Genomic DNA, 71853 nt, shown 5'->3' on the forward strand with positions numbered 1-71853 from the left:
ACTGACCTTTCTGGAAAGATTAAATGTGACTGTAGGTTTATCTGCATAACCACAAAGTGGTAGAGAAACAACATTTCTTTGATGCATTTTTCTTTTAAGTCTATTCATTTTATTGGTGTTATTTATTCAGTTAACATATTTTGTTAGGCAGTGGATCACATCCAGCTTTATCCCCTGTTCTTTAGAATATTTTTTGCTGGTAAAACTGGGGTTTTCTAAGCTGAGGAGAAAGTTTAAATCCTCTTGGACTCACCAAGAGAGGTGATAGAAGGATCTTAGGTTACAAGTTGAAAGAGTAAATCATCAACTCAGAGGAACTAATCTTAACTCCAAGTGAGCAAAGTGTGAACATGAACTTTTAGAATTGATGGAAACATCCCTTTGCTGCAAACCCTCTATTTTCCAAAAGAAAAATAAAAGCAGTGCAGGACCTGACTAATGGAAAGACACTATTGCAGAGGTCTGAGCTAAAAGAGTAGAGAATTTGGTGTCAGTAAATGTGTGCACCTCCAGGAAAAAAAAAAAAAAAAAAAGGGAAAAGTAGGAAGAAAAAAAAGGAAAAGTAGGAAGAAAAAACCCAAAGGAAAAGAAGGGCCATGATCCATGCTGATGCCTGCACTTCTGTTATTAGTAGTGGCCCTGTCCCAGCCAGGCATGAATCACATGCAGAAATCAAAACTAAACGTTGAGCAATCCTTTGGGGGACTGGGGGTGGAAATCTCCACGTTTGGGTTTCCTCCAAGAGGAGCAGAATGGTGGGATGTGCATCCTCCCATGCTCCAGGGCCTCCAGCAAAACCTGCTCACTGGGATTTTGCTTGTGGTACCTGTCAGTGTGGCCCAAAGGCCTTCGAAATGAGCAGCTTTCAGTGTCTTCCTTAGTTTTGGGATTTTGCTCTTGTGAATACCTCTGCCCATAAACATGGATATATTCCCCACATTCCTGCAAGGAGTCATCAGCAGTGCAATGGCTGCCAAGATTTATAAATTCTGCTTCAGGCAAATTGGTAAATATCTATTTTCAATTTTTTTTTTTTTTTTTTTTTTTTTTTTTTTTTGTAGTTGTTGTTTGTTTGATTTTTTTTCTTTGTTTGGGTCTTTTAGGGTTTGTTTTTTTTTTGTTTGTTTGTCTTTTTGGTTTTTTTAATATGTGGAATTTCTGGAGGCTAAACCCTTGGATTTCCCTGGGATGTCTCCATGCTCATGTGACATCTACCTTTTCCTCTTTCAAAATTAACTCAACTCCTAACATTTGTGGATGCTCTGTTTTCCAGACAGACCCCAATTGGGCTTTTTAGTCCAAAACAGCTCTGCCTCTTCCCAGAGACAGTCAAGGCTCAGGCCAAACCTCAGATAGTAAATCCCAAAGGTTTCAGCCCCTGGAGGATTCCATCCCCTGATACCTTCTCTCATCCATCCAGTGCTTGAGCACCTGGTGAGTTCATTGCCCATTTTATGAGCTATTGAGTGGGGTGAACATGTGACTGGGCTGTAATTGAGTTTTAACTGCTGGAAAAATATCTCATTTCTATTTGGGTACTGTGTTTATTGGTTTCTCAAATTTTTATCAGGTTTTTTTTTTTTTTTTTTAGTGGCTCTGCTGACTCAGAAATGGGAGAGGACACCATGAATTAGGAACTGTAAAAGGGAGGAAAAGTAAATTAGCGACGTTCTCTCCCTTCATAAATAAATATTTATGACTCCACCAATGGGTTCTCCTGCTTCAGCCCTGTGCAAACACTGTCTGCAGCAGAGGTAATGTTGATTTTAAGAAATGTGCTCTCAGATGCAGAATCCTGCTCCTCAGTGCCTGGAGTGGGACTTAGCCCAGCAGAGTGCCTCACAGACTCTTTGATGCTTAAGATGCATCAGGCGCTTTTTTAGGCAACGAGGAAAGTACTTTTGCATTGTTATTTCCATGGAATCTCCTGAACTTTTGTGGCATCAGTTTTTGCAGTCTTACCTGCAAATTTATCTGAGCTATTCAATAAATCGCCAAAATTCGCTCAAATTTCTTGACTTCTGTCCCAACACAGATATTTATTTAGGAGATCCCATCCCTTCAGGCTGTCCCTCTTCTTCCCTGATGTTTCAAGCCCAAGAGGAACGAGGACTCTCCTCCTGGTTGGCGCTCTGATTTGGGCTGGGGAGAGGGATGTTTTTCCTGCGAGCGCTGGAGTTTCCGAAGGCAGCCGCTTGAGTTTGTTTGTTTCCCCAGCATTTCAAAGCCTGCCCTGTCCCATGGCTCCTCGGCTTTCGGGCAGCCTTAGTGTCTGACACAAGTGTGGAGGAAAACCCTCCTGACACAGGGCGTTGCAACCTCCTGCAGAGGAGTGGCCAACCCCCTCAACCTCCCAGTGCCAGACCACGAGCGCTGAGATGCTGAAATTTGTTCCTTCCTGGCATCGCTCAGGAAGAGCCAATTTCATGGGAGAAGCTGTCTGTAAAGACATCAGAATAGTCTGATTTTTATCAGAAATGACAACAAAATGAGAGTAAACCAAGGGTGCTCCAAAAGTTTTGCTTGTCTACTGTCTCCTTTCACTTTCACCAACATTAGAGAGAGATTTTCATTATTTTCATTAGGATTTCTCCAGGAGACTCCCTATAGAAAAGTTTGTCCCTGTTGCTGCAAGTCCTTATGTTTCAAAGGGGAAATGAGTGTTTTTGGGTAAATTATTGACACAGCAAAAGTGTGACTGCTCTGAGGTCGTTTCAGTGCATGAGGCTACATTCTTCCTCGCAGAGCTGGTGAAAGTAAACAACATTATTACAGATTTTGGTCATGCCCTGGCATCAGGCAGTGCACTTTCTGTGTTTGCCATATGCTCGCGCTGAACTGGAACAGCTCTGCGTACACAGGGAAATTGTTTCAAGAGCCAGCTCAGCCTCAGAACTTGCTGTCAAAATTACGACGTACACGATGCGCTCTACCCACCACAAAAGGGTTTTTGTTTGTCGAGTGGAATAATGTGCAATTTGGGATGTCGTTCAGGAAAGATTTTTTTTTTAAACGTCCTTATTTAATTTTTTAAAAATTTTTTTTTAGGATTTTTTTGTTTTTTTTTTTTTTTTTTTTTTTTTGTTGTTGTTTTTTTGGGGTTTTTATTTTTTTTTTTGTTTCATGCCCAGCCACAGGCCTGGAGACTGCAGCATGGGATTAGTGGAGAGCATCCTGCAGCTTCCCGCGACGACCGCGGCTCCACGTGAGGTGGGAGACGGAGGAGGCACAAGCCAAAACTTCAGACTGGGATTGCAGAAGGCGACTTGCTGAGCCAAATAAAGAGAAGAGGGAAAATTGACACCCCACAAGACATGGACAATTGTTGCCACTGGCTGGGAGGCCTTAAATTACAACCCCGTGCTGTATATCCAAAAGCTTACACTTTCTATTTATATACCCCACTTCTTCTGTGCACCAAAAGTTGGATTTGGCAAATGCAGCTATTCCCTGCAGGCACATGGGTGGGGTTTGCTGCAGAGAAAATAAACTTGATTGTTGAAAACCTGTGTTTGCAATTACTCGGAGTTTCAATATTCTGAGGTCAAAATAGATCCTTTCAAATTCATAATGCTTTGAAACAGATTCATGTTCGTTCTGAAATGGTTATTGGATTAAAAAGAAATATTGGGATATTTTTGGTAGGCGAGTTATAGCAAAACCCTTCAATAGAAATTATGAAAATGTGGAAAGAAAGCATTGAAAGCTTTCGGGGGGTTAAAGAAGACCTTTTCTGTTAAAAATAATTAATTCTAAAAATGACAACCGCCTACATTAATCAGTTCAGCTACACTGAACTGGCCAAACCAGGTTTCCAATACATCTTTTGGGAGATTATTCCATAGTCTGAAAGACCTTTGCTTGGCAAAGGAGCAGGTATAAATAGTAAGAGACATTTTCTTTGGGGACTTTGGGGGACTGGACGAGAGTCTTAGTTCATAAATATTGTCACAGAAAACCCTGTGACTGTCTATGGACAAAAAGCCAGATTTTGTGGTGTTTTTATTGTGCCTTAATTTCCTTAGGAGTGAGGACCATGGACTGGCATTTTAAAATAAATTAAATGTCCCACCAGGACTGAGCCAAGGAGGTCTCCTAAGTCAGGAATAATCCTTAAATTCTAAAGCAACCATTCAAGGGGACAAACTATTTTTAATCATTTATTCGCTATTTATATTTCAATGACATCTCCAGAGCATTTCAGCACAGCTTCCACCTTGGACGACCAATTTGAGATGACTTTTGAATGGGGAAAGTGTAAGAAATGGGGCCTTCAGGAGCAGGAATAAAAAGCAAATTCAGGAAAAAAAAAAGGATGGCAAGAACACCAGGGGAATGTTTTCAGAGAAGAGGAGGGGGCGTCTCTTATTTCTCCTCAATTTCTTGAGAAGAAAAAGCTTTTTTTTTGCCTTTTTTTTTTTTTTTTTTTTTTTCCCCTTAGGAGAAGAGGAGGGGGTGTCTCTTAGTTCTCCTCAATTTCTTTAGAAGAAAAAGCTTCTTTTTTTTGCCTTTTTTTTTTTTATTACCCTTAAAGTGTTACTTGTAAATGGAGGCCAGAATTTAATTTCAGATAGTGTTACTCCACCTTGTGCAAGTGATTTCTCTTGACACTGCACTGCCTGCCTGTGCACAAAAAGCCCTTTATGACTTACGCCAAAGAGCCTGAAGTATTTTTTGCCTCTCCAAAAATGACATTTCATTCCCATTTTTTTTTTTTTTTATCACCTGAACACTGGCCTTAAAACCACAGCACGCAAAGGCCCCATGTGAAGTAGGGAAAGGCATTCAGCATCTGCTTATATCCCCAAACTGAAGCACCAGTGTGCCTAAAAAAGCTTGTATTTAAAGGCATTGCAGCTGCATCAGCTCATATTTCATCCAGCCACCAATTTCCTTTTCCCCCTGACAAACAGGCCTCAGAAAGAACCCAGGCCAGAAATTCTCCACGTTAGCGAAACATTTCCTCTTTCCCGTTCTCCCTTCCATTAATGTTATTACGCTGCTCCTGGGAAAAGATGACTTTTCCAATCCAGGCAGCAAATTTCTCTCTTTTCTTTCTGTCTGTTTTCTCCTTCTCCTGGCTAAGGGTAAGGGAAGAACAGGGGGAAAAGGAATATTGGGGTGAAAGGAAATAGAGTTTCTTCTAAAATCTGCCTCTCCTTCTGCACATGGCTGCAGAGGCATAGCAATTCCTGCTTTTCCTTCCTCTGGATGTGAGGACACAAAGAGGGAGAAAGCCACAATGTGGGTGACAACTTTCAGGTGCTCAAACACCACCTTGGTGACAGCATCCACCAAGGGTCAGGTGTTCCCTATGGAATAAAAAACTGCTTCAAGCCCATTTGGGTGATGCAGGGGTTAAACTCGTCCCAGACCTGGCTGTGGCTACTTACAGCTTGTTAACAAGTCAAAATTCAAAGTTGTCAGGGTATTATAATTTTTTTCTGGATACCCAGCAGCTTTCATGGTCCGTGCAACCCCACTTCTGCATGTCCACCAAAGATCTCAATCCTCCCAGCTTTCAGGACCAACCTCTTAACTCTTGGGTCTTCCCTGCCTGACTTATATCAGGACCAAAGTTCAACCTACACCAGACCAAAACCAGAAGGAGGACTTTTCCTGGCTGTCAGGAGAGCTGCACTCGCATCAAATCTGATTTTACCATGTGCATGTTCACTTCAGCCTGCTTTTATTTTCCTTCTCTCCCAGGACGGGAAGGCAGAGCCCCAGAGGACAGAAAACATCTCACTGAAATGAGTGGCAAAGGACAGCCAGGTCATAATTCCTGGCCTCAGAGTGAGCGTGGTGTGACTGAACCATAAACTTTCTGTTATGCACATAAAAAAAGGTGAAACATCAGCATCTGCTCACTGAAAACCCTCTCCAGCACTATTTTTAAATCATTTTACCTTATTCTAAAGTAACTCGCACAGGAAATCCATCCCTGTGGCAGCTTTTGTGAGTTCTTGTAGAGAATTGTTTCTTCTTTCTCATTGTGCCTAAAAGCTGTGAAATAATCTGGGTTTGTCATGTTCAGGTTTTGAGAAGTGAACCCAAAAATCATGAAAAAGAGGCTTACAAAAGGAGCAATTTTCCTGTAAAGAATAGGTTTGACAGAAAATTTCCTGCAGGTACTGGTTGTTTAATCATGTCCTCGTGGCTGGATCAGGTATTTTCAATCAATCCCATTTTATGTAGTGTTTTAGCACTTCTTGACAATAAGAACTAAACGTGGCTTCAGAAATAGGTCAAAAATCATCACTTAAAAGAGCCCAGGAATGGTTCATTTCTGGACATCAGACTGAGCAAATGTCCTTTCTGTTGTTCTGTTCCACTTGGACTTTGTCATTTCATTCTAAAAACCTTCTGCAGAAATTGCCATTTGCAGTGAGAAAAGCAAGATTCACGTCCAGCCCAAACTTTTCCTCCAGGATTATTGGGAAGGGGCAGTTTCTCTAACCACTCTTTGTTCCCCTTTTAAAATTATTTTTTGTGTTCTTACTCACTTTTCTGCTTTTGCTTTCCCCCCTGAGCTGGGAGCTTTGTTCAGACAGACCTTCCCTTGTGAATGGTTTCAGTTTCAACAAATTGCCATTCTGTGACACCCCGCCAAAAAAGCGCCTTGGAAAACTCCCAACCACCTCCAGCCCGTGCTCTGGAGCACATTTCATTCCCAAATCCTGGGCTAACCATGGACCAAACTATCCATGGGTGTTGCTCCCTCCACTCCAAGGCATCCCCTCTGCGTTGGAGTTGGCCCCACGGAGCAGGGAAGGAATTTGTGTCCAAGGAGGGCAATCCTTCTGGAGGTGACAGCTCTGGTTTAAGGCTGGGGAGGGTGTTATTCAGCATTTCTGACAAGAACAGCATAATGATGCTGTGTCTGGTTTTGATTTAGAGCGAGTTGTGGTGCCACACTTCAGAAAAAAAAAAATTAATCCTGTTTTCTAGGGCTTGAAATGATCAATTTTCTCTTTTGGAAGGTTAAGTGTGGGCAATCTTTTCATTTTTTGGCTTTGTCATCAGCAAACAGAGAATCCTCTTTTATTCAAGTGTTCACAGAAACAAGAACTTACCAAGTTTTGAAAGAAATATAAAAGTATTGGTAATCCCACGCTTTTACAAAAAAGAAAAAAAAAATCAGTTTTCCAGGAGTGTCTAGCAGTGATAACATGAAAAAGATGAGGTGAACTCTTTTTTTTTTGTTGTTTTCACTAGTGGTAAAAGTAACTCTAGAAAGTGCAGAAGATGCATAATGAGATGCAAATCATTAACTGCAAATGGACTAATTTAGGCAACCAGGTTAAGTCTTTGCTGGCATGCAAAGATTTGTTCTTTATTATGCACCTCAATGATTGATTCTCCTCAGATCCCCTGAACCTGATCCTTGACTTCATTATTTTTTCTTTCTACCTATAGTGCAGCAACTCACACAAAAATTTTGAACCGTGTTTTGACTGAATTTTTCTTCGTTTCACTCTTCCCCACCGTGGTTTCTCGGAGCTATAAGAATAACAAAAATAATAAAGCCAATATTCTGGTTATGCCTGCAGAAGTTTTATTTCGGTTTTACTTCCACCAATGTCAAAATACCACTCGGAGCAGCCTTCATTCCCTGTCACGTGCTCACAGATTTTTCCTTCATGCCTTTCTGGTTAGAGATGTCTTGTTGGAGGATTTTATTTTGTGCATGTCAGAGAACAAGTATGTTTTTTATGACATTTATGAATGTGACCAGTCTGGGAACATGCTGTCTGTCTGGGCGGGCTGCAGCCAAACTTGAAGTCATTGTGACCAGAATTTCCAATTTTGGGGATGGCTGATCCATCAGCTGGGGTCAATAAATTGGCAGAGTCATCTTTTATAGTATGGGAAGGGGACTTGGAGGGATGGTCAGGGTGAGGTTTTAATTATCTGGGATATTAAGCAGGACTATTCCTTCCACCTTTCTCTGCCTTTCCTTTTGGATGTAAAATTTACATTAACTGCAGTATTGAATAAAAAAATAATTTCGATTCTGAATGCCTGTTACAGAAACTTGTCCTGAAGTGCAAGGATCAAGCCTGTGGCATTAAAATATCAAAGAATTTCAGGTTTTTTTGCTTTGCATGAAGCCTACCTGCCTTGTTTCAGCTGCTCCAGCCCTCTGAAATCCATGATTGAGAGCTGCTAACTCCCAACGATACCCTCCTGGCAAGCAGGCTTGAGGGTTTTTTTTTTTAATATTTTATTTTAATTATTTTTAGTTTATAGCTCAGCAACTCGCCTGACCCAGGGGAACACTTAAACTAAATTTGATAGATGTCAAGTCAGGAAAAAAAAGAAAGACAGCAGTGTTCTTTCTCCCTGCAATTACAAATGTTTGCCGGAGACTTTTCTGACAGGATTAAGCGGAGCAGAGACCTGGGGGGAGCAGAGAGGGAGTGGAGCCCAGGGCTCAGCTCAGCCTGGCTGATGTTCTCCAGAACATCCAAGGGGAGCAGGACACCTCCAGTAGCAGTTTCCAACTCCAAAAACAGCGTGTTTGCCTTTTTCCCCCCACTTTTCCCCTCAATCCCAACGTGTCTTGCCCCAACTGGAGGAGCTAAAAAGAGCGCCCTTGTTTTTTTAGGTGATTTTGAGGTGTGGGGATGCCCCCAGGCAAAATAAAAACCGGAGTTTAACGAACTGCAAAGAAGTGGAGAAAGGCTCCAGAATCCCGATTTCAACATCTCCCCCCAAAACAAATATCAGAAATATCCCAAACAATTTTTAAAAAATGAGGAAAAAAGTGAGTCTGCTGTTGTCCAACCCATTTTTTAGCTTGCAGACTAAATTTTTTTAATATACTGTAAAACAGACTGATGCAATCAGTGACAAAGAGAGAAAAATTGGGCTCTTTGAAATTCTGTAGGAATTATTCAGATGGGAAAAATGTTGCATTTCTCCAGTGTAATGTGCTGGCTGCATCAGGGAAAAGGAATGGGCTCTCCAGTTTTGTATCATTACATCACTGGCTCAAATCTTGCCCAGGAATTTAATCCAAAACTCAGTGAAATCAGTGGGAGTCTCATTACTGGGAATCAATACTCAGGTACACAAAAAAAAAAAAAAAAAGAACAAATAGAAATTGTTAGCAAAAATGTTGAATTGTTATTTTGGAAGTGTTCACAGTTTTCTTTCCAATGGAAAAAGGGAAGAAATTATTTAAAATTCTGATTTTTTCATGTTTCTTTTCAATAATATTTTTTTGGGGTGATCCCTACTCCTTGGAGATTTACTGCTTACACCTTATCACTGAAAAAGAAGGGGAATTACAGGCTGGGAAAGAATAGCTGAAATACACAAGTTAAGTTCTGTTTAAAGGCTGGAAACACTCCTTTTTGCTTCTTTTCTTTCCATAATGAAGAAATCAAAATGCTGTCTATGGGACTGGATCATTTTTCCCACTGAAACAAAAGGCTGCCAAAGAAATTCTGCACAAATATGAAAGTGCTCCATGGTTCACGTGAAATCAGTTCAGTTTTGGGAATATTCTGAGTGAAATAATATTGCAAAAGCTGTGCCCATGGCACTCAAAATAAAAATGCTCTGAGTGTAACTTATTTCTAAACCTGACTTGCATTTTCCTGATGGAGATGCCCTTTCTGTTTTGGGAACCAAGGGTGGTACCGCACTTGCTCGTGATTTAAGGTGTTTTCACTGTCTATTTTCCAGTCTTAATAATTAATTTGAAGGAAAACTCCTTAATGAATGGACAGGTGCTCTTATAACTTATTCAAGAACATGTACTTGGAGTGGAATCGAAGCTGATTTATTTCTGTAACTGTGGAATGCAAGACTATTCCCTCCATATTTTTCTTCCCAGCTTCCAGACAAATAAATCAACACTCATACATATATTTACAATATTTGATAACAAAAAAAAAAAAAAAAAAAAAAAAAAAAAAGAGTGGAGGTTATCTGAATGAGTTGATAATTAGCCAGGTAAAATGGTTTAGCAGATGATGACACCCCAAATTGTTCTGTGCTGATAATTATCTGCTCCTGTTCTTTAACTCTGGGTGGGCAAGGCTGCTTTTCCTCTGTCTGCTGGAAGAAAAAGCAGGATGGCTCTCCCTCTGCTTTTTGGCTTAGCTGCACACATCTGGGTTTCCTATCAAAAGAAATAAATATCAGCCCTAATTAATCCTTGGAGGCTGCTGGGTACGAACTCCTGAGCAGCCAGGCTTTAATTGCAGGCCCAGGGATGGGGTGGGCTCTGCAGGGCTGGCTGTTGATTTAATGCACGATATCATGTCCAAAAGGATCTGGAACAACACTGATTTACATCAGCTGAATATTTGGCTCATTTGAGGCTCTCCTGGGAAGGAGAGGGGGGATACCTCCACACATCCATCCCCCCTGCTCTGCTCAGATGTGGTGTGCAGCAAACTGCTCTGCAAAATGCTTAGGAAACCCAGGGCAGTTTTTATAAATGCAGTTTGCTGAGGTTGTTTAATTGGGAAAAAAAAATATTCCTTCAAGAAATGCAAACTGTTTGATTTATTAATCCTTTAGAAAAAGTTATTTATAATGATTTGAGCAGAAGATAAAACTGCTGTGTTTCAGACAAAGGAGTATCAGGATGGCAACACTCTGATTAGTTTTACATCTTTCCTAATTCAGCTAATTCAAAGACAGACCTCAGGGATTTCCTTGAACAGCAATAAAACTTGTTGAGAATGGGCTCTGTTACATGTTTTACAATTCAAAACCTCTCTGTCTTTTTTACTCCCTCTTTTTAATTTTTTTTTTTTTATTCAGAAAAAAACTCCGAAATTATTTTGATCCAAATATCTGAGTGAACTCAGAGCAAATGGAGGTAAAGGGAATGTTAACACTGGCCTGGGTACAGCCAGGCTTTGTGCAAACTTCTCCCCCTTCCAGTGCTCCTCAAACCTAACCTGCAGTAAAAGTTGTTATTCCAGCCCTGGATTTACCCAGCAAAAAGCTGCCAACGGCCCCAAATCGTGTGGCTGATTTCTGTAACGAGTGCTAATGAGACCACCACACTGATTTTCCCTGATTTATTATTTTCCTTCCCAACCAGAGCCCAAACTGGAGCCCTCATCCCCAGAGGTTCAAACCTGGTGTATTAATTCCTTGCAAAATTCCTGCTGCCTCCCCACGATGCCGTGTGAAGTCATTCCCGTGGATCCAGGCTGATTTTGTTGTGTTTGCATGATTATCCATCTATTAAATTATATTTTTTCAGTGGAGAATATTTCAAATATTTCCAAAGAAGACTTTTATTTTTTTTGTCTCCCATTGGGATTATTGAAAGTAAAAAATGAAAGGAATATAATCATACCAGAAAAAAAAACCCTTATAGTTAAGTCAAAAAAGCAGGGAAAATTGAGAATTTAGAATTATGGAATCATTTAGCTTGGGAAAGACCTCTGAGACCATTGAGTGCATCCCTTATCCCAGCACTAACTCATGTCCCCAGGTGACACATCCACATGTCATAAATCCCTGCAGGAATGGTGACTCACCCACTGCCCTGGGCAGCCTTTCCCAGTGCTTAACAAACCTTTCAGTGAAGAAATTTCCCCTAATATCCAAGCTAAACCTCCCCTGGCACAACCTGAGGCTGTTTCCACTTTGGTTACTTGGGAGAAGAAACCAAATTCCACCGCAGTCCAACCTCCTTTAAAGATGAAGCTGATGCTGATAATTGATGGCCCTGGATGAAGCAGAGATTTTAGTCAGAAACCTTTATTCTGTGCAGAATTTCATGAAATTTCTTCCATGTTCCTGAATTTTGCACACACTTTCACATAGACCTGTCATATAATGGCAAAGCAAGAGAATCCTCCAAACAAAGAAAATTAATATTCTAATTAACATCAGCGTCCAGTCTTGATTTCTGAAAGTGTTTCATGAACACAAAGGGCTAGATTAATAAAATAAGGTTCAAAAAGTAAGAGCCAGATTTTTTTCTGGAATGGCAGGAAATCAATGCCATAAAAATCAGATTCAATTGCAGAAATCTCACAGAATTTTTTGCTTTTCTGTGCCGTTTTTATGGGCAATCCAAGAACTGCCACCAGCTCTGATTTTCTTCAAATCCTTTGATAAAAGGAAGCAGTAAAATCACAACAAAATAAATTATAATCCCTGCTATTTTTGGGCAAGCAAAGCCCTTGTGAAGGAGCAGGAATGGCTGCAGGAAGGTCATTGCCAGGAAGTATTTGAGCACCATTAATCCCCCTCTATCAGTCCCTCCTGGGTGATAAGAGACCCCTAAGTTCCTCTCACCCTGATATCTCCAAGTGCTCACTGACATGTTCCTGTTTTCCATGTCTGGCTGTAGGTTTGAGTTTCTCTCCCAGTTTTCCCTTTAGTTCTGGAGCCAGGACAACGTGGCCTCATTGTCTGGTCTCTTCTCCGTCAAAAGTGAGTCTTCTATCAGCAAAAAACAAATCTGAGTTTTAAGTATGAGTGTGCAACCTCCATATTTGTATTTAACTGCTCATTCTGTATTTACACATGATCTATGAGTGCCTGGCTGGGCACACACAGAGAATGCAAAGCCTCCTTCCTCTGTGAATAGCATCATTAACTTGGATTTAATTTCATTCTCACATAGAAATTCCTAGATAGAAATGTGTGTTTGGGCTCCAGGGTGAAAGGCACCTAAGATTGCAACAATTAATTTGAGGATTTTTTTCTTTTTATTTATTTCTCCAGCTATTTATGGGGTCACACAACCACTGCCACCCCATCCATGAGCAGGGACACCTTCCACTGCCCCAGGCTGCTCCAAGCCCTGTCCTTGGGCACTTCCAGGGATTCAGGGGCAGCCACAGCTCTGGACACCTGTGCCAGGGCCTGCCCACCCTCCTGAGGCAGAATTCCCTTTTTTTTCCTGAATTTTATATGTCATAATGCAACTGCATAATGAGGTTTAGCACAAACAGAGTCATTCAGATTTCAGTTGTGTTATCCACATAAAAATTCATCCCAGCCAAATGTAATTTAGAAAGTGGAGGAGGGATTCATGATTATTGGTTACATCATCCAAACCTACTTGAGGAGCTGTTCATGAACATCAGAATTTGGCACAGATTTGGAAAATTTCATTTTCCTTTGGCAGGGGAAGCTGACTAGAAATACTCAGTGATCAGATTTTCAGAGATGTTGAACCTTTGCAGCTCTTCCCATTTCCATAGCAGCATTCCAGGGTGTGACACAGCTGAGCCTCTGTTTGTTGTCATCTATAGGTTTCCTTTATGACTCTCTGATTAAAAATGAATCTCTGTAAATGCATCTTCCAGAGAAGAAAATGCAGCTTTGCCTGTGCCTTTTTGGGGTGCACGCACATCCCTGCTCATGCCAGTTTATGTGTCCTGTCCTACAAACCCCAAACCACTGCCTGACCTCACAGCCTGGACCAGCCTGAGCATTGCAGGTGTTTCACTCCCTTTATTATACAGCAGATTTGAAACCCACAGTTTTATGAGAAAAATCAAGGGTTTGTGCTGTGAGCCTCATTTGATGCCCTGTGGATTTGCGTATGATTTTTACAGCACAGACAAGCAATCCAGCTTTCCCTTTAAGGAGGACGTCAAGCCAAATTTCTGCCTCTGACTATTTTATGAAACATGTAGGAAGTTAATATTTAAGGAGAGTTTGGCTCATTGATCCCATTTGACAGATGGATACACAGATACAACCCAGACACAGGGACTGCATAAGCCTGAAATCCCTAAGGAGGGCAGCTAAAATACATTTTGTGAGGAGCAGACTCACTTCTTCACAGGCAGTTGCAGAACTGCAGGTGGGATTTCACATGGACTGGGGAGCTTTGGCTTCAGCCAGGGGTGGGTTGTCTGTACAAGTGGAAAACGAAATAGACATTAAAAATGGGTGAAATGGGAAAATCAAAGCATTCAGTAATTTATAATTAGGTTAAAAGAGGTGATTGCACACATCTAATAAACCTGCTCGTTATGCTGTGGGCTCCTCTTTGTCTGGGATGGATGTTTGGAAAAAACCCCACCTGAACATATTTACAAATGTCCAGTGAAAAATTTGCTTTTTTAGATTTAATTTTTTTTTCCTTTTCATCATAATCAATTCTTTCTTTTCTATGATGACTTGATTATAAATATGGCATTTTGGCCATAGGTGACAGGAGCACTCTGGGCCAGATGTGCTGGCTGCCTCTGAAGGGCTTGGCCATAGGATGCTGGTGGTTTAAAGTAACAGGAAACCTGAGGAATATCATAAATCAGCCTTTTCTGACTGGGTTTCTTGTACAGAGTATAACAAAATGTATTGAATAACTTAAGTATGTGTGAGCCTCCTGCCTACCAAATTACTAGGGGCTGCCAGTGGAAAACACACTAATTTGATGTTGGCCTCCAAGAGAAAATTGTTAAATGAAAATTAGGTTTCAGCATTTTAACATAAAAATCAACTTGGAGTTCAGTGTTAACAGGAGCCTAAGGATTTAACTAACTGCAAGGAAAACAAGGAGAGACAAAATTCCTGACTTACTAAACCCCAGTCCTGAGAAAAAAGCCTTTTACTTCTGGATCCCAACACGGCAGGAGGGACCAAGCGTGTACCAAAGGGTGGTTTTCTTTCCTTGCTCTCTCCTGCCATGGATTTCACAAGGTCATAGGCTGACATTTTGTACTTTTCCACACTTCTATTGACTTTCATTAACAATAAACAGAAGGTGCTGGGCCAAAGTCATCGAATCCGTGACAGAGTGTTCGAAAATATTAAGCTTCCCACATTGAAGGACATCAGAAGGGGCTGAGCTCAGAGATCCTCTCCCCTGGTGTCCTGGCAGGGCTCTTCAGGAGAGATATGAGAACCACATCCGAGCTGCTCCCCTTCAAGGAGCTGTTTCCAGCCCTAACTGGGCTTGAAGCAATCACATTCCAGGGATATTCCTGTGGATAAACCTGCCTGTGGCAGTGCAGCTCCTGCCCTAACCAGCTACAATAAGTTATTGCAAATTCATTCACTCCAGGCCTCAATTAAAAGGTGCTCTGTTCTTATCACCCCATTAAAGAACATTTAAAAACCATTCATTAAGAGCAAAAATGTGGCCTGTTCCTCTCCCAGCTCTTCTCTGCTCTACTTAGATAAAATAATACTGAGAAACCAAACGTATTTTTTTTTCCATAACCATTCTTTTGGGTTTATTTTGAAGCAATAATACTAAAGGTCTTTCAGTCTCCTCTTTCTGACCATTTTGTGGAGACAGGCATGGCCTGGCACTCTTGTTCCCTGAAGAACAGCTCCCACATCAATGCTTCAGCATCCACACCTTCTCAGATGCCTGTGTTTTCCCTTTCAGAAACCACTCTGAGACATTTTTTAAATGTATAAATTAATGGGCTTGCAGTGGATTGGCCCAAGTTTCACCAATTCCTCCACCCTGGAGATGTTTTTTTGGTCAGCCTGGGACATTTTCTTTCCTGCAGAGTCTCTCCCTTTCTCCATGGCGTTGCTACGTGATCTGCTTGAACATGGACCTCCTCTTGTTTGGAATTCTTATGGCTGAGAGAGCAGTTCATACATTAAATATTAGAGAGAGCTCCTGCTTGAAATGCATCCACAAACCAGAGTCCCTGAGCCATACTTCTTGTTCTCTTTTGAATCTGTGTTTTGGGTTCTGGCAGAGGGACAGGAGCGAGTGTGGCGTGCAGCGTTTCCCAGACTGTGTAGCTTGGCACCACAAAATCATTTCTTTGGAGTTCCAAACCTGTCAGGATGCTCTCCCGAAACTGCTCCACATTTCAGACGTGTAACACTAAAATGTCACTTTTGGAGCCCAAACCAGAGCGCCTTCAGCTCTCTGATTGGCAGAAAACTGACGGATAAGCTCCAGGAAATTTCTCCTACAGCTGTAAACTTTCAAAAATACTTTACTGCTGCAAAAACTATAGAGTGTGTTTTAAATGAACAATATGCCCTCTTCATACCTCAGCAGCAGCGAGAACACACTTCCCACTTCAGCATGAACAACCAGGGTTGATTTCTGACTTTTTTCACCCACACAGAACAGGTTAAGCAGTTCTTAGCTCGTTTCTACCCATCACACAAAACAGACGAGATTCCAGACATCTCTGGGAAGGGGAAGAGATGATACAGATGGTTGTGCAGATGTTTGGATCCTGTTCTCTTCATGCTCTAGGCAGTTTAACCTCCTTGTATGCCTCACAGAGGACCAGATCACGGCCCTGTTCCGTCCCTGGGATCCTGCAGAAAGCCCAGTCTCCAGTTAAAATGTTTATGTGACATTCCGAGCTTGGCTCTGCTCTGCCCTTGTGGGCCAAATCCTAACATGACCCAGTGCTCTCTCACATCAGCTGGAGCTTTGCCTGGATAAAGTAAAAGTTAAAAGTAAGCCATGCCTCCAGGTTTCAGGCCAGGGATTTCATTTCACAAAAGCTCCATGTGTTAGAAAAAGATACATCAGCTTCAGCCCGCTGCAGGGTTGTTTTTTTTTTCTGGAACTTTTTGTGTTTTGACTTTTAAAAATCTGAAATATGAGGAGGAAGGTCTTCTCCTCCCACTCCTGGGGCTACACCCTTCCCTGAACAAACCTGGTCTCAGCAGGACCTGAATCCTTCCTGAGGCATTTACGTCTCCAGGGGCCAGAGCTGTTGGCACTCTGCCCTAATGTCATCAAGGGAAAGTTGTCTCCTGAGATTACCAGGGGCTGGGCATGTCCTGCTGTATTATCCAAAGAAGCTGTGGCTGCCCCAGCCCTGGAAGTGTCCAAGCCAGGTTGGACAGGGCTTGGAACAATCTGGATCTAGTTGAAGATGTCCCTGCCTATGGCAGGGGGTTGGAACAAGATGAGCTTTAAAGTCCCTTCCAACTCTAACTATTCTGTGATCCTATCATTTTATGATTCTATTTGCTTAAGAACAACCCCCTTTTACTCTGGTTTTATATTAACATTTACTCCTATATTCTCTCCTGCCCTTCATTCAAGCCAAAGAAATGGCTGATGGTTTTATAGGAGCAATTCTAACAAGAAAATGGAAGGGCTAAACAGTCTTGGGAAAGGACATGGCAGCTCTCCATCTGAAAAAAAGACTGCTGGAAAACAGGCTTGGGAAGGGCCTTGAGCTCCAATTCCTGGGGAGGGTTGCATGCCTTGGGTTTACCTGTTGCTTCCATGGTATTCACACTTTCCCAGTCAATTCTGGACATGTATCCCATGGTTCCCCATGTCAGAGGACAGCTGGGACTGCTGTGGGACATCTGGGATGTCCTTTGCAGGGAACAGTGAGGAAGTGTGCTGGAGGACTCCTTGCCCATTGCACGATACATCAATCCCAGCCCAAACCAGCAGAGAGGCCAAGTTTGACCCCACTGCTTTTTGAGCCACTTTTGGTTGCAAGGGGTAAAAACTTGAGGTGGTATCATAGACTCACAGGCTGGAAAAGACCTCCCAAACCATCCAGTCCAGTCTTTGACCATCCCACCATGCCCACTGCACCAGATCCCAAAGTGTCATGTTTGAATGCATCCAGGGATGGTGACTCCACCAATCCTCATCGCCCTTTGGAGGGACCATGGATGGGTGTGCAGGGATGATTGTGTGCATGGAGATGTCCCTGAGGGGTTGGGTGTAGCCTGGCTGTGTGGCCCTTTGTGTGGAGATGTGCCCCCTTCCATGGGGGTCGGTTTCCCCGAGGCCAGGTGGTTTCTGATCTCCCTCTCCCCAGCAATACTTGAAATAATTACGAGCCCAAAAATCAGCCAAATTCATCTGTGCTGTCAATCTTCTCTGCAGATGCTCTGGAGGTAGTGCTGAGTCTCTAACCACAGCGTTTCAGTGCTTTAATTGTGCCTTCTGCTTTGGGAACACAGAAAAAGGAGTGAGTAATCACCACGAGCCCATGAATGAACAGCGAGATTGTGCATGGAGAAACCGAGAGAGAGAAAGAGAGAGACCACACAGCGAGGAGTGGGAGCTGTGGGATTAGGAGCTGGGATTTCTTCTTCTCTGTGCACAATCCACGAGGCCCTGCTGCCCTGTATGATCTCATGGAAGAAGTATATTTTCCATCTGTGAGGAACTCCTCGCAGTATCAGCTAAGTGCAAATTAGCAGGATCATTAGCCACTCTTTGAGGGAGACGGCTGCCAGGAAGCCTGGCTGTATGTTTGAGGCAGAATTCCTAATGTCTGTGTGTCTGGAGGAGTATAAATTCTTCTGTTCCCCTCCAGTAGCCTAATTAGATTTTACTCTGTTTATTAGAAGAGTTCGGTTGCTCGCTTAACATGAAATAAAATCTGCATGATTAAGAAGTCACGAGCAGTAAAGCTTACAGTGTGCTGGTAGAAATTTTTATTTTGGATCAACAGTGATGAAATCCTCCAGAGTTAAATAAAGTGAAAGCAGGACTGGGTTTAGATCCAGGATCAAAACAGGGTGTCAGGGATGGAGGGAGGGTTGGGACGGGGGTATCATGCCATTCAAATCATACTTGAAATGAGACATTTTCTGGGGAAATTGCGTTTTTAACCACTTATCAGACTGGATCTTCACTGGAAAACAAGGATAAGAAAGATGCTCTTCCATTTGAAAATATATTCTTCTATCCTCACTTCCTTCACAATATATCAAGGGTCAAGGGCTCTAAAAAGGTGGAGTAATATCTAGATCTAATTCTATTCAAATATCTTCAAACCTTTCAGAAGCTGATGGCCCTAGTGATGTCAAACAGCCTCCAGTAGAAGCTGTATCCATTAATTTTTCTAAAGTGAAGCTTGGCCTTGGAATAAAAATCCATTGAAGGCAATGACATGCTTGGGGCTAGTATTAGATCCTTGTATGGAAAATGCTGAACAGCCAAAAACCCCTGAGATCTCTGGAGTTCAGGATTTGCCCCACAGTTTCCAGATCTCTGGTGGCACTGAATTCCAGGCACACTGGAATTCAAAATTTCCATGTAATATTTTAGGAACTGAAGGCTAGGGGAACCAGAAGAGAAAACAGATATTCTATTTCCCCTGACTTTGTTGGGAACAGCTGTGTCACACACAAAGCCATCAGCAAACTGCAACGGGGAGTTTTCCAAATGGTTTTTGAGTTGATGACCCCAAAATCCCACTTTAAAAATGCCTCTGTATTCTCTTACCTGTAGAAAAGACAGAGTGTTTTTTCTTTCTCCCAATAATCTGAGAAAATAAACTCTAATTGTAAACAAGTTTATTCTTTTGGAGGACCTCCAAGAGCTGTGTCTAATGTAGTGTTTTTGGTGCTGGGCTGTACCTAAAACCTCTGAGTCCAGCCCACCCTGCTGGTAGGGGCAACCTGATCACAGACATGAAATCCTGCTCCTCATGGGCCATTTAAAAATCCATCAGGGTGCAAATCTGAGGATGAAAGTCGGAAGCCTGGTGTAGAAAGTAAGTTCTGGAGCCTAAAAAAAGAAAAGAGCAAGCTCAGAGGAGGTTAAGAGTCAAGGGATGGAGACTCGAAACCCAAAACCTTCCCAAAAAAGCAAAGGGATTTGTGCAACCCAAGGGACTAAAAGTACATTTTGGCCCATGCTCTGGTTTTCCTCAGCACGTGCCCAGCCACAAGAGCCCATGTGGTTCTTCTGTTTTCCCAAGTCTTTTGAAATATAGATGCAAGAGTCTCGAATCCCTGCGCTTCCCTGCATTCCTGAAGAAATTGGCCCACCAAGTCGTTGTAATTCAGGATACCACCATACACCCACATGTAAGATTCCTTAACAACTATGCACATTTTTAGGCTCAAATATTTTAGAATTGTTTTCACTGTGCCTGAGCTGTAATTGGCTCAGCTTCCCAAGTGTTGGATCATCTAACTGGAGTGATTTTTGACTCCGAGCCCAGGCACCATATCAAAACATTTATCAATTAATCATAAAAAGTAACTAACATTGTTGTCCACCCAAGAAAAACTGTCACTTACAGACTCATGTATGTTATTCCTTATGAAAGAGCTGCTATATAGAAGTTGATTTCCTGCACAGACCAGGTGGAAAATCTGCTAAAGGCAGAGGTCAAATTTAGTTTAATTTTATACCCTTTGTTAAGAATGTTCTCCCTCTCTCTCTCTCTCTAAAAAAAAAAAAAAAAAAAAAAAAGAAGAAGAAGAAGAAAAAACCCACCCTTGTGCTCCTTTCCAAGTATTCTAAAGTTAATTCATGTGGAAGAAAAAAAAGATTAGGATAAAATTTCAAATATTAAATTCAAATGTAGGATTAATGAGTTTTATTTCAAAGCCCCAGAGGTTGTCTGGAATTTAGGACATTTTTTTAGTGGCAGACACGAGACACAGCCAGATGCAGTCGTGTTTTGGACCAGCTCAGCACAAATTTAGCACCTTGAAGGAGAAATCTTATGTCTGTTTTGTAAAGCAAACATTTCAACTTTTCCAAAATCCCTTGTCCAAAAGATATTATTGTTGCACTGGATGAAGGAAAGGATTTAAACTAAGGCTGACTGGTTGCTCCAGTACAGACAAATTGCCACCCCATCACCATCCCTGTAGGTGATGTAGGTCTCCTGCCCCATGCAACAGAACCATATAAATCATATCTTTATTTTTTAATAATGTGGAGCGAAAAAAAAAAAAAAAATTTAAAAAAAAAAAAAAAAAAATTGAACCATTTCCTGAAGCCAAATTCAAGACAGTCCTTGCGACACTCTGCAGGAAGGATCTTTTTGCAGCTTGGTCTCTCCAAGAGCAGCAGGGAAGGGCTTGGCAGAGGTACAAAGCCCATTCTTCTCACGCCCTCCCAGCCAGCATGGCAAACCCGGGGCTCAGGGGCTGCTCCCTTTCACACCCTCTCCCCGAGGCAAAGCCCTTGGAGGCCAAACCCCTCCCTTTCATTAAAAGATTTTGTTATCATCCCACAAATTACCATCCTTCAGCCCCCTCCCTGACAGGGTTGCTCCCAAGAAGCCCCAAGTATCAGTGGTGTTTCAGGTCACCATAATTTGTTCAGAAAAAGAGAGAAATTCCTGTTTCCAGACAAGTGATGGCTTGGGAAGGGCTGGTAACACCTGTGGAGCTCAGCCTGCAGGTCCAGAGCAGGTGGTTGGACCACGGTGTCTTCTGGGCAGCCAGAAGTGCTAAACATTGTCCTGATTGAAATCAAAGAATTAAAATCCCCGTTGAGTTCAGTGGAAGAGGAAGGTGGCCAACTTTGGGTTTAATGTTTTATGTATTAACGTTGAAATCTTGATGGGAAAGAACCGAAACCTTGCAGTGAACACCTCCAAACCTTGGAATCTTGTCTTAAAGATTCCAATTATAGCAAGAAGAAAACACTGGCGTTTCAGTTTCACATTCTGGCGCTTGATCAAATGGACATACCACAGTCTGTAAATAGACCCAAAAACTGAAAAATCCTTCCAATTAAATTCCTTCGTTGCCTCAGAACTCTGACTCACCTGTGGACAATCAATGGAATTAACATAACAGATAATTATAACTTGGTGATAGGCAAGCTTCAGATTAATTATTCCATTTAGAAAAACACTCAAAATTTATTTTTTTCTTATTTCTTTCTGAGATGAAAATCCTACAAGAACAGGTTTTCTCCCCTCTAGTACAGAACAAAAATAGTCCATGGAAACAGCCTCATCTCACAGTATTTCTGGTTTTGGGGCCCTATAATAATCATTAAGTGTGAAAATATAACAAAATACTATGTAAAGTAGCAAATATAATTTAAAACTCCTAAAAGTTTTCCCTGAACTGCAATTAAATTTTCTGGTCAACCCCAGTTTTATCCCATCTGACTGCTCATAATCTCATCCCATCTCTAACTCTTTTCATCAGCAATGAAAGTTTGGATTTAAAGTTCAATTTCCAAATGGATTTCTTGGACAGGATGGGAGAAGATGGATGTAATTTTCAGGAATTTCAGGTTCTAACTGCCTGGAGCTGTTCCGAGTGCAATGCCGAGCCACTACCAAAGGAAGGGAAAAGCTGTACAAGGCAGTGGCAGCTGCTCTGACTGCAACCAGATTTCACCCACATGAGGGCAATGCCTCTTTTGTCTTTCTCATCTCTGAACTCAACCCCTGACATGGCTTTAAGCTGAAAAGTATCTTAAAAATCAAAAATTTCACCAAAATTTGCTGAAGACTCGGTGTTTTACAGACAAAGCGTTGCTATATATTATCAGTGAGACAAGTTTATGCTTCATTTTGGATATAATCAGAAAGGTTTTATCCCTAGACACTGCTTTGCACATGTTCAATCTTTATCAAAACCTCACAGTTTGACACTTGTGTCCAAAAGTCCCCAGATCAGTTGCACCACTCTGACCCATTGTCCAAGGCCAGCTAAACTGGAGGCTGAGCCAAGGGACACGTTATCCAAAGGAAAACAGCAATAGCTGAAATATATCTGAGGCACCAACAGGATGTGAACCCTTCACAACATCTTCCTTTGCTGAAAACCACTCAGCCCAGCACAATAAAAATATTGGGCTGTGCTGCCACCTGCACCACGAGCACCTCCCAAGGCTGCTTGGCTGGAGGCATTGGATGGTTTTCCACTCTTGGCCTGGCCTCTGGTGTGAAATATTCCCACAGCTGGATGTGAACAAAGAGTGAGGCATCCCAGTGACTGGACAAGAGGCTCGAGCCAAGCCCAGGCCTGGGTGGAAGCCTGTTCCATGACCAGTTGCTCCACACCTGGCTCGGTGCTTGGGGATGTCCTCCGTGGAGCCATGAGGTTTTTATGGGCACTCCATCTATCATTGCATCCAGGGGAAAAAAAAACAAAAAACCAAAAAAAAAAAGAAAAAAAGAACAGCAAAAAGAATAAAACAAAGATTTTTATGGACCTAGGAGGAGCTAACCTGGAAATATCACTGGCACAAATAGAGCTGTTGAGCAGACAATAGCACTGGGGTATTGCCATGGGTTTGTTTACCCAAACGTGGCCATCCTCGCTGTGAGGTCCCCACCCTGCTGCTCCCCAGCCTGGGGAGCTGGTGGAACACAAGCTGTGATTGCCATGCTGACAGCTTTATTGCCTCCCTGACCTTGCTATTTTTAAGGGAACAGGTTATCTCTGTGATGTAATCAGGTCTTCCTCGTGCTGTGAGGTCATTCCCACTGCAGGGAGCTGGAGCCTTTGGTCCTCACTCGCCTTTGGAATGCCAAGTCAGCTGTTCCAGGTGTCCAGGAGCTTATGGCACTGGTTGGACTGAAAGCTACTGAGGCTGATTCTCTTTTCCCAAATCACTCAGGAAATATGGCTTTGGTTCCCTTCTTCAAACCTAGTTTATCTAAATTGATAAAGAGAATTTAAATATCCAAATTTTGAGACATGAAGCTTAAAAGAGCATCAGTGAGATTAATTAAATGTGTGTTTGTGTTAGGAGTGGGAAAGTGCAAGTGCAAGTTATAGTTCACAAGTGATTCTCTGGAATGAGTGCAATAAGTAAATAAATGATAAAAAATGTTGTTGCGCTTCCATTTTGAAGGTTCTTATTGCAAAACAAGTGAACAGAACAGCCAGACCTTCACTTAGGGAAAATAAAATTTCCCAGTGGGCTGAGTTCTACAGGGTTATTAAAGGCTTTATGTCAAGATTATTTCTCTGGAGAAGACACAGCCATTATTTCAGCAAATGCTAAAAACTTGGGTCAAATTAGAAAAGCATTTACTGATTTAGTAACTACTTATCCAACATTATCTCTATGTAAACTATTTACCCAGAATGATATGACTTAAAAGCTCTCTCCTATTCTAAAATTCCTATCTCCTGTCCTAATTCCATGAGACACCAACCTCAAAGGTTGGATGAGCTCTGTTAGGAAGCATTTTTCCAGCTCCCATGGGAATAAAACACCTTTTCCAGTCTCAGCTGGAAAGAGGAAATGAAAAAAAAAAAATTAAAAATCAAATCCTGTTTGAGCTCATGCAGTCCAAACACAGCCAAAGGTGTCTAAGGTGCTCCAAAGAATTTCCCCAGCCCCTATTCTTGTTGATCCCAGTGTCAAGATGGTTGTGGAACCCAACCACAAAACTGCCTGGAAGGTTTCCTTGGCTTCTGTCAGCCTGCAAACCTCAAACCTTGAGGGATGCATTAAAGGAAATGGTGGCCCTCTCCTCCACAGCTCCTAGGGAATGGGAAAATGGTCTTATGGGCCATTAAATCCCTCCATTCCTTCAGAGGTGGTGTTATGGGCACATCTGAGACCTCCAGGGAGCAGCCAGTGGGTGTAACCTGCACAGGGACACAGTTCCCATAACGTCACAGCAAGAAGAGGTGAGCTGGAGCAAAAATAAATTCACTTTCTCACCAAACACCCTCCTATTTTTCCGAGTCCAGATAAGCAAATTAAAAATGATGTCATGGCTCCCCCAGGACACTGCAACATGCTGCCATTTGTCCAGCCAGAGTACAACTCCTATTAGTGTGATATAACCCAGTAGTTGGGAACTCAATAGGAAAAACAGAGCTGGAATTTAATAAAAAAAACCTCTACAGCTTTTAACTCATTGCCCTTAACACACAGAGCTACTGTAAGTGAGTGCCTCAACATGAACACTCTGAAGACCAAAGAATTAAAGTAAATGCAATCAGCAGATTACTAAATACCAATGGGAAATTTAGAGCTATAGAGCAAAATCCCAGAGCATTAAAGGATTTACTGCTTGGCATTGATGAGAAGCAAATCTTTGGATTTCCATTTCTATCCTTAATTAGCAACTGAGGTTTATTTTAGTCTAAACTAAGTCACAAAAGATAACACACCCTAAAAGAAAATAGATAGCAGTGCAATAAACTTCATAAAACGTCTTATTAAAAATTAGAAGAAACAATAACAGATTCAAATGGAAAATCAATTTCCAGGACTTCCATTTCCTTTTGTTTTCTTGTCTTCCCACCCATGCTCAGCTGTTTTCTAATAACATTCAGCTCTTTGCTAGCGAGGTTACCAAGGGTGGTAACAAAGACAGCATTTGAAACTCAAAAAGGGAGGCTCCCTTTTAGAAGGGACATTTTGGGAGTGTTCTTGCTCCTTCACAGCTTGGGGTTTGAAAGTTTGCTGTCTCCCTGCCCAGTTCCCACTGGAAGAAGGATCTAAAATGGATGAGCCGTGTTCCACGTGGCCTCAGCTCTGAGCAAATCAGCCGTGTGGAGTTGAGTGATTTTTATGGATTCTCTGGGACTGGGGAAAGACAAGGCTCTTCTGGTCAACGAGGAGACCCCTGGCTGGTTCTTCTCTGATCCCACCTACCATTTGCACCGCTGGTGGTGTGCTCCCAGCAGCTGCTTTGGCAGGCTTTGCTGGAGCATTCCTGGTCTGTTGGAGCACTCCCAGCTGCCAAGATGCACCAGGGATTTGATGTCTGGTCTCCTGACCTGGGATACAGACTCCCACGGCACCATTTCCAGCACAGCTCCTGCCATGGCTTCAAGAAAAGCTGTAAAATATAAGCAGCTGCTTCAGAACAGGAGAAAAGTGGAAGTCTGGGAGTTAAATCTGAAGAAATTCGTAATAACGAGGCCAGTCCCAAACAAACCTCATGATTCAGTGAGAAGGAAGCTGAGGTCCTGCTGTCAGTCACTCCCCATTTTTCTCCCTTCACCAGAGAGCCCAAGAATTCACTTGGTCCACATAAAAATTAACTATGGAGTAATCTGAGTGTGATCCAGACCCAGAGATCCATCTCTCCATGGCATCATGGTCCAGGATTCAAATCAATTCCAGCTCCAGCATCAAACAGCTCATCTAGGCCTGTGAATCACCTAAGGAGAAAACTCCATTAAGTTAAATCAACCCTAAAAGTTGCCAAGTTGGTATCTAGCACTCAAAAATTATTGGATGGCTTAAGTATTATTTATTTTTTAAAAAATTGACTTTGAATTATTTTTATTTATCTTGTAATTAGCAGTCCATTGGGTTGACAACTGGACACTTGTTGGACATTGACAAAGTTTTCATTGTGTGCTAAAATAATTAGTTATGCATCTGAAAATGCATAAAATTGCAGGACCTGGGTTCTTAAAATAAATTATTGAAAAAAAAAGTTTTCATTAATAAGAAATAAAAGGGAAAAAAATTCAAGACCATAACCACAACCAAAGTAGGCAAAACTTCACAACCCTTTTAATTAATTACTTAACAAGTGGTGATACTTCAATCTATGGTCATTCATTACACCCTGATTCTCAAGGTGAATCCTGAATGGACACAATTTGGAGCTCTGATGGATATCTGCCCATGCCAGCCAGCAGCCTCCTTTATCTCAGAGCCTGAGCAGAGGCTTTAATGTATTTTGGGTTTGTGACACCTCTGCTATCTCTGCCAGGAGGGACAGGGACAACGGGAATGTGATGGACGAGCACCATGGCAGAGCCAGGAGCTGGGGCTGTGAGGGTGCCCTGCATTAGCTCAGCCAGAAGAGACAAAGCAACTCCCTCCCTTGTTTTTTTAATTTGTTAAAATAACAGCTCCATATTCCCAGGGGCAAATGTCAGGAATAATTGCATGCAAATTGCACTGGAGTCACGCTGAGGCACCCAGTGCCACCCAAGGGCTCCTGAAGGGTTAAAATCGAGGAGTTCAGCTAATTTACAACTGGAGACCTTTATCGTCTCCCGGTGACTTTGAGGGCTCACATTTCGCACTTAATTACTTGTTCAGCAATCAGGCCCGCGAGAGATGGATGCGTTCTGTGTTTAGCCCTCGCAGCTGTGAATTGTTTATTTACTTATCGTCAGGCCGGGAATGGCTGCAATTTAAAGGTTCAGATCTCTGCTACCCTAAGCGGGGAAGGTCTTCCTTTAAACACTTCCATATTCCGCGGTGGAATTCCGCTGGAGATGCCCATCTTCTCCTCCCGTTCCGGGTAACGGGGCCAGCAGGTGTTCCTGGTTAGTGGCCACTGGGGTTATTCACGCCAAGCAGCCGCTGCCAAGTTCACAATCGGGACGAGGGATCTGCGGAGATAAATTCGGGAAGGTGAAAAGCGGGCCAGGGAGATGAGGAGAGATGAATTCCAGCGGCCCGGCTTCCGTGGAATGGCTCGATCCCTATCTGGGACAGCTTCAAACGGTGGCTGCCAGCAATTCCTAGGCCAAATGGTGTAATTACAATTTCAGCTGTCAAATGGTGACCAGATGGCTTTATCTTTCACACCAGAGGCCTAAGAAGTTGGTTAGGTGTGACCTCTCCACATACCAATCCACCTGCAGAGCACGAGGCCTGCGAGTGCCGGAATTCCCGGCCTTCCCAACGCGTGCATCCTCCTCTTTGATAACTTTGGAGCAAAGCTGTGTAAAACCAACAGCATCAGTTTTCACAGGGTCGCATCACCCTCCAGCGCAGCACCACCAGCAATGCTGTGGGAGCACTCGTGGGGCTGGAATTAAATGATCCTTAAGGTCCTTCCCAACCCAAACTCTGAATTTCAGCTACATGAGGGTTACTGGGTGACAAAGAAAGGGGGGACGACCCCTGTTATTCTCTTGGGGAATACACAGACTTCCCATCTACTCAGGAAAGAAAGAGTTGTGCAGGGGAAGAAAATCTCAGTTCCATAGTTGGCCGGAAAAGGATGTTTCAGAAGGAAAATTGGTGACATTCCCTGCCGAGAGGGAAAAGCCAAATGGTCTGAGCATCCAGGCATCGCTGCCATCCTTGTGATGGAGGGGAGGATGGTGGTGGAAGCAGGCTGGACACACCCCCTAAAAACCCCAGTGTAGCTCCAGGAGAGGGGCTCTAGGCAAAGCCCAGCCCAAATTCCCAGCAGCAGCAGCTCGGGAGGTCAGGGGCTTGCTGGGGAATGTCCCATGACCCGTTCCACTGCCACAGGCAGCTCTCTCCAGCCTCCAGGAAAGCGCAGGCTGTTCCCACACGGAAAGCACGGAGCTCTGCAGCAGGTCTCAGATTAGAGCAGTATTAAAAGTAAGGACTTTGGGGTCGGTATTAACCCCAGAGAATTCTGCCTGTGGGCAGGTGGAGGGGCTGACAGACATCAACAGCAGCAGCAGAGTTTCTGCCTCCAGGCTCTTGCAGCAGCCAACTGCTTTTGATTTAAAGAAAAGGCTTTCCTGTCCTGTGCTCTTATGAGAAACACACTTTTCTCCCAGTCCCAAGGTTATTTCTATCCCACAGATGAGGAGAAGGGGATGCAAGCTGACAGGGAACATGGCAAGGAAGTCTAAAGCACAGAGGTGCTGCTTCCTAATATTTTTTTGTATTATCATCACTACTGCTGTGGGAACAAATCACCAATCTCTGCAAGTGATCATTAAAGTTGTTTAATAACACTATGTAAAAAAAATATAGATCAGAACTTTCTAGTCTTGAAGAATTATAAGAGATATTGTTAGACGTACACAAAGAAATAAAAACGCAGATAATTCCAGGATGATTTGGATTTTCTCAGAAACAGTTCTACAATCATCTGTGTCACTTCAGTAAAGCCAAAGAAAGAAGAAAAGAGCCTCCACAGGCATAATTGAATTAGACAAAATCCTGGAATTTGATGAGAGATAAAGTTACCTCTAATTCTCTTAAAAAAAAAAAAAAAAAAAAAAAAAACAAAAAAAAAAAGGAGGTGAAATTAAAATGTCAAAAGAGCAGTGAGCTGCTAAATTGAACCTTCAGTTTTGGGTGCATTCACGGTTGTGTTGGCAGTGCATCCATGGAGGCACTGAAGTAAAAACACCAAAAATGAAAAAAAACCCACCCCAAATGCAACTTTGAAAAGGACTGAAATGAACAGCATGGAAATGCTTCAGGATTTACAAAAGAGAATTGTGAGGCAGAAACAAATACAAGCAAAACCTGGGCCAGTAACAGCCCCATATGTACAAATGTGCTGGGGCTGGGATGAATTCTGTGGGCTGGATTGATGAGAGGGGTACCAAAGACATGGACCCAGCCAGATCCCAGGCTGGCCTTCACCCACTGACACAGAAAATGGGAGAAATATTTGTTTCTTCCAATTTTTTGCTATTTTTCTCCCTTGTTTTAATTTTTTTTTGCTTCTGCTGACGTTGAGTTGACAGCAGCAGTGCGGGGGTTCAGGGCTGCAGCCTCAGCTCAGGGAAGTGGGGATTTTCAGAGGACTATGAAAATTTAACTCAGATGAACCTTGCTCTGATTTAACAGGCATAAAATGACAGAAAGGAACTTCTCAGATTCTCAGGCCAGCAGAGAAATTATTGCAAAAACCAGTGACAGAGAGATTAAAGGCAATGGGTGCAAGGAGCTGTTTCGAAGGTGAGCACAGAGGCAGAGGGGAAAGGATCCCTTGTGCTGGCTCCCCGCTCCTGCTGCCTCGCTCAGCCTTTTCCCACACTTAAAGGGAAGCACAACAGTTCTCTGAGAGCCTGAGGGAACCCAAAGAACAAGGTGGGCTGGGAGGGATGTGCCACGATCCTGCTTGGTACCAGGATGCTGCCCCAGATATAGAGTACAGAGAGGGAGGGGGGCCCCCACAGTGATGTGACTCCCGTATTATTTTTGTCCCAAATACACAAAACGCTGGCTATAGCAATCAGCTAGGAATAATAGCAGTCCCAAATGCCTTTTTTTAACCCAGGAATTTGCAGCAGAGCAGTGGAGAGGTGCACTTCTGCCAGTGATGTTGATACTTTTGCAGTGCTGGAACCTGGGGGCAAAGAAAATCCCATTTTGTGACTGTTGCTCATCACCCCCCCAACATTTCAAAGAGATTTTATCTGTCTGGCATGGAAGATTTCCCAAACTGTTTTTATTAGGAGGACTTTTGTATGCCAGCAATGAATATTACTCTATTACTGAAAGGAATCAAAAGCTAAAGTGCCTGCGTGTACAGTTAATCTATCCAAACAGAAAATGTTTCTTAAAAAATTACGGCACTATTTTTATAACAAACCTCAGCCAAACTCAAAACTGAATAAATGGAATGTGTTCTTTTAAAACCAATTTATTTTTTTTAATCATGGGCAAGAAATCCTTTCCTTGCTTTCATTCATCAGGTAATGCTTCACCCCCCCCATATTCGTGTGAAGACATTTGCCTGTGACGGGATTTTTGCTTTGGAGGCATCGGATTGAAACATTCCCAAGGCTGGAAGGTGGATGTGAGCCTGGGATGGCATCACAGCCAGCCTGTGGTTTCTATCTCTTTTTAACAAAACCATGAATAAGGCAAGAAAATGCCTCAAAGGGGCCAGGAGTGATGGGGAAGAGCCACCCTAAAGCCCTGAGCCACCTAAGTAAAGCATCAGGTCAGAGCCCTAGGAATTTCTATAGGATTATCCAAGGGAATCTATTCCTGCTGAAACGTTCTGAGGTAAAAAACACAGAGCCACTGTCTTTATGCTATTTAAAACTGGCCTGCACACTCATTACCACAACGTAATTATCATCAGGGTTCCTTAAAGCAGAGTTTGGCCCTTCCCAGTTTATACTGCCGAATTATTATTACGGTTTTACTTTAACTAGAAGCCCGTGCAGAACTCTCCCTGCAGTTTTTTCAGTATTTATTTAGACTTGCACCACTGCCCAAGACCACAATTTGAATGTCCCGAGCCTCATCCCACGATCTCTTACTCCCCAAAATGCTGCGCATTTTTGATGCCGTCACGAAGAGGAGTCGAAGCAAACAATTCGCAGCCTGCGAGGACCCTAAAATGTGGTTAAACATTCCTGGAGGAGGCGGTGATGAATAGGCAAGCAGGGTAACCTGACCCCCAGGGCTTCGACATCCCCTTTTTGTTTGTTTGTTTGTTTTTTCTCCTGAGCTTTCCAGGAGTTTCAGCCGCGAGCAAACCCGAGGGCCTTAAAAAAAAAAAAAAAAAAAAAAAAACCAAAAACGTTTTAATTCCTACAACCACGCCGCTCATTTGTGTACGTGGTTTTTAAGAGAATTTTTCTAGTTCTAGAAAAAAAATTAATTTGGATTTCTCCCCTCTGGGTGAAAGAGAAACTCTGTGCGGGTGCTGCGCCACTGGCGAGTGTTTGAGCGCTGCTTTTTCTGCTAAAGGTCAAAAGCAGGTAATGGATGTCGAAATTTCCACACACTGGGGTAAGCTCGGAGCTTGTTGACTTTAATATCAGTTTTCTTCCACCGTGGAGGAAAAAAAAAAAAAAAAGAAAAAGAAAAAAGAAAAGAAAAAAAAACCTCCAGCTCCTCATTGATTTTTCATGGAAATTCAGCAGTTTCTCCTTGTTTAAGATCTGGTCTCTGATTTCTCCTTGATTATCATATTGCTCTGCCCCCCAGATAAAGCCCGGCTTTGTTTCAGCTCGGGATGGTGACATCGTTATTACTGCGCAGGGAACAATCCCGGGGTGCTGGAGGTTGGTGCTGAATCACAGGGGCTACCTGAGGAAAAAACAACACAGCCCTGGGGAAAACCCACCCTGAGAAAAAGGAGAAAGAGCGGGAGAAAAAGTCGGGGAAAGCTGGGAATGGGAATGGGAATGTGCCCCTTCGAGCAGAGGGGAATAACGAGCTCGGCGTGGCAGAATTCAATTCGTCAGAGTTCAATTGGAAATGTGATTTTTGGGAATCCCAGCTCGCCCTGGCGGGGTTGGATTGGGTTCAGCCTCAGCTCTTCTGCTCTCAGCTGAAAACGGAGGCAAGGGTGGGAAAATGGTTTGGATTTCTCCAAGTTTCCATCAAAAATGGATGGAATGAGCCATGGAAATTTATGGTGTGTGTGTCCCAGTTCTGCAAGGGGCAAAAATGACCTTCAAAAACCCAAAATTTTAGTCATTGTTGTTGTTAATTGCTGCAGAACTGGATTGGGTTGTTCCCAATGGGCTCCCAAGAGTTGAATCTTTTTTTTTTTTTTCAGATAAATCAACAAAAATGTTGGTATTCATTGACCCTCTTGAGCTCTTGTGGATATTACAGGGACAGTATTTAAAACTTACATTTGAAAGTATATCTGGGACATGAACATTCATTTTTTTTATTGCTGGAGTCTAGAAAACTAAGCTATTAAAATGATAAATTTTTACTAATTATCATTGAGTCACACTTTGAAATAAAACTATGCACCCACTGTATTTAAAAAAAAATTGAAAACATCAGTTGTCAAAATAAGCAGAATATTCTCTCCCATGGGAGTGGAGGAAGGGTCATTAAAAGAAATTCAACACGTCAGGCTTTGAGCATTTGCTCTGAAAATTAATGCAGGCAAAGAAACGCACAGCAAGGAATGCAAAAATGGGCGAAAGTTGTACTATGAGAAAATTTTGTAGCCTAAAATAAATTTTTTCTAGATAAAAGAAATGCTTTGACATATATTTTGCCATTAGTACACGTGTATATTTAATTATATATATATATATATATATATATATATATATATATATATATATATATATATATATATATCTTCAAGTAACATTTCTGATGCAGCTTGTTAGTCATAATTCTGACAAATAGCACTGTTATTATAATAATAAGGAGGTTTTAAATAATCAGGAGCTTTTTAAGCCATTCAAACACAGTGCCTTGAAATCAAAATCCAGATTTAATTCTTTAGAACGTTTTTTCCAAATGAGGATAAATGTGGAGTCTGCCCTTTAAATTAAATGACAGCAAGAAGTCAGGGGGAAAAAAAAAACCAAAACAAACCAAACAATAGCAAACAGTTTGAGATTGATTCTGCTCATTGTAAATAAGGGGCTGGCTCTAATTTAGTTAATGAGATTTCACCAGTGTAAATTGAATTAGGTTCATTATCCTATCATTAAAACGATCTCTATCATTGCAAAAAAAAAAAAAAAAAAAAAAAAAAAAAAAAAAAAAAAAAAAACAAAAAAAAAAAAAAACCAAAAAAAAACCAAACAAACAAACAAAAAACTTAGCAGTTGAAGGACTTTTTTTTTAAACAAAAACTGCTGGAATGAGATGCAAAAGCAGAACTCACACAAAGTTGCTGCGGGCAGAAAAAATATTTTTATTACTTGATTAATATTGACTTTTATTTTTTCAGAATTTTTAATTCTTTTTACTATTTAAAACTGCATCCGTTATCAATCAGAACAAAACTACTTCGTGCTATACACATTTTAAAAAGGGGTTTTTTCCTTATTTTAATATTTTCTTTGCTCAGCAGACAACACCCTACAAGATGTGTGTAAAATTCCTTTGCCGATGAGAGCAGCAAGGCACGGCTGAATTCTCAGGTGCTTGAGCCTCTAGAAAACAGGAAAGGGCTGTGTATAATCTGCTCTACATTACACATTATTATATATACATTATATAGATCTGCTCTACATTATGCTATATTATATATACATTACATTGTTATGGGTTTTAAGTGTTGTACAACAACCAATTATTTTGATGACGCCTTTAATTGACTACAAAGCTCCGCGAGGGGACGGGAGAGGATCGCTTTCCCCCGATAAAGCGATTAAACCGCCTGTTGATAAAGCAAATTACGCCGCGAGTATCTAACAAGTGCTGAAAAGATAAATACGCTCCCAGAGAAGGCAGAGGCAGCTCTCCCTGTCCCAGCACCAAACTTCCAATGCCACCTAATGGAGAGCCCGCACCTCGCAGCGATCCCGGCTGGGCTTTTCCAGCATCCCCGAGACTCCCAGAGCCGCGCCTGGGATGCTGGAATAACAACATTCCTCCGCAAAGGATGCGCAAATGTTTGGGCTGCCTCGCTGGATGCGGGAGCTCCAAAGGAGCGGCTCGCGGTGCCCAGAGTTTTGGAGTTTGGGGTTTGTGCGGGGTTTTGTGATCTCCGCGGAGAGATTTTCCTGTCAGGAGGAAAACGCTGGCCACGGTGCAGGGGGATGTGAAAACAACCCGGGATGCGCAAATCGCCCTCCCCGAGGCGTGGCCGGGGCACTGGAGCATCTTCCCCACGCGTGGGGACACCGAGAGCGGGGACAGGCTGAGGAGAAACCCGTCCTTGCCTCGTGTCGTGTCTGATTGCTGCAGCGCATCCAAACCCCTCTCCACATCCCCGGGAATGCTTCCACATCCCCTGGGCAGCACTGCAGACACGCAGGGCACCTATGCACACACGGAAATACAGGGCCCAGCCGCTTTAGGAGCAGCTTTTAGGGCTGACTCCCAAAGCAGGCCCTAATTTGAAGAGGGTTTGAGATTTCCCGTGGAAGGTGGTTGGAGTTTTCCAAGTGAAAAACACCCCTGGAATCAAGCAAGCAGCTGGGATTCCGCTGTGCCCTGTCCCCCTCGCAGCTGAACAAAGCCCCATTCTCTCTGACCCGAATATATTTTCTTTACACCGTTCCCGGGATTTCCCTCTGGTTTATTTCTGTAGGGTTGGATCCAAAGCTCCCCGCTAATTTAGGGAGTTTGGGGTAAGGCCCTGCACGTCTGCAGCTCCGGACCTGCTGCAGCCAGGGCTGGATCTCTGCTGGTTTGAATGATAAATATCGGCCAACAAAAAAACAGTTTAGAAAAGGGGCTTGGAGGGGGGCAAAAGACAATAATTTTCCATAAATCTTGCTCTGCTTATGCCAAGCTTTGCACCCCGTCACCACCAATTTTAAGCATATTCTGGTGTGGCAAGATTAGGAGTAAAAACTAACTATGAGAAAGACACAGATTTAAGATTTACAGGTTTTTAACTGCACAGTTCTTGTAGAGTTTTTACACCTTAAGCAGCGGGATTAAAGAGAGTAGAGCTGGGAATAAAATGCAAAGGGAGATTTGCTGCTTTCAAAAAAAATTTTTTTTTGAAATAATAGTAAACCAAGTTCAGACAAACCCCACAACAGAAAACCCGAAGCAAATAAAGGCGAGTGGAACAGATTTCCGTGTTTACTTTTCTTTCTGCAGTTGGATCCCTTGTCGTAGCCACAAGAACTGCAAGCATAGGGTACGGAATGGGAAAGAAAAGACAGGAAAAAGAAAGAATTAAAAAAAAAAAAAGAATTTAAGGAGAAGGAAGCAAACCCAAGAGCTCGGAGCAGCAGCCGCTTCTCCTGCTCAGGCTCCGTCCCTGGATCAGCGGAGCTCTGCGAGGAGCTGCGAGCGGGGAAGGGGACGCTGCGAACCTCGGGCTCGCAGGGGAGGAAGAGGAAGAGGAGGAGGGTTTGGGGACGGGGAAAGGGAAGAGAAAAAGTCCAGTACATACAGCTCGATGCGTCCACCAGCCCCCAGCCTCCTCTTCTCTCTCTCTCTCTCCCTCTTAAGTCAAAAAGGAAATGCGCCTCTTTTTTTTTTTTTTCTTCTTTTTTTTTTTTTTTTTTTTTTTTTTTCAGAACCAGAAAACGAACCGTCAGGAAGTTGGCAAAACCTCTGACTAAACAATCAATGGAGGAAATGCAACAGATTCGCTTTGGGCGGCGGGGGAGCGAGGGCGGGCGCGCAGGACGGAGGCGCGCAGGCAGCGCGGGGAGCTGCGCACCGCTCCCGGGGCTCCCATCCGCAATTCCCTCACATCCCTGAATTTTTTTACCCCACGGACACCCATTCTCTGCGGCCAGGTACGCGGGGGCAGGGACGGGCTCCTGTGTCCCCCATCCCCGGCAGAAATCGGCACGTCTGTCCGCAAAAGGAGCTCCCTGTGAGGGGTGCTCACATCGAATTCCCAGGAATTATCCTCCCTTCCCACGGGCTGGGGTAAGCAGGATTGAGAAATGAGCCAGTTCCGTGTTGGTGTTTCTGCTACAAGTGCAGTTTGTTCACGGAAGGTAGCAGGGAGAGGTTTGAGAAGAGTTTGTTCTTTTTATATATATAATTTTTTTTTCTTAATTTTTCTACCATTCACCCGTTCCTCCCTCATCCCGGAATTTCGGTCTCTGCCTGCCGGTACGGAGCGAGCCGCTCACATCCCCCTCCGAGTTTTCCTTAGGTAAAACAAACAAATAGATGGATCCTTGGAAGTTCCGCGGAGCTGCGCGGAGCGGGGCTGCCCTGTCCTGCCCCGCGGAGAGCTGAGTATCTCCTTTAGGCTCCCGTTCGGGTGAAAATCACCCCCTAAACCCTCTCAAGGGGTTTTCTCCCAGGCGGGGGCTCCCCCAGGTGCTGCTGAAGGCGGCCGGGGACCTCCCCTCTCCGCGGGTGCGGGGCTGGGAGCGGGGGAGCCGCGGGCGAGGGGAGCCGCCCTCCCCCAAAAATGCGGGACGCGCTCCGGGGTCACCGCTAAAAGCAACACAAGTCCGTATTTTTTAATAAAGAGCGTTCTCGGGCGAGCTGGCCGCCTTCCACCCGCCCCACGGATGAGCTGGCTCTGTAAACACTGCAGAGAAGATTAAGGCTGCTGTTCTAAGCTCACAGCGAGAGCTCTCGCTGCTGCTGATCTGGGCGCTCCCCAAGAGCCCTTCGGTTTTAGGGGTGACAACAGCCCCCAGCGCGGTCCCTCTCCATCACCAGCCCGGCGCTCTGAGTCTCCCCCCAGTTCCTCTCCATCATCATCTCTCCCCTCCCTGCGAGTCACCGATGCTTTGGGTGTTCCTCCACTCTCCCTCCATCACAATCTCTCCCCTATCGGGGGTTCTGGTGTCCCCCCAGTCCCTCTCCCTCCCCATCTCTCCCTTCCCGGGGTTCTGGTGTCCCCCCAGTCCCTCTCCCTTCCCATCTCTCCCATGCCTGGGCGTTACACAGACTCTGGGTGTCCTCGCAGCGGCTTCAAAAATCCCCCTAATTTTAAATTATATATTTTTATTATTACTATCATGATGATAGCTTTAATTTGGCGGCCGAGAAGAGCTGGGAACCAATGTCAGAGCGAGCTGCCAGCGTGGTTTTCCAGCAGCCCGTGGTTTTCCAGCGCCTTTCCCACCTCCCGCATCCCGGGACAGGGACAACCTGCGCCGGCTGCGAGCGGGAGCGCTGGTCGGCTTTTAGAGAAACTCTGGCAATCGAAAAGAAGGAGGAAAACTGGCAACGGCAAGGTCATTTGCCCAGGAATTCCATAAACGCACCAATCCCGAGGGAAGAGGAGCTCCAGGACGGGCCGGGATTGGGATTGCGAGAGGGAGATGCTTGGTTTTGTTCTTTTGCCAAAACAGCACCAGGCTGGGGAGGGGGAATGAGGAGCAAATCAGGGATAAAAGAGTGGAGGCAGAGCTGAGTGTCCCGGCCCGGGGAGAGCCCAGAGGAGCCCGCTCCGCCCTCCATCCCTCCATCCCTCACTGCCGCCCGCCTGCGCCCCCAGCTCAGCCCAGAGAGGGCATGGAGCTGGAGAGGAGGAGAAGAAATACCAACAGTCGTGGAAAAAAAAGCCCCAAGAACAACCAAGAATAAAAAAAAAATTAAAATAATTTTTTAAAAAATTTAAAAAACAATTAAAAAGGGGTGGAGGGAAAGAAAAGGGAAATTAGGAAAAATAAAAACAAAAAAAGGGAAAAGAAATGTATTTTGAAAAGATAATAGAAGGAAAACGAGGAGAGGAGAGGAGAGGAGAGAAGAGAAGAGAAGAGAAGAGAAGAGAAGAGAAGATTAAAAAGGAAAAGAAAATAAGACAAAGTAAATAAAAAAAAGAAGAAAAAACGGCTCAGCTTCCCCCGCCCCACTCCCAACAAGACCTTTACACAGTAAAATATTTCCTTGGATAAGGATTTTCCTCTGTATATTTTTCGCCTCTGGATCCCTTTTGGTAAATCCCTGTAAAGCACGACAGGTTTGGGATTTTCCCCCCGTTTGCCCTTGCCCAGCACCACTGGCATGAGCTCGCCTGGGGATGCTGGTTTGACTCGCTTTGCCCACAATCCCTCTGACAGCGGCACCGGGGCCTTTGAAAAAGACATAAAATCGGAATAAAGCAGCAAATCGGAGTTAGAGCGCCCGGAAAAGTGTCAGACAAAACACGCTGGAGCCAGAATGGGCTTCACCTTTATGAGATGCTACAAATTGCTGCTATGGACACTTTGGAGATCTCTGAAATCCCTTCATTAGCTGCTTGATGCATTTGACATCCGAGCTCATTGTACCCCCGAGGCGTCCAAAAGCTTGGAAATCGAGTTTTATTAACCTAATAAAACGCACGCAAAATTCGGGGGAAAACTCAAGAATCGAGAAAACCTAAATAAATCCTCTGACTAGGTGCTGTAGGTTTCTCAAGGCTGTTTGAAATGGGGAGGAAACAAACTATTTACTTGTCAAAATTGGATTTTTTTTCAGGCGATTATTTCTGTAGCGGGATTTCTTTATAAAAGAAACCGAGCATTCATTTGCGCTTAAAACTGACAGGCTGCCTTCGTTTCCATCCTCATGCTGTATTTTCCCTCTTCTTTGATCCCCGCATTATGCAATAACTCAGTCATTTTTTTAAGAACAAAGGGGAAATATAATGAGAAACATTACAGCGGCAGCGCGCGTTTGCTGCCCGCTAGCAGAGCCCTTTGCGTGTAATATATATTTTATTTCCAGCCAAAACTAACGATCCCAACGTCCTACATGATGGGAAGGGACGCGTTTACAATGTGGCCATTGTGCGGCGGCATGAGGAGGTTTTTCTGTGCCTTAAACATCACCTGGGAGGAGGTCCCGGAGCCGCTGCCCACCCTGGGCAGGCAGCATCCCTCCTCCTGCAGCGGACACGGCGCAGAGGCTTTCCCCTCCTTTTCTTCTCTGTAAAAGGACAAAAAGAGCAAAAAACATAATAATAAAAATCACCTTCGCGATCGCTTTGACCCAGCAATCCAAACAAACTCCCAAACGCGGCTGAAATTCAGCTGAAGCCGAGGGTGATTTTAATGCCTGGGGCAAACTTTGCTCGCTTAGAGCAGCGTCTGGCGTGAGCAAAACACCTTTTTTTTCTTTTTTTTTCTTTTTTTTTTTTTTCCTAGCAGGTCCCCGTAAATCGCTTTTTTTAAAACCAAAAACTCCTGTTGGGGGCCGTTTGGGGCATGGCTGTAAAATCGGGCTACCTGGCCCAGATAAGCGGGGCTGTTGTCACCGAGGCACGAGTGGCACCGAGGCGGTGGCATTAGCAGTTGGTAAATAAGTGTGCAGGCTGTAAAGTGAAGTTGTATCCTTTAGATAAAGGCTTATCTACACAGCCATTAAACCCACACTCACCTCCTTAGCATGCGGTGTCAACTCCCAGAGGGAAATATTTATTTAGTCCCTTTTGGAACGGGAGGATTTAATCCTAACTTGATGTGCCAGGAGAAACCCCTTCCTTGTTTTTGTTTGGTGGGTTGTAATCCTGTGGATTAAAATCCTTAAAATCTTGCTGTTTGCCCACAAAACAAATAAAAGATAATCTGGGTGGAGTGACTGAGGTCTTAACGTACATTTTTAATACACCTGGGTGTCTTTTCTGTCATTTCCTCTTAGTGAAGTTTATCTTTTCATCATGTACACAGGCTGTCCATAAAAGCAAGTTTATATATACATATTTAAAAAAAAAAGGAAATTAAGAGCCAATCCTTCCAACAGTCACTGAGGCTGGAGCATGCTGAGTCAGGGCTGTGTGGTCCAGCTAAATTCAGATTAAAGTCAGCAGCAAGTCCCCCTTGGATCTGAGTGTCACCAGGATCAGGCCCTGGAGATGGTCACAGCAAGGAAGGAGCTGGGAGAGCCCCTCAGAAGTGGAACTGCCTGTCTAATCCATGGATAACTGCATGGATTCAGTGGAATTGACAAAAACTGATGATCCTGGATCCTCAGTTTTTCTCCTTAGTAGAGTTTTATCAACTTAAGGATGCTCAAGTGGACTGCAGGACAGTAGAGAGCACAAATACCAGATTTGAACAAAAGTAATAACAGCAGAAAAAAACCCCAAATCCACGAGGTAACTAGAAAAATATTCTGCTGTTTTACCTAATTATTTTCTAGTTTTGAAGTCTAATATGAAAACCAACAACATTTGTTTTCATTTTTATAGGCGAGGAAAGTGAGGCACCAGAGAAGAAAAAAAAAAAGAGGATTATTCAAGGTGCAACTTCGGTGACAGAGTGCAGGATTATTTATTTATTTGCACATCTTTATTTACATCCCTGCCTGCTGTGTTTAGACCAAAGCCACGCTGACTTGCAGGTAAATCTCTGCTTCTTGCTGAAATGGATGGAAATTTTAGCCCTGCTTTCAAAGGGAAGGCTGAGCAGCCTGGTAAAGGATCACTTGTTATTGATCCTTTCTGAACAACTCTCTGTGTTTTGTTTTATTTAACATAAGCAAAGGTCCCGGCCCCATCTGGAGCCTGGCCTTTGGAGTGGGGGGGCTGGAGAAAAATGGGAACTTTGGTGCAGGAGGAAGGAAAATAATCACTCTTCCAAGCTGCATTTTCAAACAGACACTGCTGCAATGCGAGCCTTTCTCTCCACTGAAACTGCACGTTTTTAGAAGGGTGCACTTTTGGACCTGTCCATAAAACATGACAATTCTGCTGGCAGCAGAAGGCAGGGCAGCAGCAGAGTGAATTATTAAAGCCAAGCCATAACTTTCCATGACATGGCACAGACAGGACTCAGGGCTCAGGCAGGAGCAGGAACCTTACATGCCTGAACTTAATCACACTGTAATGGAGCCACATTACAAGTAGGTTTTTCTCTGCAGCTGTCATCTCTGAGGATAAAGCTGTGGATATTATTTCCCTATCCCCCTATCCCCATGATGAAACCAAAATAAAGAACCCCAGAAAACAGGGAAAAAATTACCACTGAGTTAAGCGAGAAAGAGATGATAAAAGATACTGCTCTTGATAAAACAAAAATATTCCATTGTGGTTGTTTCTGGCCAGTTGCTGTGGGGTGTTTGCAGCCTGCCCTGCTGCAATCCCACTGGTTTGGGGGCAGGAATCTCCTCAGCTTCCTCAGCAGATCCGTGCCAGGCAGAACTGCAGCACCCGGGCATCCTCCTGCCGCACGTGGCGCCGAGATTTGGGGGCACCGAGTTCTGCAGGTGACATTTTTCAGGTCAAACCCTCCAAGGTGTCCCCTGGGAGCTCTGGGAACTGAGGTGCCAAAGGAGATGGGTGGAGTGTGGGGCTGCTCCCCCCGTGCCCACATTTCCCCCCACCATGGGGTCCCATCTGTTATCTCCCCGTGTTTATTTAACACTCCCAGGGCCGTAAGCCGGGAGATTGAGCAGTAAAATTGAACTACAAGAGGGTTTTCTTGCCCAAAATGAGCAGTAAAATTGAACTACAAGAGGGTTTTCTTGCCCAAAATGGCATTCCCGAGGGTCTCTGACAGCTCCCATAAAAACCTCTCCCTTTCTGGTCCTCTCCTGCGTTTGGTCTTGGCAAAGGTGCCAAAAAGGAACGAATGGGCCAATAATTGGTTTATTGCCTTCCCAATTTGGGATCTGCAACACCCCCGAGGACGCCCTGCCGTGTTTGATCGTGTTAGCCCCCGTTCTCCCACAGAAAGGTCCATTCCAGATAATTCTGTGCTTTCAAAACAAAAAAAGTGTAAAAAAATTAAGGTAAGGCATCAATTTTGCTGCCACTCTGTATTTCAGGCAGATTTGTTGAGTGCAGCACAAGCCAGCTGGAATTCCAAAGGCTCCAGGTGATTTTATATATATATATACATATATATATATATATATATATATATATAAAATATATATATAAATATATAATAATTACATTATAATATAATATAATATAGAGAATATATTTCTATATTTTATATATTATAAAATATATAATAATTAGATATATTATATATTATACATAATATATTACGTATATTGCATTATATTATATGTTATATATTATATGCTACATATTACATCTTACATAAAATACGAAATACTAAATATTAATTATTACTAATTATTATTAATTAATAATATATAATAATTAATTATTATTAATTATCATTAATTATTATTAATTAATTAGTATAGAAATATATATTTATAAAGTATATAAATATATATAAAAATATATCTATATTTTATCCCTTGAGTTGTAAGAAAAACGCTCAAAACTAAAACAAAACTGAATTTTAGAAGTCCAGAGATCTTCCTAAGGAATGAGAGGGGAGAAGAAATGGGCAAAGAGAAGGAGCAGTAATTCTGGCTCCCATAAACGCCCATCTCGGAATTCACTGAACTAGGAACTACTGACCCTTTTCTGACCATCATTAGGACAAATTTCCCGGCTGATCCGCTCCTTTTCTCCTCTCTCAGGTGTAGTCTGACCTGGGGCTGGGCTCGGAGCAGCATCCAGCCGGGAGCAGGGGGCTCTGCTCCACCTGCCTCACCCAGAGGCTGCAGCCTGCTCCGAGCTGGACCCTCTAGTGGACTCCCGGAGCATTTTCCTTTGGAAAAAAAAAATCGGGAAAATACCTTTAAATGCAACTTCCATCTCCGCCAAGCACATTGGTGAGCAGCTCCACGACACCTCCCCACGTTTATTTAAAAGAAGTTTAAAAAACAAGACGTAAAACAGAAGCCTTCTGGAGCAAACAACTTTTTCCCTCGTGAGAAAAAGCTGAATATTTTAAAAAATATTTTTCATTTTCCAGGCATGAAAGGACAGAGAGAATTCCAGCCTAAAGCAAAGACTAAAGAAGAGCTAATTAATTTTGATTATGTTTTATAACTGTATGGATCTTATTAAAAGTAATCTTCCTAAAACAATTCCCAGGCTGAGCACTCATTTTGTGGGGGGAATATAAAATGAGAAAATAGCCTTGTGAACAGGACCAGTTTCATTATTCAAGGGTATGAAATTTAAACAATCAATGAAAAAAAGAGGGGGAAAACATCTCCAATTTGCTTCCTACCATCCTCACTCTGAATTTTAAGCCCGTCACAGTTACAAAACAAGTATATAAAGTTACAAGAACTCTGCCCAGATTGAAAGCAATGATAGTGACAGCACTTGCTTAGAAAAAGGAAATCCAGCATTGAGGGAAATGTTTATATTATGCCTCAGAATTTCAAACAACTGTTTTTTTATCCTGAATAGCTGTGGATTTTTCTTTCTTTTCAACAGAGTAAATGACACATCTGAGAGGTGTGGAGAAGAGCAGTCCAGAGCTGAGAGTTTAATGATGTGCAGTGGGGAGAAGGAAAGAGGAAAATAGCAATAATTTATATCCAAATTAAAAAAAAAAACAACTATCAAGCAACACCACAAACCAGTGTTATTACTTCTCTACTGATCCCAAAACCAAAAAAAAAAAAAAAAAAAAAAAAAAAAAAAAAAAGAAAGGAAAAAAAGCTGTAAATGCCTTATCCTAGGGATATATCCATGTAGCTCTGCTCCACAGCTGTTCCTAAGTGGTGACAGCTCAAGAAAAGGTCACTGCTGAATTACTCTGGGTCAGGAAGACCCAAGAAGATCCAAATCAGATTCAGACACTGATATGGTTTTCCAGGCTCTTTGCAAGTCCCAAGATCAGCCTGGGACCATGTGCTGGGATGGGATTTTTAGATTTTTTAGATATTTTTTAGATTTTTTTCCCCCTTTTATTTTTTGCATTTTAATGTCAGGTTTTTTCTCACCAAATGCCATGTGATGGGCACACTGTCCATGGTACCACCCACGGGGCTGCCACAACGCCCTGGCACCACAGCCAGGCAGCACAGATCACCAATCCCACCTCCCAGCCCACCCAAATATCACTTTTAGTTTTACTGGGCACCTGTGGGAGGTGTCCCACCAAGAGCCAGTGTGGCACAGCGGCCAAGAGCTGAAAACCCAACTCTCCTCCTCCAAAGCTCTTTGTTGTCAGGAAGGGAGGAGGCAAGGCATGGAATCCCAGAGGAATTTGGGTTGGAAAAGGTCTCTCAGGTCCAACCATTCCTCCTGCACTGCCACGGCCACCACTGCCCCACGTCCCCACCTGCGACACCTTCACAACATTCAGAACCCTCCACCACTGCCCTGGGCAGTCTGTTCCAATGCTCAATAACCCTTTCTGAGAGGAAATTCTCTTATATCCATCCTGCCCCTCCCCTGACTCACCCTGAGGTTGTTCCCTCTCCTCCTGTTGTTCCCTGGAGCAGAGCATGACCCCCTGGCTGTCCCCTCCTGTCAGGAGTTGTTCAGAGCCACAAGGTTCTCCCTGAGCCTCCTTTTCTCCAGGCTGAGCCCCTTCCCAGCTCCCTCAGCCTCTCCTGGTGCTCCAGCCCTTTCCCAGCTCCATTCCCTTTCAGAGGCAGCTTCTCCTCTTTCCCAGCTCCTCACCACTCAAGGGAAGCTCTCAGAACAGCTGGATGCACCAAGCTTGGAAGCTGCAGGACAGCAGCAGCAGAAACAATCTCATTATAACCCTGCTGCAGGACAGCAGCAGCAGAAACAATCACATCATAACCCTGCTTTCACCTTCTGTCTGCACAGGTCTCCAGGCCAGAGCAGCTCTCCTTCTGCAGGCTTTTGGCATTAAACATTCCCACTCATTCCACGCTTTGTTTGTTTAGTTGTAGGAGGAGAAAACCAGCGTTCTTCCTCATTATCAGAGGAGAAGGAACAGTGGAAGGAAATGAGGTCACAGAAACTGCCCTGCTGTTTGGAGAAGGGGTTCTGTTCCCTTCTGTTCCATAAGAAATTTCCACTGGAGAACAGAAGCATCCCAAGCAGCAGAGCTGCCTCCTTTGTTTCATCTCAGGCCCCCTTCCCAGCTCTCTGCCATGGATCCAATTACCCTTCCCTGGGAACAAGCTGTGGCTCTAAATTAAATCAAATGGTTTATTTGTCTGGGGCAGCTTTGCTCACAGACATCCAGGCTTTCTGGAGAAGCTGCTGCTGTTTGAAAGGACGTCTTGGCCACTGTCTCTTCTGTCAGGAAAAAGTCAGGCATGACTGAGTCAGGTGGGCATCCCTGTTTTGGGGCCTTTTTCTATCCATGCTCCCACCCAGGATGTGTTTCCTTTTCTTTATTGGTGCCATTTTCGCATCTCAGTTCCCAGTTTTGTGGAAATTAATTTTTTTTTTTTATGCCAGAGACATGCAAATCTTCAGGTACCCCAAAACATCTTCTTCCCAAAGTTTGATTTCTTCCAGGCTCTCATTATAACCCTGCTGCAGGACAGCAGCAGCAGAAACAATCACATCATAACCCTGCTTTCACCTTCTGTCTGCACAGGTCTCCAGGCCAGAGCAGCTCTCCTTCTGCAGGCTTTTGGCATTAAACATTCCCACTCATTCCACGCTTTGTTTGTTTAGTTGTAGGAGGAGAAAACCAGCGTTCTTCCTCATTATCAGAGGAGAAGGAACAGTGGAAGGAAATGAGGTCACAGAAACTGCCCTGCTGTTTGGAGAAGGGGTTCTGTTCCCTTCTGTTCCATAAGAAATTTCCACTGGAGAACAGAAGCATCCCAAGCAGCAGAGCTGCCTCCTTTGTTTCATCTCAGGCCCCCTTCCCAGCTCTCTGCCATGGATCCAATTACCCTTCCCTGGGAACAAGCTGTGGCTCTAAATTAAATCAAATGGTTTATTTGTCTGGGGCAGCTTTGCTCACAGACATCCAGGCTTTCTGGAGAAGCTGCTGCTGTTTGAAAGGACGTCTTGGCCACTGTCTCTTCTGTCAGGAAAAAGTCAGGCATGACTGAGTCAGGTGGGCATCCCTGTTTTGGGGCCTTTTTCTATCCATGCTCCCACCCAGGATGTGTTTCCTTTTCTTTATTGGTGCCATTTTCGCATCTCAGTTCCCAGTTTTGTGGAAATTAATTTTTTTTTTTTATGCCAGAGACATGCAAATCTTCAGGTACCCCAAAACATCTTCTTCCCAAAGTTTGATTTCTTCCAGGCCTCTTCAACCCTGTGAATTCAGCTGCATTTTTTTTTCTAGGCTGAAAGGAAGGAGAGAGTTTTCCCTTCATTTTGAGACTGAAATAAGCCCCTCAGTCCCTGTCCAGCCTTTCTCCAGCAAGGCCACCTCACTGGGGACATGCCACAAAACCACATCAGAACTTCATTTTGGGACTTTAAAACTTCCACCTTTTTCTATGTGTGCTCCATTTTTGATGGGAATTCACCCACAACACTCTTTGGTATTCAAGTGTTTGGGTTGTCTCCCTGTTTATAGTCTAGAATGGGGTTTATTATCTGTCTTTATATACATAAGTATATTTTAAAATACGAAAATATATATTTGGTCCTGAGGACACTGGAAGGAGCTCATCAGACCTTCCTAAAAAGAATTCATTAAGGAATGAGATGTAAGGAAGTAATGGAGGTTTCTGAGACTGTTATTGGAAATAAGGTACCAGAAAAGCATTGAGACCTACAGAATTCACATTTCTGAGGATTGTAGTGTTTCCCATAATCTGTTGTTGAAAAAAGCAAGTGCCACCAGGGCAGATGGAGAAAGAGGATCCAGAAAGAAAATTTTCATCCTTAAGGCAAACGTAAATTTGAAATAGAGATTACAGCCCCAAAGAATGTGCTCGAGGAGGTGATAACATACAGGGAAAATTAGCAGTACACAACATCCAGGTTTGCATTTATTCCAGAGATTTCCCCCATCCCAGTCCAGATTTCTGGAACTTGCAGCAGTGGGACCCCCTTCCCGAGGCAGGTCCGTGCCACAGCCCCCGCTCCACACACGATCCATTGTGCTGCTGGAAGCACGGGGAGATGGAGAATTAGAGACACATTTTGGGCACGGGCTCCTGCTTCTGTGTTGGGTTAATTAGTGGTTTGTTAGTATGTTAAGTGCTCTGCACATTGACCTCAGGCTGGTTGTCTCTAATAAACAAAAGCAGCTCTCCAGCACCAGGTAACCGCTGATTTCCCAGGGACTGTAACTCGGCTAACGAGCACTGCGGTACCCAGGCTCCCATCTGGCCAAAAAAGTGAGAAAATCCTTTTCTAGGAAATAAGAAAAAAGGCTATTAGAGTGATCTCAAGTCTAATTTAAAACCTGAAGTCTGGGGTAGTTTAAAACTTTCCTTGTTTCTTTTCAATAAACTCTGCCGAAGCTGAAGTGATTTTTTGGACCGTGGTCTGATGACGGCAAATTTTGTTTCTATGGTAAAGTCCATCAAGAAAGAATTCACCTCTTGTAGGAAACCCCATTTTGACCAGGAAATGCATTTTTGCCAATGTTAAGACCAGCTAGACAGGCTCTTGTCAGGAAGTAGAATAGGGCCAGGCTGAAAATCCAAGACATTTTCCCTTTCCTGTTAGGATGTCCTTGCATTGACAGGTTATAAAGCTGAAACACGCTCTGAAAAAAAACCTCAAAAACCAACAGCAATGCACAGAGATGGCTCTTGGGTGACCCAATGGCCTGCCTCTGATTTTTTTTCCATGGGATTTAGGAAGAATTGCAAAGGCTGCAAGCTTTTGCAAAAGAACTGCTGTAAGCTTCAAGCAAGGCTGGCTGCGTTGGCTGCCAGGAGTTTCGAGAGGATCCCTGGAAACACATTTGGTTTTAATCAGGCCCCTGCACTGTGGAACATCCTGTTTGTCTACACTTATTATTACTGACAAATTATCCTCCTCCAAATCTCAGGGAGCATTCACTTTATCCTCACATTAAACCTGATTGGAAACAGTAGGTTTAATTGGACTCAGCATGAGGCCCAGTCGTAAACTGCACCAGTTCCTTGTTTTATTGTGGCATTCCCTGGATGTGTGAAAATACCATATTTCATATACAGGGCCCAGCTTGCTACTGCCAGGGCTGTCACAGACAATGCACAGATGCCCTGGGCTACAGGAGCACCCTCTGCCCACTCCCAGCTGGGAAAAGTTGGCCGTTCCCAGCAATTTGTGTATAAAATACATCATTTCAGATCTGGCCCAAAATTCTGAGAGTTCTCCTCATCACTAACAGAGCCCCATGGTCTGCAGAACTCAGAGTCTTCTGTACTTCAGCTTTGGAGTTTGAGAGGGATGGAGGAGCCAGTGCAGGGTGTGGATCATCCTCTCACTGGTCTTGCTGGGAAATGTGAGCATCTTCTTCTTCCCCTTGTCAGCTGGAGTTCTTTCCTAGGAAAAGCCTGGGAAATCGGAGGGGTTAAAGGTGAATTCAGTTTGATACATTTAGAGCTTGGGCCAAGGGTTGATTATATGGGAAAAAGCTGAAATCTTTCAGCCATGAAGGAGCCCACCATAGTTGGACTGATGGTGATTGTAGGGTTACGCATTTGGCTGGTGCTCTGAGATCTTCCCAACATCTCTGATTTTCCCTGTCTGGGAGTGATCCTCCAGCAGCTGTGCCTCATCCAGATGTGCACTGCAGGGAAGTCCAGATGCTTCCAGATCAGAAAAAAATCCAGTGAGGTGTCAGGTAGTGGCAGTCTTGGAAAGGAGCTCGTGCCCGAGAGATTCTGGCAGGAGCTGAACTGTTGAACAACTTTTTTCCAATGTCCTGGGTGTGGAAAAGCATGAAACAGCACGATGTGCCTGGGGTGGAGGGGAAAAAACAAACCACCAGATGACAAACAGACAACTCAACCCCTTTGCTATTCATGTTTACACAATTTGGGATTGTTCATTAGGACCATAAAGTGTGCGACCTGCTGAAATTCATCTTTTCATGAGAGTATGGTCTCTCCCAAGTGGGTAAAATAGCATTCAAGGAATTACCTTGGCATAAATATTATTTTAAACTCAACTTAAATGGCATTTACATTTGTCATGCCTATAAATACCTTTTTCTGGAAGAAAAATCAAAATTTCTGCATTTCACCAATTTTGGAACCTGTGTTTTGCAAAAACAGCCTTTTGGAAATGATAAAAACCTCACACAGGTTAATAAAGGCTCCTTACCAGAAAAACAAGCAGATAAACAAAAAGCAGACCACAGATAGAAAAAGAATTGCAAAAGTAATAAACATCTGCAGGATGGAGATCTGTTCCAAACTGTGATAGATCACAAATCTCAGATCTTCCTTCTAAATTGTCTGACAAAATCTGTGCCTCATGTTGTCTGGCAAACAGCATCACTGTGATGCTCCTTCCAGTGACACAAAATCTTCCACTCATCACAAAATATTAATCACCTTTGCCCTGTAGATTGCAGCTTAATCACCTTCTCATTGCTTTTTTTGGAGACCTGGATTGTGATTTTTTAAGGGAGCTTTTAAAGATGTCAGAGCAGAAGGGTTTCTTGTAGGTCTCTGTGAGGCTGGGCCCATCCAAAATCAATGTCCTTCTGCTCTGGTGTTAAGTATCAGCCTGGTGAAGGTAGAAGCAGCTGTGTCTTCCTCGGGTGGTAAAACCTCTGTGCTTTTCTGGAAGCATCATGGGAGTAGCTCTGGAACTCCCTGCTGTCCCTCAGATCTTCCTCTGGTGCAGAAAAATGCACAGCCAGGTTCACCCGCACTCATCCTACCAAAGCAAGGCAAACAAACCCAAAATTTAGTGCTTTTTACCCCTCTTCTTCTCATGACCTGGAGCATGAGTTTCTCCTGTGCATTTTTGGGTGTGGTCTTCTTGGTTCACCTCATTTTCTTCACCTTAATTGAGGCACTCACGTGACTTGTGCTACTTTGGGGGTGTGTTTAAACAAAATTCTACTAATCTACGGGACAGCTACTACTAAATCTATAAATCTCCAGATCTACAAGAGGCTGAGATACCAACGCCCACCATGGAGTCCAGGTAGCTGACCTTCATTGAAAATTCCCCGTACCTTTCCCGAAGCAACGCGTTTCCTCCACGATATTTTGAAAGAAAACACGCTGCCCTGGTTGGGAGAGATGTGGAGCTTCTCTACCAGATGGAGGTGGCCTGACAGCTTGTAAAAAACCCTTTGCAAACAGTCAGCAGGAACGACAACTGACCTCAATTACTGCAGCCTTTCATTTCTCCATGTGGGGAGGGCACTGGGATTGTGCAGCGCCGGGGTGAGAAACAGGCTGGAAAACACACGGAAAGAGCCTGGGTAAAACCAGGGTGCTGTGGAAAACAGATCCCACAAAACAAGTCCTTTCTCAGGCTGTGTTTTTTTCCCCCACTTTAGTTCAGCTTTGGTACTGAACTTTCCATTTTCAACTGACCAACATAAATTAAAGGCAAACATTGGCATGGGGAGGAAAGATGGAGAAAGTTGACCATTTCCCTCAGGAGGTCAGCCACAAATTCCTGCTGTTGTCTGAGAAATGATGAGCTACTCTTTGGAGACATGACTTAGATCATTTGGTGTCACAGGGAAAGTTTTCAGGCGTTTCAGCAAGACTTGAAATATGCCATCTTTTTTTTCCCCCCCTTTTTTATAAATATAGTTTTAGACTATGTTATTGGTGGGGGTTTTTTTTCCCCTTTTAATATAGTCTTCCCTACAAAAAGCCAGTTGTTCCCGGTGCTATTTCCTTTGGGCAATTTTACAAGAAATGTTCCCAGCTTGCTTCATGCCACTACAAATATCTCTTTACCTCAGAGAAAAGGGCACATCACTCACTTTTTGCAGGCCTAAACTAATTTGACTGCCCTGAGCTCGAAGAGCTCTGGGTGACAAAGCACATCAAGGAAAATGTGTCACTACACTACCCTTTCATCATTCACTGTTCATAAATGTAGCACAAAAATCTATCTACTCTAAAAGGAATATCTGTCGTGGAAATTGGGGATCCCAGCCCACCTCACTGAATTTGGAGACAAATTTCCAATCAAATGCAAACCCAAATTGTGAAGGATGGAGGATTTAGAAGATCTTGTAGGTGACATTTCCAGACAGAAGGAAAACAAGCCCTCAATTCCACCCAAAATGATAAATAAGGACTGGTTTGAAACCTTCAGCAGAGGCTTTTCTGCTTTTCACATTTACGGCGGCTCCTGGCTGACGGACTTAACAGATGCAACACCAATTTAGCAGGGATGAGCAAAATGGTTCAAGACACCTTAAATGTTCATCAAAAACTCACACGAAGCCTGAAATGAGCTTTCTGCTGAGGTTCCTAAAGCTGACTTTTTAAATTCCTCCTCATCATGTAACGGCTCTGGCCCCACTTTCTTCCCTGGACTTCATCCAGGGAAAGAAGTCAAAGAAATTTCTTCTGCTGAGATATTTATTGCATTTGCTGTTCGAGGAAGTATTTGTAACTTGTTCAAAGTTCAAAACATCACCTCAAATCTTGCAGGCTGACCTATGAACCTGCTGCAGATCCACTTCTGAGGGCGTAAAATCCAGGTTTGAAGCTTTTACAGTTATTTTGGGGGAGGGAAGAAAGGTATAAATAAGTGCCATTACCACAAATTCTAATTTTTTACAAATGTCTAAAACCAAATAATTCCCCCAGGATATTGATGCTGTGCTGGTCTTTTGCTAAATTAAATCAAATCTTTCTTTTCTCTGTCTCCTGTAATTACAAGAGGCTTCCCTTTGACACAAGGGAGCTGGAGGCCAGTTGGGATCACCTTATTTTTTATCTCTTGGAGAACTGTAGGAAATCCCACTGGCAGGATGCTGGTGGATTAGCCAATAACCTCAGCATAGTTTTAATATCCTTGACTTAAGTAATAATCTCCAAAGCAGGTTCTGTAGAGGGTTTTTTAACAGATTTATGCTTCACTCCTCACATTTTTCAATTACCCACACCCAGGGATATTTAATGGTATGTAAATCCACCAGCAGTTTCTGAGCCTACAGATTATTTAATTGAAAAAAGCATCTGGGGACAAAGGGAAAATCCTTCCATGAACTCACAGGCCCTGCTTCCCACTCTATCACATCCTTTGAGACCCAAAGGAGAGGTGCTGAAACAGGGAAGAAAGTGTCAGGAGAATGTCCCTGAGCACTGTGGTGGCTGTCAGACCACCCTGTGTGCATCCAGAGGTCAGGGATTCAGCCCAACCACTCAGAGCAGACCTGAGCACATTCCCAAGCAGAGAAAACCAGCAAGGACTGCATTTTACCTGATTAAAATAAGGGTTTTTTCCCCTTTTTTGGGGGGAGAGAAGTACTTGGACAATGCTTTTGGGCACAGGGTGTGGCTCTTGGAGTTGGGGCTGTGCAAGGCCAGGACTTGGATTTGATGATCCATGTGGGTCCCTTCCATCCCAGCATAATCTGCCATTTTACTTAAATTATAGGAACGATATTAATGATGGAAACAGCACCTGCAACACTAATTGAGGTCACAAATTACTTGCAGTTCCCCAAATCCCAGCTTGGAGCACAAGACTGGGACTCACCTCTGATAGCAGGTTTGGGAGCAAATATTGATCATCACCACTGCAAGGAGATGATGGTCCTGCATCCTTCAACATGGACATTTCTTAGAAAGGTTTTTCCCCACTCATTAGTATTTCCAGTACATTTATTTTAGTGAGAAAAGCAGCATTTTCTGCCAATAGTGCTTCTAGGAATATTTTCCAGTGGCTCAGCTGAGCATCGCTGAACAGACAGAATAAGGAAGGTGGGTATTTTCTGTACAGTTTGTGAAAAATTTATGCTTTCTGTCTCAGGATGTAGGTGTGAAAGCTTAATCATAATTAAAAGGCTTTTTTATGGACACATTAATGAATGACAGAGTGAGAGCCTGTGGTGGTCAACAGCAAAGCCATCAAACATGGAGCCCACTTGTTTTTTGGTACAAGAACAGACACAAACCCTTCTGCAAGAAACCTTTATTCATTTCCAACACGACTCCTTGGCTGGGGCAATCTGGCTTCAATTTGTTTTAAAGGTGCATTATGAAGCTGGAGCTTGAAATTACACATTTACAGTTTGAAAGCAAAGCCATCCTTGGGCGGGAAGGAACTTGTAATTTTGTCAAATTACACAGAAAATGAAATTGGAGGAGCAATAAAGTGCCTGAAATGAGGTAGTGAAAAGTTCCACAATGAAATACCCCTATTTGCTGCACATGCAAAAAACCACGTTTTCGTTGCCTTTACTTAATTTTGCACATTTCTCCACAAGCAATAATGACAGAGTCTTGTTTTCACTTTTAAATACACGACTCTTTGTTTAACTGTTTTTTATGTCAAAATGGGTGGATAACCTTTCTCAGTCGCATTTTCATCCTTAAATGTTTGAATTCAAACAACATAATTTGGTTCAGACAGGTAAATAATTCTTATTCTTAAAAAAAAAAAGTATAAAAATCAGCTGCCATGAATTAAAATCCATTTTTCCCTAACCCCAAATAAACATTAGTCAGTCTGCATTTGATTGTAATAACACACTTGTCATTTCAGATATAGTATGTTGGAAGGTTTGGGTTTTTTTTGTTCCTAAAGGCTTTATTGGAATTCCTTGAGCTAAATTTGCTGTGGCTTTATGATGGCTTCATTAAAAATCAGAAGCCAAAAGGATGTGGAGGACTCTGAAGGGTTTGTAGTAACACAAAATAGAAATAACTTGCAAGATTTTTCATTTTGCAGCTGCTCCTGTTTCACATGCCCTCAAATCTTGTCACGCAGTAGTAATTTGAGGCCAAATGTGAAGTATTAAAGCACTTAGTAAATTTATTTTGAGTTGAGATTCATGTGCAACGATGCTTCTCCTTTACTTGCCATAAACCCAGAGTAAATCTTCCCAAATGCTGAAGTTTTCACTGATTTTACACTGTTACAGAGAAGATCTCAGGGAAGATCAGAGCAGAGATCCCAATCCTTAAATATCAATGACATATCTCCAGAAAAGGGGTTTATTCCAAGTCATCACAGCTTGTAATTCAAACTGGCCTGATGCAAAGTTATGATCACTTTTATAAAGTGTGACTTTTCAGGTCTTCCTTATTTTACTTGCAGAGCAGAGCCCTGAGGGACAAACATGGGCAAGAGAATCTGAAATTCCTGTTTCTGGTTGCCTGTTTCTGGTAACTGTGGAGCAAGAGCAGGTTTCAGGCTTTGGCTTCATCCTGAATCTAGTTAAATTCATAGTAGGTGTTCATTAATTAAAATTGGACTATAATTAGGCTTTAAGTTTTCTGTACTAGCAATGTTTTAGGTCTGAAAACCTAAAAACTGCATTCACAGAGAATGAAGTGGTGGGGACAAGAAAAAGTGGGAGTGCACTGCAGCAAGAAAGGCTCAAATTAAAAATTGCGAAAGTTTCCAAAGAGTGAAGGTGACACAGTGGCTGTGAAACTCTAAGGAAATGCAGGATAATTCTTCTGGACAAAGGAAGGAAAGGAATTTTTGAGACAGGCCTGGGATGATAGGAAACGGGGAAATGACTCCAAATTGAACAAAGGTAGATTTAGAAGGGATCTTGGGAAGGAATTGTTCCCTGTGAGAGTGGGGAGCCCTGGCACAGGCTGGAGAAGCTGTGGCTCCATCCCTGGAAGTGTCCAAGGCCAGGCTGGATGGGGCTTGGAGCACCCTGGGACAGAAGAAGGTGTCCCTGCCATGGCAAGGGTGGGACTGGATGAGCTTTAAGGTCCCTTCCCACCCAAAACATTCCTTGATTTTACAGTTCTGCTTGAACATTTTCATTTTGTTGTTTATGGGTCACAACTTTTGGCTCTGATCATTTTTAAGGTCAGTTTTTTGCCTTGTCTTCCCATTTTTCAATGAAGTGGCAAACCAGTACCCAAATACATTCACTGTCCAAGGAGCAATAATGTGAGTTGTAACTCACTGTAGGTATTTAGATGACAATTGGCCATGACACAAAGCTTTTAAGGCATAATCAGTCGAGGTGAAGGGGAGCAAAAAGTATTAAACACATAACCTTCTTGCCCAATCACCTCCCAAATCCATCTGTCAGGTATTCCCTAGCCCTCATTTACACGAGAATAAATCCATTTTACTTTCCCTTTCATATTTTACCCTGCTGGAAGGTCGCCCACTCTCTTATGTCAGACCTGACAGGATGTGAATTATCTCCATCCAGCCTTGCCACAACTTGGTGCATGGTGATGTAATGCCCCAAAAAGCCCAGTTCAGGAAAAAAAGAGACAGGACTTATTAACAGGAAAGGAAACAAGCCTCTGTTTGACAACCAGTGGCTGGATATCAAGGGGAGCTTTCTTAGGGGGAAAAAAAATCGTTTATGACCACATGAATTACAATTATTTATTCAGAGGGAAGAAATGGCCATTGATTTTTAACTAGATTCAGCTGGCTGAGCAACCTACAAAGACCAGGTATTTGGGCATGGATTCCAGGTAGATTCAGACAGGAAAGGCTCGAGTCTGCTCCCTGAGGGATCAATAAAACCACCAGAACTTGAGCATGAGCTGCTGCAAACGCAGCCAGCAACGTTTCCCTGCACTCCCCTTCCCCTCCATTGGGAGAATCTATCGGGATATCACCATCCCACTCCAATAATCCCCTTTTTCTCTTCTTTTTCACCATCTCCTGAGGGTGCGAAGAGCTTGAGTGGAGCCCTGGCTCTGTCACCCCCTCATCCCTTCTGCTCTGAGCCTTTGCAGCCAGGGCTGCATTCCAGCAGCGTGATCTGAAACCGTATCCCTCCAAGTTCATGAAATATTCGGCATCTGTGCGTGTGGACTTGTGAACTTTTACCTTTTACCCATCAGCAAGGCAGCTCCCTTCACCCTTTCCTCCCCTCAGACTCGTTGGAAATGGTGGAGCCCTGATCTCCACTGAGTCATGGAAAGGTCTCCGCTGTAGCTCCATGGCAAAATATTCCCTCCCTATCCCATTTCCTTGCTGTGTTTCTCATCCTGGGCTGACACTGGAAATATTGGAGGGTACTGCAGGGAGCTCAGATGGATTTGCAGATTAAAGCACATTTTGCTCACTTTTAGGGGTGAGCCTGGCAGCCCCAGCAGCTGCCAAATGATGGAGCATCCTTGAGGGTGATGATGAAGTTTTTACAATGAGGGCAGTGAAACACTGGTGTGGGTTGCCCTGAGAAGGGATGGATGCTCCATCCCTGGAAAATTCCAGAATTGGATGGGGATTTGAGCAACCTCATGTAGTGGAAGACGTTCCTGCTCATTGCAGAGGATTGGACTCAGTGATCTATAAAAGTCTCTTCCAGCCCAAACCATTCTGTGATTCCATGGTGGTCCCAGGCATAACAGGAGACAGAGTGGTCTGAAGAGTCAGTAGGGTTTGTGACAGGACACAGAAGTGGAAGGTGACAAACACATTCTGGAAATGAGGCACATCTATGACACACCAGAGCGTCACTGCACATTAAAAACCCATCTTGAGCTATATTAAAGGCATCAGCTGCTGGAAAGCAATGCAATAGTGTGTGTTTGTGTCCCTGTCTTTAACAAATATGCCACAAATGGTCTTCAGCTCAGTCCTTTCAGCTGAGTCTACTGCTATTCCAGAAAGTGAGCAATAAATCATGGACAGCTATCCCCACTCTCTGTAGTGACCCCACATAATTCCATTTTTTCCAACCGTATTGATGCTCACAGATGTGTGGGTTTTATAGAAAGAGTGTACCTACATATACTCGCATTTGATTGCACACCAGGCTTCTTCTGAGCTGTAGAATGGATGCCAGTTTCCTTTTACTTTCCCCTGCCTAATTACAAGCTGGATTTGGCTCCTGGGGAGGTCAGTGTGACTGCAGTGGCCGTGGCCAGACGGATCACAGCGTCAGGCTTTCCCACGCACGGCTCCCCAGCCTCGACCTCGGAACACCCTCTGCCATTCCCAGCCCTCCCTGAAAAATGTGCTGACGCTGAAATCCCCCATCAACACAGACATGCAAGATTTGGGGACGTTTCAGAACAATCCTGAATGTGCTCCAAGGCTCCAGGTGCTGTGATAACCCTGTCCTGTCCCTGTGTTGTCACTTACGCACTTAAATCCGATTGAGGTATTTTTATCTCTACTATAATCTGGTTAAATCTCTGACTCTTAATTCTGGTTCTTTTTGATCCATGGAGAAAGCAGAAGAGCTGCAAGTGTGCTCTGGCTCCAGGATGACTGCAGAGATTTGGGAGACTGGGTTGTTATCCCTTGTCAAATGCATCTGCAATCCCAGGGTCCAACTGGAAACATTTCTCAGTGCCCCTTACATAATACCAGGTTTTATGGAAAAATTGAACCCTCCAGTAACTGCAGAGGAAATTCCAGAGCAAGCCTACTGACAGACATGTCTTGGAAGTTAGCTAGCTATTTTGGAAGAGATCCAGGATTTTTTTTTTCCCCCTTTGCTACCCCACCACCCTTTAAAAAATAATAATAAAAAATAAGAGGATAGAATGTATTTGGAGCAGAGGGTCTTGAAACTCAGAAACCCCACTGGTGGTTCACTTTCAACTCTCTTGAACATATTTTGGAGTCAAAATAGTGCATGCAGGAAAATTGCCATTTGTGAGACAGAAGACTGTCAATAAGAACAAGCTCTAGGACAACAAGGTCTAGACCATCTTTGGTCTCTACAGTATGAAAATGATGTGGCTTCTTCCATTGAATTTGAGAGTCATTAAAACATTGCAATCTGGCTGATAAGTCCTCAGCAGAAGTGGGTTGTAACAGTTCAGAGTGTGCCTTAAGGAGGGCAGAGATCTGATTTGTTGTGTGAGAAGGAGCTGTGAAGCCTGTGAGTCTTCACAGCTCCTTCTCACACAACCCAGAAGATGAACTGCCACAGGAATGAGGTGACAAGAGCACTGGGAAACTGGGAACTGAGTCAGCACCAGCTACACACAAGAAGTGCACTAAATCCTTGTGGGTGGATGTCCAGGAGACCTGCAAATAAAACAGGGAAAAAGGTGTTTTCAGTTCCACCCCCTGCAGTGGGACACCTTCCACTATCCCAGGTTTCTCCAAGCCCTGTCCAGCCTGGCCTTGGACACTTCTGGGGATCCAGGGACAGCCACAGCTTCTCTAGGAAACCTGTGCCAGGGCCTCCCCAACCTCACAGGGAAGGATTTATTCCCAACATCCCATCTAAATCCACCCTCCCTCAGCTTAAAGCCATTCCCATATCTGATGGGTCTAGGTCAGGGTCAGGGGAGTTGGTGCCTGGAAGGGGAATGTGCTGTAGGTACCAATGACTTCCAGCTGACAGGGACATTTCCTGTTCTCACCAGCTCCTCACCTTAACCAGGAAGGGTGAAAGCAGCTTTGTGTCCCCAGCCAGCCCCTGAGGTGACAGGGTTGTTGTTGTCACCCCTCTGCTCCTGGCGATGGGCATCCGACGCACCCTGGGGCCCAAAAATTGGCACAAAGCATTTTCCCAGATTCCTTGCTCCCCCACTCCAGCCCTGGTCTGTGGCTGTGACTCATCTTGTAAACACCAATCTCTGCAGCAAGCAGGACTGACAGAACAGAAAAAGGAAAGGGGAAAAAAAAAACAAAAGAGAGAGAAATGGAGAAAAATGCCCCCCTCCTCCCGCTTCCCACCACCGCCCCTCATTTGTTGTTGCACAGGATCTTCCTGGCCAGACTTGACCTGCAAACAGTGGTCACCAGTGAACCATCAAAGGCCATTCACATCTCCAGCAGCTGCAGGGAGGGTTCCTGTAAGCTCTCCTATCACTTTGACACCTCCAAAGCCAACAACGCCAATGGAACACTGTCATGGGCCGTGTTTCAGGGACCACCTTCAATGCTTTGGCTCCAAAGAGCTGCTTTTTTCCAATTCATTGACACAGGGGGATATATATCTCAAAACTTGGCTGCAGCAGCCAGTGCATGCCTTGAGGATTACATAGCAAGTGAACTTTGTCAGTGTAAGCCCCAGTCAATAGGAGGAATTAAGTAGAAAGACCTCTATTGTTCCAGCCAGCCTTCTGAAGGCACTGATTGGCAGTAAAATATCTTCAGTGACAGATGTAAAGTAAATATTGCCTATGCCAAGGCTCTATATTACTTTGATTACCCAACATCAATCAATTTGTTCCTTCCCTTGCAAGAATAGTGGCTGCTGTTACACTTTGGACCCCTCTGATGAAGCCTGAAGTGTAATTGATTAACAAACTGAAAAGAAAGGTTACACAAATGACAGCAAAATGTATCTCAGGAGAAAAACGAGAGTGCTGTCTCTGTGCACTTGAATGTGCCTTAAGTATCTTGCTGTTAGGAACAGAATTATATAAATAATAAAATTTATATAATTATAATATATATCTGTATATTATATATATATACACACACATATACACACGCATATATCCCCTCAAACTGCCTTATTAAGCATTAGGTCATTTCAAATTAGTATTTGCAATATCCCCATGGCTTTAACAATGGCAAAATGTCAGGAATTACAAGGAAAATCAAAGTACTGATGTCACCTCATGAATGGAAGCAAAACTGGAGGTGAAAAGTCTGTTTGAGCAGCAGATTCCTGAGGCACAGGATGCACAGCACAGCTACAAGCATTATTATAATTTCTTGATTCCAGGGACTGAAGCCAATGCAACATCCCTTTCCCCCTTAATTAATTCTAAAATTAGCAGGTGCTCACAACAATAAAGGTCTTTTTGTTTCACTTACACCACTGGGGAGGGCAAAGAATTTTCAGCTCCCTCAAGGTGAAGGAAAACAATTTTTTTGGAAGGGAGGGTGAGTTCCCAAATGCCTCTAGCCCTAAATCCTCTTCCCACTAAGCAGGACAGCACATTGAGGGCTCAAAGCATTTAGCCATGTGCAAAGGAGTCAGAATGGCCACACAGGATCACGTCTGCTTCCTCTGACAGACAGTAACAGGCACTGAGGGAAATGCCACAAAAAAAAAAAGAGACAAACTAAGAGCAGTGTCTTGAATATTCTCCCAGCTTCTGGTGAGCACCAGCACGGGGATTTCCTCATCTGGAGGCTGCTGGTGTGTCCTTGCTGTTCATGGTCACTGATGGATACATCCCAACGGGGATCTCTAAATTCTTTTCCAAGCCGTGTCTATTCCGATATCCTGTGGCAATGAGGAGCCCAGGGGCTGAGCAAAACAATCCTTTCTGGATTTGTGCTTAAGCCCTGCTCTCTGCTGATGGCACTGAGTGCCCCAAGGTCACCACGAGCCCGTGGGGTTCCTGTCCTGCTGCTCTGCTGACCCTACAGAGGGACAGCTGCCTTGGCCCAGGGCACCCAGGGCTCTGCCCATCCTTTGGGACAGTGTGGGACACGGAGCAGTGACTGCAAAGCATAAGGAAAGGATGGTAGAAGTTGTTTTTGAAAGGCTGCTCCACCTCAGAAACCTCTCTGCAATCAAAATGCTCTGTTAATAGCTGGCACTGAATAGGTTTTGATCTCATATTTTTGTTTCTGATTTGCTGCAACTTTTTATCACCCTGCAAATCATGAACATCACACGCCGTGCTTAACAGCACTGAAAATGAAGTGTATTTCAAGACTAACTTTTTCATTTCAAGTCCATCTCATGGATTAGTTTGGGAGGGCCCTTCACAGACAGAGGGACCCAATTTATCTGACAGTGATTTTATATATCTTCTCAGCTCCAGCACTGGTCCAGTGTGTGCCTGAGGAATGGAAATAAACCCTTCCTATTTCATGGGCTTCTGGCTCTTTGCTCAGCCACTGTGTTTGTGGGACTCACATGAATGTCTCTGATTAGTTTTTCTAATTTTCCTGTGCAGGACCAAGCCAGTGACAGGCTGAGGAGAGAACACAGCAAGAGAAAGAAATTTGGGAACACTAAAAGTTCAAAGCCAGGCTGGATGGGTTTAGAGCAACCTGATCCAGTGGGAAGTGTCCACCTCTCCATCCCAATATCATCCCTGCAATAAGGGGGGCATTTTCCAAGGGGGAAAGAACTCCAGGTAACACCTGAGGGACCTACAGTCTCCTTGGCTTTCCCTCTGAGATGAGGGAATGTTGGGAATAGCACAAAATTCCAACTTTCCCCTTGATTCCAAACAAAGGCACCACACTGGCATTTGTGCCAAGCAGTTTTAGCAGTTTTTAATCCTCCTGCTCCACCACTAATAACTGCCTGGTTGCTGGATATATTTTGGTTCATACTTGTCAAATCGAGCTGCAGAATTAGCTGCAGCGCCTGATATGTGTATTTTTGGAATTACTTTTAAGGTAAAATCATTAAGGCCACCCACTAACCAACATATGATCTCCCTACTGGCTTGGCTTTGGTTAGAGGTATTACCAATAAGAATTTAAACATTTTCCTGAAACAGTTATTTCACAGTGACCTTCAGCAGCAGATGGCCACGGCAGCAAGCACTTCTTTATGGCTTCTGTGTGGTAACAATACTTAATGAATTTGTTGAGAACTTATTTTCCAGCCAAACTGGAAGCCCAAATGACTCTAAAAAATGGTTGATTAGGTGGCCCCAGCCCTGCTTGCTGGTAAATGGTTTTACTGCTGCCTGGCTTGTGGGGCAACCCAGAGAGATGTGGAGTGTGAAAAAAGAAATTGCTGAATCGTTTCATTTTAGGCGGTTGAATTTCTTCTCACCATTTTGGTGGGTGGCTGCATTTTTCTTCTGGCCCATATACCCAAGGTGAATTAGGAGAGGGAGGTAACACGACAGTTTTCATCAAAGTTGGGACAGATTTCCTCTGAAGGAGACTCTCCAGGGGACGGCCCCGCGCAGCCAAAAACGGCTGCAAGTTCACATAAATAAAAGGGCATTTTGCCAGAGCAAACAGGCTCACACAGCTCTGCCTGTGACAAGAAATTCTGCCCCAATTCCTGTTCTTCTGCTGCCCAGGCACCAAAATCTGGTTTTGTTCTGGAAAAGGCCAGAACTGAGCATGGTGAATTTGTTTTGTCACAATCAAAGATCTGCCTGTGCAAGGGAGAAAGAAAGATAAACTCAGCCTGGGTGTGTTTTTCTCCTTTTTGCTCCTGCTGAGAAATGAATGGCTCCAGGAGGATGTTTCTTTGTGTCATATGTGGTTATTTGCCTTATTTTTTCTACATGAAGACTTCTGGCAAAATGGGACAAAGATTCCCAGCTGTAACTGCTCTGTGCTCTTGGGAATTTTAATGACACCTGAGGATGTTGGAGGTGACACAACAAATGCATCTGAATTATAACACTGGAAGCTAAAGACCAATTTTTAAGCCTGTATTTATTACTCTACCTAACACAAGGATGTCTGCAGTCCTGTCTGAGGCTCCTAACATGCCTTGGGAGAGGGAAAACATAGTTAAGATCAACATCCTGGTTTGCTGACATGAAGCACTAAATCACTCACATGCACACTTCTGAACAGGAGTGTGGGGAAGAACATTCATTGCCAAGATGAAAGGCCAGAACTGGTGCTCCTTGGGAAGGTACTGCAGTCACAACTGCTCAGGGAAACTTTAGCACCTTCCCAAATCCAAGGAAAATAATGTGTTCCAAGTAGAGCTCAGCCCTAGCAGATGTTGGGCATGAGCATGAAACAGATTTTTGAAATAATAATCAACCTTAGATCCAGAAACCATCAGGAAGGCCCTCGGAAACTGTAATCAAGCTCAGATCCAGGGAGCCTACAAAAAAGATGGGGAGACTTTTTCAAAGGATGTGTAGTGACAGGACAAGGGAGAATGGGTTTAACTGAAAGAGAGCAGGTTTAGATGTGATATTAGGGAGAAACTCTGCCCTGTGAGGCCCTGCACAGGTGCCCAGAGCAGCTGTGGCTGCCCCTGGATCCCTGGAAGTGTCCAAGGCCAGGCTGGACAGGGCTTGGAGCAGCCTGGTCTTGGCCCCATGTCCCTGCTGGGCTTTGGGCTGTGCTATTTCAGATCTGTGCAGATCTACTGGGAAGTGAGGAAGGATTTGGAGAAAACGGTCCCAAAAATTGCAGACTTTGTAGCTGTGGGCAAGTGAGCGACCAGGTTCTGACTGTAACTCCATTACCCTGTGGCCTGCAGCAGTTCTCAGCCCTCATTTTGCCAGCCAGCAATCTGTTGATTTAATTTGATGTTACAACAATTGGTTATACCTAAATATATCAGGAACATGGACCTCAGCATTCCAGAGTCATAATTCATGTTGAGCTAACCAGAGGCAGCATATTTAGCTTCTGATGGCCTACAATCCATCTTAAAGGTCACTGCAATCTCCAGGGTCTGAGGAAACCCACAGATGCTGCAATGCTTATTTTCTCTGAAATACAGACAAGTTCTTCTCCTGAAAAAAAATGTATTTTGTTGCTATTATTTAGCTTTTTCCTCTCTCAGGTCAGGTGACCTGTAATCCCAACTTTTTGAGGGAAAAGAAGGAAAACTAAAAGAATGTGTCAGGTAAGTCAAGCAGCCTGGTCTCCACTAAGCAAACACAGTCCACCAAGTTCCTCTGGTTGTATCTGCTCCATGAAGGAGCTGGAATTCTGAGCAGGAGGCTGGAAATTAAACACAAGCTGTAACTTTACTCATGGTGCCAGTCAGGGAAGTTAATACAACCTGACTGGTCAGGATAGTGTGTGTCAACAGCACTGTAAAAATAAAATTGTGAGTATGGAGCAGAGGCTGCTTGTTTTTCTGAAAAAAAAAAAAAAGAAAAAAAAGAAAAATAAAGAAGAAGAAGAAGAAGAAGAAGAAGAAGAAGAAGAAGAAGAAGAAGAAGAAGAAATTTGAAAAAATAAATAAAAGAGAGTTCTCAAAATATGGTGCTGATTAACAGCTCTCACGTGAGCTCCTGGAGAGGGTGCCTAAGCAGAAGGGTGCAGGGTGTTTGTGCTTCACAAGGAAAATATTTATACCCTGTACATAACTATAGCTGAGAAAACTTGCTCAAGGTCTAAATAGTGTGACTGCATGAATTAGGCTGATGGCTCCTCTGGTGGGCAAAGGGGATGTTTGGTGAGGACTGTGGTGGATGCAGAGCTGCATAAAACATGAAAAACAGACCTGCAGCAGGGCCAGGTGAGCATAAAACTCTGCCTTTGCAATAAACTATGCCACTGGAAGTCATCAGTGGTTTTGACTAATTTTATAGCAAATTACAAAAAAAAAAAAATGGATTTTTCACTCTTGCTGGAGAGTCTTCAACCTCTCACAGGGAGCACATGTTTATATATTGTTTTCTTTCTAGAAAATCATCTTCATTGAAGGTCTGTATCTAAAAGGAAGACCTGTGGTAGAGGGAAAGATGTAAATTAAATATTATATGTGAATGTAAAGGGGAGAAATATGGAAATGTCTGGGCAGTTGCAGCATCTCCCCAGGACCCTGCCACTGTCCATCAGCTCTTCTGCACTGCTCCCCACTTTTCTAGGGCAGATCCTAGAACCTCCACTGCTAAGGCAAAACCAGAGGGTGTCAGAGGGAAACCTGAAGTAAAGGATTCCCTTTTTCTTAAGCAGATAAAGGTGGATATGAGCAAGAGAAGTTTCTGTGCAAATTAAATCAGTTTTGCCTCCTGGCCGCTCAGTCGTGCAGCCCATCATGATGGCAACAAATCTGTAGGAGAGCTGGAAATACATGGAGGAGCCAGACAGCCCCTAAACACCAGCAGCACAAGCCAGGGAATGTCAGGAGAGCTGAGATTCATGACAGCTCACACTTGACCCTCACTGATACAGCTGAAGAGGGTTAATCACAACCACTCTGCACCCAGAGGCACTGCCCCGGAGTCAACGGCTTGCAGTGCTGAAACGCCTGCTGCACTTGCTGCTGGGAGAGCAAGCCTTGGCACAGAGATGAGGATGCTGGAAGGGTCACTGAGATCTCAGACAGCACAAACTAAACTTGCCAGAGTTCCTCCAAAAAGCTTTTTCAAGCAGTGGTCCCACGAGTCCTTGGTAGGGATGTGGCAGGGGTGGATCACTGCCTTGGCTCAATGGCTGGGGCAGCTCAGTCTCCTCCAGTTCTGCACCACTTGGTCCCCTCTTTGAAACACAGAAATTTCTGCTCCACCAGAACAGGTTCCTCCCTTCCAGAGTCCATTTTCCTCGCGATTTCCTACCATAAACCAGTCAAACCTTGTTCTGTGTTAGGTTAAGCAAAGCAGCCGCACTAAAAAGACATAAAAATGAGTGACGTGTTACATAAATATGAATCTGCACCATAAAAGGTCTCAAACGGACCAAGATTTTCATTAAATAAGAAAGTTACAAAACTTAACAGCCTGGCAGCCTCCACCTGCTGCCTTGCTCTGCAAGTTGTCCTTCTGAGGTTTAGTCATGGACAAAAGTATTATCCAACAGGAGTGAGGGAGAGACAATCCAGCCCCTGGTATTTTTAGGAAAAAATCTGTGTGCAATGCAATCCCCACATGTTAATGCTGTTGTTTCAAAGCCCTTCACACTACTTCTCTCCATCAGGACACCCCATTGGCAGAGGTCCCTTTTCCTAAGCAGTAACATCAGGCTTTAATCTTTTCAAGTCATGGTTGAAATGAAAAAAAGAAGGGGAAGGGAAAAAAAAAATGAACACAACCCAGCTACAAGAACTGAGATTGGGAGCAAGAGAGGAAGAGAGACAGATGCCAAGACATGATGAAAAAATTCTGTTTCTTCTGCCTGCTGCTTGTACTGAGACTCAGGTTGCTGTAGGAGGGGAAATGAAGATAATTAGAACAGGTTTGGAACATGGACTTCAGAGCTAAGTCTCGTGTGGCAGGAAGTGCAGATAGCAAGAGGCACAGCCTCTGTGCCAAGCATCTCATCTACCTTGGAGGTGAGTTCCAGCAAAGCTGAGTCTTTATGGTTGAGGGCATCAAATCCAGCCCCATCTCATCCCAAGAAACTCAGTGCAAAGTGGGTAAGTGCTCCTCGGGGTCTTCACACCACGTGGGTGCAGGAATGACGCCAAAATTATCTTTCTGAGGCAGGAACTCAGGTATTTTGCAAAGGACCAACTGATTTGGAACTACGTGTTAATGTTCAGATTTGAGTGAAAGAACTCAGTTCAACACTCTCCCCTCATCCTTCAAGTCTGCCTTTCCTGTGGCCCAATCCTCATCAGTTTGTCATCTTTTTCAGGAACAGCTTTCTCATCATTCCAAGGACGCTTGAGTGAAGAGGTTAACAGGAACATAGGATTACAGAGAAGTCTGGCTTTAGAAAGCCCCAAACACTTCAAGATCAGCCTTGGCAGAGAGCTGTGGTTCACTGGGGAGCAGAGTGTGGAGACTGATTGCAGATCCTGGAGCCACGGCGCCAAGAATGGATGCAATGGCTTGGATGCATCAGGAGTATTGGACAAGTGTTGGAGTGATCTGGGGGTCAGCACCTGTGTCCTCACCAAACTTCTTCCTCATCAGAAAACTGCTTTTTAATTATACACGTGACATGAAATGAACTTTGCCAAAATGTTTTCCAATCTCCAGTGTGCTCCAAGGAAGGAGATGTTCGGGAGAGATGTTTTACTGCCTGTCCCTTTGCCTCTCTGATGGGAGAAGAAGCGCTGAGGATAAAAGGAATTTCCGTCTCTTTCCATGTGTGTGAGTTGTTTTTTAGGTTTCTGTGCTTGCTGAAATGGCTCCCACAGGAGCTATGCAAATGTAATGGCTAATTTGACAAGCTCGAATGAGTCATCTTTCAAAACCATTATTGTACAAAATGTAACATGGTTTGGAACCGTCTCCTGTCTGTGTAAAGTGATATTGCTTCTTTTTGCCCTTTCCTTGAATCAAAGGCAGATGCAAACGTCAAGGTTTCTGTACACCACCCCACATCCCCCTCCTCTTTCCACACTGGGATTAGCAGTGGGAGCTGCAGACTCTTTGCAGTGATTCATAGGTAAAGATCCACTCAGAGCTCTCTTCCCGGGCCATCTCCTCAAGGAAATAACTGAAGACGAAGAGCACACCATTTATTTTTCAGTGTATTTTGCCGTTAGTACAAAAATAAATCGTGGTGCCTGAGAGGGGCAGGGTTGGGGAGCAGGTGGTGCTGAAGCAGCCGGCAAAACCCAAGCAATACTGAGAGGCATTTCACTGCTGCCAACCCATGACGAGTTCAACGCCACATTAGTGCTGTGTAGATTTTGGACCTCCAAAAGGAAGTGTGTAGCAAATTCCTTAGGAGCTGAACGGAATAAGAGGGAAAAGGAGGAAGTGCTGAGCGTTTAGTTGAGGAATACCGCTTGTCCCACAGCATAAAAGAGAAGCTGTCAAGACAGAGAGGAAAAGAGGACTTGTGCTTTTTCAAAGGAAAAATTCCTAACGTAGTGAGGGGGTGGATTTCTGGATATCTCAGTGTGAAATAAAATCCTGGCTTGCACATTGTCCAGATGTTTGGTGCAGAAGGTTTAAATAGGTAGAACAAGAACTCTGAAATCAGAGCTGCTTAAAAGACAGCTTCAAGGTGGCAGGTGCTGACAGAGGAGCTGCAAAGAGAGGTAGAAATGGGACCCTGAGGGAGAGGAGGTAAAAAGAGGTGAATTTTATTGTGTGGCAGGTGAGCAAGACCTCAGAAGGGCAGGGTTGAAAAGAACAAATTGGGTTTGATTAACAGCTGTTAAATGGGCAGATTGGGATATTTATCCAGAACCAGAGGAGGCTGCCTGACCAGGACTTTAGGTAGGAAGCACATGGAGAAAGAGGAAGGGACAAAGCTCCAAGACTTTGGCAAATGAATAATGAAGAATGTTAAATATCTGATCTTAAAAATCCTGGGAGAATCAGGAGAGATTGAAGACTTGGATGAGTAACTCCAAGAGCAACAAGCCAAAGAGGAGGTTAAGAGTGTGGAGGAGAGGTAGAAATGGCATAGCAGGGAAAAGTCTCCACAACCAGCATTATTTCCAAGAAGACCAGAGCAAAAGCAGAGCCAAACCAGCAGCAACACTACCTCCAAAATAATATTTGTATGGACAGTTAACCCCAAACTTAGCAACCAGTGTATCTGAGATACAAAGCAATGCATTACCTCACAGGGAAAGGCAGATTTGCACTGCCAGTCAGACTTGGTTGTTTTCCTTGGACATCTGGAAATCCCAGTGAGTGGTACTGGAGGGGTTAATCCATCCTTTTGTTTTGCAACTGGATTAGCCAGCCCAGTTCATTCCTGTCCCTGTACCTCCTCAGTGGCACTGCAGCCTGTTTATAAAAATAGCAAACAAATCATTTGACAGCAAGGGCTGGAAGTAAAAATTTTTAAAAATGCCATACTTTCCCTATTAAATTTTGATACTCTCCCAAAGGCTTTCGATATATTGCACACGTCCAAGCTCTACCGCAGAATAATTGAATCATAAAGACTAATTCCATGCGTCTTCCGAGCCTGTGCACGAGGCAGGGAATGCTGTGGGCAGGCTCAGGGTCCAGGAGGACATGGCACAGATAGCCTTGAATTTCCCCAAGGGGATGGGCAAGCAGCACATGTCCTCTGGCAGCCCAAGGGGCATCTCCTCTCTGAGAAGGAAACTCTATAATTTGTTTATTAGTTTTTTAAAACAAGTGTTTTCTTTGCATGGCTCAGATGTTTTAACCCTTCCTAACAGCCAGAAAAGCAATTTTATCAGCTTTTTGAAGGCTGTTGTTGGAGGTACTCATAGGTGAGGTGAGCCAGTGGGGTGTAGCTTCGCTACATCCATGGGAGAGTGGTGATGGAGCTCCAAACTGCCCAGGGCCATCCTCCAACATTTCCTTTGCTTGAAACACTGGGCTCAGCTGAGTTTCAGACTCTGGAAATCAGTTTCTGGCTGAGCTCAGACAACAGATGCAAGTTCCCAGATCTGTTAGGGAAAAATTGTCTGAATTTAAGTATTTTTAGCCCTGGGCTTATGTATAGGTCCTGTATAGAAGCAAGTTGAAAATAACCATGGCAAGGTTATAAAAAGCTGCTGTAGCTGGATATAGCCAGTGCAGCGACACCAGCTGGAAACCCATGAGGGAGAGGCTTCCCCAGAGATCCTCCACTGCTGGTCAGCAAAGCTCACTCACACTCTTAGATGAACTTGTTGGATCTGCAAAGGATGATAAATGAGAGAAAATAAAGTAAGAAATCACCAGCAGTTAAGTTACAGTCAAGATGATGTTCCAAAAGTCCAAGTTTTGTAGGAGGAGCCAGCAGGAGGAGCATGACTTCCCTTTCCCTTTCCCTTTCCCTTTCCCTTTCCCTTTCCCTTTCCCTTTCCCTTTCCCTTTCCCTTCTCCCTTTCCCTTTCCTTCTCCTCAAACATTTCCAGCTGATCCTGCCTTGGAGAGGCCTTGGACTTCCCCTAAAGAAGGAGGGGGTGTCATTTTTACAGGCAACACAAAGGTTCTTCACATTAGAAATTCTGAGGGAAGCTTTGGCTTCTCTCTAAAGCTCCAGCACTTTGTTCCAGGGATGACAACACTCCAAGACAATGTGTTTGCAATAGCAACAGCGCTGGTTCACGGAACAACCCATCTCCCTCCTGGCAGTGACCCTTTCTCATTGATTTCACTGAGCTCAGAACATGGAAGAACAAACAAATCTTTCTGAATATATCTATTTTTTCCCCCCCTCCCGGATGTATTTCTGTACTTGATCCAAAACCTTGCGGAATTCTTTTTTTTTTTCATGTCTGTTACCGTCTTTATGATCATTTGAAATGAATTTCACCTGTAACCACACACTGCCCAAGGCTCTACGTGTTGGATGCTACACTGTAGGCGGGGTTAAGCTTTTCCTACTAAAGCATTTAAGCCTCTTGAGTGCTGATATGTAACCTAAACACCACCAGTTTTCCCCAAAACACGAGGGCACTTTGCTGAATTAATTTCTGCATTTGTTATCATGAAATGCAAGTAATTATAGCTTTGACCTCTTGGGCAGGGGCCAAGCTCTACGTGTAAGAGGTAAACAGAATAAATAAATATAAGTAAAACACGATCCCCCTGCTCTGAAAACAGGGAGCATTTTCTGTATTTCCAAAGGAGTTGGGAGAGAATTCGCTGAACACTCCTGCACTTCATAGAGTCCCTGGTTTTAGTTACTAGAATAATAATGCAGGGACTGTAAATAGGGTTTATGAGTTTTTATGAGAAAGCCATGTGATGCTTTTACAACTCTCACAAGTAATAAATGTCTACATCAATTTGATTGTTTTATGTGGGTTTTCTTCTTGCTTTATGCCATGGAATGGTTTGTACTTCACTGGAAGGGCACTCAAAATTCTGACATTTCAAATTTGGTTCAGTGCCAAATCAGGAGAAAAAACTTTTGAAAGCTACATTTTCTTTTCAACCACATAAAAAAAATTGATTTGGAATGAAATAAAATAGCATGTTCTGATAAAACTAAATCAGAACAAAATACCTTCCTTTTTAGCATACATTATTCAAAGCATAAAATTAAATCACTTCTGTTATGAAAAGACACTTAGGACAGAAAATCAAGCCTTTTCATTCCAACAAGGTCCAAACACAATACTTCAAACTAGTCAAAACAAATCTTTTTAAAAAACTGAAGCAAAACTTCATTGACAACAACATACTCTAATGGGAAGTCTGGATTTCAAGTGGATGGCATTTTCCATTGAAAAATTGCCAGGGAAAAGGTTTTTTTTTCCTGCTACCTCTACTCTGATGTTATCATGGACAGCAGCGCTTGGAGTTAAAAACTGCAGCACATTCTGAGGTCTCCCAGAATTTATTTTCCCTGACTCCAGCAGCACCTCTGGGCTTTGCCAGCCGTGAGTTAGAGCACCAAGCAATGGAAAAATACCCATAAGCAGCCAAGGTGTTGCTAGAGTTGTTAGTGAATTGGTGAACACCACTTTCAGGGCACTGGCATGAGGTAGGTCCCACCAGAAAGCTTTCTAGGAGGATCCATGGTTGGTTTCATAGGAGACTTTCTGTGGATTGTCTCTCCAAACACTTCTACCAGGTCTTTCCATGCTGTGCCCATGGAGAGGTGGGAAATGAGGGCAGAGGTTCTGGAAGCAGAGACACAACCTCTTTCTTTCCTCTCACTTGATAAACCCATTAGATCTGCTTCCAGCAGGGAGTTATGGGCATGGATGATGACAGATCCTGGAGAAATTTTACCATTCATTGCTAAAATCCTTTGCAATCTGTGGCTTTCCCCTCTGATCTGCAGCTCTGAATACAGTGAGGGGCTTTAAATTACAACTCAGAAAAATCAGTGGACAGCCTATAAACATGCAGAGACATGGACAGGAAAATTATTAGGCTCTACACAAAGAGATTTGTTAATGGTTTTATCAGGAAAAGTGGTGTCAAAGTAGGGTTTATGCTTTGGGCCAAGACCAGTGGGGTATTCGGTGGTCCTCAGTTCCAGCAGAACTATAACATCATATCACTTGTCACTAATACAGCTGTCTGGGAAGGGGATGCAAGTCTTTGCATGAGCAAACTTGTCTTGATGTGGAAAATTCCAGGAGTTTATGCAGAAAATCCCAGGAGTTTACACTTCTGCTCACTTTGGAGCTCTCACAGCACGTGCAGCACAGCTCTGGCTTCACACGTCAGTCTGAGGCCACGTAATGCCACGTCTGAGAAGAGTTTACTGTGACCTGAAGCTTCTTCTTGCAGAAATTGCATATTTTCCTTATGAGATCACAGTTTTTTGCTTAAAGGTTGCAAAAGTGACCCTTGGTACCAGCCCATCTCCCTTGGCCTTGTGGTGACCCTGCTGCTCCACAACTTCCTTCTCTCTGCTCAAAGGCGCAAAGACGCTCAGAGACACCACAACTGCCCTGGGTGTCTTGATGGAGCTAGTATCCAGAAAATATCCTTGGAAGCATGTCCCAGCCTCAGGTGACCTGTAGGATCCCCCACTTTCATTCAAACCTCAGCTATTGCTCAAGCCAGAGCTCTTAAGATGCCCTGAAAGGCAGCAAAGGATGATGACAGGGAAAGATGAGCGTTGTGGGTGGGACAGAAACAGCCCAAAACAAATGGGAAAAAAACCTGCCAAAACATTTATAGACTCCCTGATAATTTAACAAGGGTGGGGAGGATCAATTTACAGATAGTGTCTCCTTCTCTCCTCACTTCTCCCTGCAAGAAAATAAATGATGAACCGAAAAGGGGAGCGAGCGACAGAGCGAGTTTGGGAGAGAGTAGCCAAGAGTTTTATTACAAGCCTGTTCCTCATTAAGGCCTTAGCAGCCTCACACACAAAAGCTAATTACTGTTTTTATGTCATGTTATTTTGATTCATATTTCCTGTCTGGAAAACAGACGGGAGTTTTGGGCAGGCAGCCAAGGCGAGGGCCATGGAATCGCACAAGCGGGAACCTGCCCCGGCCGTGCAACAGAGGAGACAAGAGCCTTATTTTCTGGGATTTGTTTTGGGGGGTTTTTTGGGTTTTTTTGTTGTTTTGAGGAGGAAATGGGAACTTTCCATGTAGGCGTAGCTTGCT

At 43.6% G+C, this 71853-nt stretch overlaps 2 long non-coding RNA genes across 2 annotated transcripts; both read right to left on the reverse strand.

The window, feature by feature from the left end:
* Nucleotides 1-25561: 25561 nt before the first annotated feature.
* On the reverse strand, nucleotides 25562-35211 carry LOC121348932. The gene is made up of 3 exons (XR_005954433.1): nucleotides 35088-35211; nucleotides 26778-26955; nucleotides 25562-25761 (listed from the first exon to the last, which is right to left on the reverse strand). It is a non-coding gene; the product is annotated as an uncharacterized LOC121348932 (long non-coding RNA).
* Nucleotides 35212-37943: 2732 nt separating this feature from the next.
* Nucleotides 37944-44304, reverse strand: LOC121348982. The gene is made up of 3 exons (XR_005954438.1): nucleotides 44190-44304; nucleotides 41982-42174; nucleotides 37944-38527 (listed from the first exon to the last, which is right to left on the reverse strand). It is a non-coding gene; the product is annotated as an uncharacterized LOC121348982 (long non-coding RNA).
* Nucleotides 44305-71853: the final 27549 nt, after the last annotated feature.

Source organism: Pyrgilauda ruficollis, unplaced genomic scaffold (genome assembly GCF_017590135.1).
Source record: "Pyrgilauda ruficollis isolate IOZ18807 unplaced genomic scaffold, ASM1759013v1 scaffold13, whole genome shotgun sequence".
NCBI classification, from domain to species: domain Eukaryota; kingdom Metazoa; phylum Chordata; class Aves; order Passeriformes; family Passeridae; genus Pyrgilauda; species Pyrgilauda ruficollis.